Below are 72089 nucleotides of genomic sequence, written 5' to 3' on the forward strand. Positions count from 1 at the left end.
TGGAAGAAAGTCCAGTTCAATTGTCCAGAAAAGGGCAGCATGCCCCCTTCGAGTACAGCATGGCGTGTTCTGCAAGCATCACTTGTGAACACACTAGATAAGCAGGAGACTTTCTTTCCCAACCGGCTCAGCACTTTTAACTCTTCGGTAGTCTTTTCTCATGACAATTGTGAGGCAAAAAATGAAGGATTTTCGGATGGACTTCTACATCCTTCCCTTTTATTTTCTGGGAGATTAGTGTTGTCAATGAAACTGTCTTAGCATATTCCAGAGCTTTTCAAAGAAATAAAGCCATCTAAAACTTTTCAAGACAGTGTTTGTTAACTGGATATATCTTTGTTTAAAAACAGGCTAAACCAAACCCGAAACATAACTTTCTTGTATTTCAAACTTGATCAGTAGTTCAAAAATATTCTAATTAATCTGAGCACTTGTTTTAAAACTTAATACAGTTAGCTTGCAATCTTAACAGGCAACTTTATTAATTTTAATATCAGAAGGCACCACTAGAAAATAACTCCCTCTCCTTGTCTGTATGTTTCCAGAATGATCCATCTCTAAATGTATATTTTCAGAAAATGGAAGGAAGACAGAATCCTGAATGGCCTTTGATAATAAATGTGCCTGTTGACTTTCCCTTGGTCCCTTGGTCAGTTTAGGGAACATCCAGGCTATTTGACAGCTACAAGTCTATGGGCCCTGATGGGATGCATCCACAAATGCTGAGGGAGCTGCTGGACACCACAGCAAGGCCACTCACAATCCTGGCAGTCAGGAGAGGTGTCTGAGGACTGGAAGAGAGCAGATGACACCCCAGTCTTCAAAAGGGCAAGAAAAAGGACCCAGGGAACTGCTGGCAAGTCAGCCTCCCTCAAATCCCTGCCAGGTGAGGGAATGCCTTATTCTAGAGGCCATCTGTGTGCACAGGGAGGACAAGGTGATCAGGAGTATTCAGCAAGGATTCACTGAAGAGAAGTCGTGTTTGACCAAACTGATTGCCTTCTATGATGAAACTACCTGTCCAGATGAGGGGAGGAACAGTAGATGGTGTCTGCCTTGACTTCAGCAGGGCTTTTGAGACTGTATCTCATAATATCCTCCTAGGCAAACTCAGGAACTGGGGACTGGATGAGTGGACAGTGAGGTGGACTGAGAATTGGCTGAACATTAAATTCCAGAGGAGCACAAACACCGGCACAGAGTCTGTTTGGAGGCCTTCACCAGTGGTGTCCCCAGGATTAGCTGTTTAATATATTCATCAGTGCCTTGGGGTGGCTCAGTGGTGGCACAGAGCTGGGAGGAGCAGCCAATCCCCCCGGGGCTGCACAGCCCTTCCCAAGCACCTCAGCAGGGTGGAGAGATGGCCAGAAGAGCCGTCTGAAATCCAGAGAAGGAAATGCAGGGTCCTGCACCTGGGGAAGGACAGTCCCAGGGGTCCTGGTGGTAAATGAGCTGTCCCCAAGCCAGCAGTGTGTCCTGAGGGCAAGGAGGCCAATGGGGTCCTGAGAACATTCAAATCCTACATAAGGTGCCACTTTCTTGGCCATCAACATGAAGATGAATTTTAATTGATCTGCACATTTCCCTTCCAATAATGTTATAATATTATGATATCTAAATTCCAGTGTAACTTATGGCAGGTCATACCAATACTCTGTAGCAAATTGTCTGGATCTCATAGCAGGCTGGAAAATTTGCAGCAGCTTCATCTGGATTAAATGGAAACCTCACTTTGCAGCTAGAACTCATTTCTGCATGATATTAACTTTTACAGCTTGATTGCAGCATTTACTTTTTAGATATTTCCCTTGATTGACAGTGAAGTTGCTGCACACAGCTTTTAGAATGGAAGGTTGTTCAGAAAACTGCTGTGACTGAAGCTCATTATTTATGTTACTAAGCAAGGAACCTACAAAGATGTAGTTTTAAAAATGAAAATCAGAATTCTGTTACATAAAGAGGATCCATAAATTCTACAACTAAAATGGCACCATTAGCACATCTTGGATATCACAGGCAACTAACTTTCTCTTGATTTTTTGCATTTAGCCCCATAATTAGTCTATAAATACAATAAATCTTGTGTTTGATTAAACATGTCTTACAAAAATGTGTCTAGTTAGTCCTGATGAATTTGTTCAGAGAAGAACTGATTGCCTTACTTTTTAATTTGAATTTATCTACTGAAGATGCTGCACCATATGATACAGACACCTCTTAAACTCCCTTCTCAAAGGTTAAACAGATTGTCTGCTAACTCTAAGCTCTAAAGGATTCACACCACCCCTTGAATCACAATTATGGTGCTTTGGGGATTTTTTGCACAGTTTTCCAACGTCCTAGGAATGAGAGCAGCTTATGTGAAGCTGTGTTCTGGTTTTGACTTTCAACAATAGATGAAAGCAAAAGTTCTTTCAGACTTTTTCTGACATCTTTGGGACATTAACCCTTTAGAAGTCCCTCAGAGCAGAGGCCAAGATCTCAGGAAAAAGAAAAAAACCAAATACCACCCATATATAACCCTCTGATTGCATCAACATGGGGGACAGAAGAGTCAGGGGAATTCTACTTGTAGTTTTTGGGACTATTTAAGTGATTATGAGAAAAGAAACTGGTTAACCAATTGCCAAATTCCATTTGGCACAGGAAAAGGGAGCTGCACTGACATACCGTGTTTTCCTCTCTATTGTTTGTTAAAGCACAAAAGTATATTTAGCTGCTAAGATCATCATAATTCCGTTGCTTTTGTGGGGTACTGAAAGACGGGAATTCACCATTACAACCTTAAATTTACTTAGTAAACTTAGTAACTTAAGTTCATTTACTTAAAGTTATTTACTTGCCTCTTGCTTCAGTTTCCCATTTGTAACAATCAACTGTAAGAAATTAAAATTTCTAATGTTTAATTGAAATGAATTAATTTAATAAAAATATAATCTTGGCCAACCCACAGGGCTCTTCTGTTTGTGACAGTAAGCCGCACACCTGTTTCTGATGCAGATAAAATATGGGTCTTTGCATAATTCATAGAGGAATTTAATGCTTTTCCCCTGAAATTCCCCCACATCCTATTTCCCCTCAAGACTTCTCTTCATGTCTTGCTAGAGGGTGAGAACTATCTGAGAATTAATTTTCAAGGAAATTTTAAAGGGATTCAGACTGTATTAGCTGGGAGTTGTACCTATGGAAATACAGAATGAACGTAAGGGCAGTACTCTGACATATGTGAAACGTGGTGGAAACATAAAATTGAGACACTGAGTTCCACTTTGAACAAAGTTTTCATGCCTACAGTCAAAATTAAAGGCACTTCAAAACTTAACTTCAAAAACATTTGTGATTGGATTATTTGGGGATGGACACTTGGGTTTTACCATGAGAATGCCATGAGAAAGATCAGGTAAACAGTAAATCTCAGCATCAGGAATGATACTCTCGCATTTTTGGGGGTGTCTGAAACTCTCTCCTGATCAGTTTACTTTTTGATCTAACAAAATAACCCCAAGCTACAACACAAAGAGACACATCCACAAATTATCTTGGCCTTACTACAAAATAGGAATGCTCTTCAGTCAGGATCCTCCATTTGTGACCCTTCCCATAGGGATTGCCCCATGAAAACAGTACCATTCCTTCCCCCAGGAACTTTCCACTGGATCATTCCTTCAATTCCTGCTGCTTTGAACCAAATGGCTTATTATGCACCCATAAATATCTTGGCTGGAAAGAGAATCCCATTTGATTTACGAATAGAAATACAGAAGGATTGACTGGTTAAAAATTGTACTTTTGCCCTCTGCTCTTCATGCTCCTGTTTCTTACACAGGATCCCAGGGCTAGGCCAGGATCACCACCATACTTTGCACACCATGAAACAAATCCCTGCAGAAGGGTATGGTACAATTTGGACCTTTAATGAATGAAGATTAAGGTGGCTTTGGCAGCAGCCATTAAAACTGGGCCAGAGCCTATTTTCATGATGAAAATCAACAGAATTTTTATTGCCTTCACCTGGGAGTATGAAGAGGAGATAATTAAACCCCCAAATTCTTGCTTCTAATCATGACAATGATTGGTTTGCTTTCATAGATTTATTGACCAAGAAAAGTACTCCCAAAGAATGGCTTTGGACACAGAAATCTCTTCCATCCTTCTCCACAGTGAGAAAGAAGAAAACAAGAAACTCTGACTTACTGTTCTCATCTGCTTGCCCTCTGGATATATACTATTAACTTTTCACTTACTAGGAAGGGCAACAAACCCTGGGTACTTCAAATTAGCTTTTGGACGGCCTTGCTCTTCCTTTCATGAAATTATTTCCCTGTTTATTTTCTATTACTTCTCTACTTATAAAACCTAAACGATTTCACAGGTTATAATATGAAAAAACCACAATATTCCAGTACCTGTTTATGTTCTATACCTGCTTGAATTTGGACACTGTTTCTGCATCTTTGCACAAGTTTTCCCTAAAAGCTACTTCAGTGCTGGTAAGACTTAAGCAGGTATTGTTCTACATATTTTAAAGTCTGGGTTTACTTTTAACTTCAGTGTATATTCCATAAGCAGCACTTTATCTGAAATTATTTTTTAGGTAGTAATTTTCAAAAACATTGAATCTGACAATGCACATTTCATAAGCATAGAAATGGCTTCTGGTTTCCTAAGTATCAAAATATGCTAATTATAAGTACTACTATTCATTATTTTTCTACTTCCTATTTTTACACCCATACAGATACTCCTAATTGATAAAATTGAAAAACAAACAAATGTACCCATTATATTTTTTATGAGTCCAGCCCATTGTTCAAGGAAAAGAAATCATTCTTTGCACAAAGATTTGCTCTGAAATTGCTGCCAAAGAAAATAACCTTGAGTTATTTGCCGCATAACTGCTACATGAGAACATTAAAGATGCCTAGGGACAGCTTCATCTTGAGCATGTGACTTTTAAGAAAAAGCTTTTAAGTTCAATATTTAAAAATTGCTGCTGTATCCTTTTTCTTCCTCTGATCTTTAAATTGAGCCCAGTTATCACATATAGGAAGAATTTGGGTGTTTTTTGTTTCTATGGTTCAGGCCATTTATCTAATAATGAATGATACATAATGATACATATCTAATATGTATCACTTCACCATAAATTCAGGATATCACTGGAATGTTAAGGAAATAGGTAAGTATATATATATATATATATATATATGTATATGTATATGTATAGATATAGATATAGATATAGATATAGATATAGATATAGATATGGATATGGATATGGATATGGATATGGATATGGATATGGATATGGATATGGATATGGATATGGATATGGATATGGATATGGATATGGATATGGATATGGATATGGATATGGATATTTCGTGGTGGCTTTTCCCCAAAAAACTGGAGAATGAGGCGAGGCCCTGATGTGAAACCTGAATCACTTTCCTGACCATTAAAACTAATTGACCAAGCCCAACTCTGAAACCCTCAAAGTTGATTTGGTCTTAGGGAGAGTTATATTTTCCACACAGTCAAGTAAATATTTAGATGGGAAGTCCATTCAAAAAGGGTTCACTGCTTCCTAGAGAAATTGGGGTTTCAGAACTGTCAGACTTCTGGGGTTTTCCAGAGATTTTTTCATAACCTTTTGATAAGGTACAACAATTCCTCCATCCCTCTGGCATTGGTCTAACTTATCTGAAAGAAATGCTATGAGTGCAAACAGGAATCCCTGGCTGAGTTTGTGGATCCAAAACACATCTCTAAAATGAATATTTCCCATACACTAGGTACTATATTTCCTCAGCCCAAAAGATATGTATGAGCAGTGCCTCAGGTCAGGATCCTGACAGAAAAACCCTCTTAATAATCACAGGACTGATCCAAAGTCCATTATAGTTAATTGAGAGACTCGGCACCATGGCCCAGAGCAGCCATAACAGGATTATGGGAAAAAACATTTGTTAATCGATCCAAGGCAAATATTTGGCAGGCTCTGGCTTGAATCAGAAACAGCTGCAGAGTCCAAAAAGCACAAATCAATTCAGAAGACCACACTGCGAAGGGACAGCAGGAAGAAAGTTGGTGGCAGAACTTGGGCCAAAGAACAAGACTTGGTTTGGTTTTGTCTTTTTGGGTTTTTTATAACAAATCAATGCAGAAGTAAGAAAATTAAGAAAAGGTTACATTTTATCTCTGTATTGCCTCTGGTATCCTGTTGTTTCATACAAAAGTGACTCAGGACAATTATTATCATCTGTTAAGCTTCAGAAGTTTTTCTGATAAAACTTCATTTTAGAGCTTTAAGTCCCCAGCATGAAAATTTGTGTTCTTTTTTATCATTCAGCACTTATGGGATGTTACAACATTTTTATAAATTTATTACCTTCCAGATTGCAATGCCAAACATAAGGTTTATTGCCAAATAAAGCATCATTTTTGTTTTTTGATTGCCTGCTTTAGAAGAGTATTGCTTCTGCTCTATAATTGCCTCCACCAAATTATTTAACTGGTTTTGTTGATAACTAATTATGGAAAGTATCCCAACCAGAAAAAAAATACACAAAGAGAAATAGTGTAGCCAGACAATATGAAATCAGAAAAAATATTTTGGCAGTCTCTCACAATGAAATTAAATATACAAGTTTAAAAAAACCTGAACAAACCCTCAAACAATAAAACACCATCCTAATTTGCTTCATTTTCTTTTAGGTCCCTATCCACCAAAGAACATCTCAGGTGGTATTTCCTGATGGATACCACAGACTCCAAAATCCACAGAAAGACTTTTGAAATCATAAGATACTAAACATTATTTGGAAAGAGAGTGTGTGGGATCATGCAGTCATAGAATAGTTTGGGTTGGACAAGACTTTCAAAGCTCATCCAGTCCAACGCCCCTGAAATGAACAGGGACATCTGTGACTAAACTAAGTTGCCCAGAGCCCCAGCCAACCTCACATTGAATGTTTCCAAGGATGGGCATCCACCACTGCTCTGGGCAACCTGTGCCAGTGCTTCACCACCCTCACTACAAAAAATTTCTTCTTTAAATCAAGTCTGATTCTCCTCTCTTTTAGTTTAAAACCACTACCTTTTGTCCTATCGCAGCTGATCCTGCAAAAGAGTCTATTCCCATCTTTCCTATAGGCCCCTTTAAGTACTGAAATGCTACAAGAAGGACCTAGAACCTTCTCTTCTCCAGACTGACCAACTCCAATTCTCCCAGCCTGTCTCCATGGCAGAAGTGCCCCAACTCCCCTCTGGACTCACTCCAAGAGATCAAAGAATCGTGGAATGGCCTGGGTTGGAAGGGGACCTTGAAACCCATCCAGTCCCACCTCCTGCCATGGGTAGAGACACCTTCCCCCATCCCAGGTTGCTCAGAGCCTCATCCAGCCTAGCCTGGGATGGGGCAGCCACATCTGCTCTGGGCAACCTGTGCCAGGGCTTCACCATGCTCACAGGGAACAATTTCTTCCTGATATCCAATCTGAACCTGCTCTCTGTCAGTGTGAAGCCATTCCCCCTTGTCCTGTCACTCCAGGCCCTTGTCCAGAGTCTCTCTCCATCTTTCCTGTGGGCTCCCTTCAGGCACTGCAAGGCCACAATGAGGTCACCCCAAAACCTTCTCCTCTCCAGGCTGAACAATCCCAATTCCCTCAGCCTTTCCTCCCAGCAGAGCTGCTCCATCCCTCTGATCCCCTTGGTGTCCCTGCTCTGGCCTGGCTCCAGCAGCTCCCTGTCCTTGCTGTGCTGGGCCCAGGGCTGGATGCAGCCCTGCAGGGGGCTCAGCAGAGAGGGGCACAGGGGCAGAATCCCCCCTGCCCTGCTGCCCTGGGGCTCTGAGTGCAGCCCAGCACAGGGGGGCTCTGGGTTGGGGCAGGGCCAGCTCTCACCCACAGCAGCCCCAGGTCCTTCAGCCAGGGCTGCTCCCTCTGCTCATCCCCTGCCTGGATCCATCACACACAGGGATGTGCCCAAGACAGGGGCAGCACCAGCACTTGGTCTGGTTAAACCTCATGAGTTTCAATGATTCAAGACTCTGTGAGTTTTCATTTCACCAGACTGCTTTGCAGGAGAACTGTACTAAAGTGAGAGGAAGAACCTCCCAGTGTCTGTGATATGACATTTTCCTGTTCACTGCCTCAAGCTGCAAAGGATGTGAAGATGTGCAACGGTACCAAAGTGTTTAAATAACAGCATTCCTCCACCCTAGGGGAAAAACCCAGTCATATTCAAGCCTCTTGCAGGAATTCAGCAAAGGCATGAAACACAGCTGATAAGAGATGTTTCCTTTTCCAAAGGCAGGGTTTCACTTGTCACCTGGTTATCAGGATCTTTTTCTCTGTGAGGGGCAGTAGCTCTTGGCTCTCTTCGCTCACTGATATCAGCAGGAGGGGGAGCCAATTTCTCATTTGGAGACCACCAGCTTCAAATCAGCTGCACAAGGGATGGCATCTTGGCTCCTGTAGGTATGTCCTGCACACACACTCTGTCCTCCCGATGTATTGATTCTGCTGAAAATTATTTTAAAAAAATAAATTCATATATCCTGTGTCAGACCAAGAAACTGAAGGGATGCAGCAAAAGGCTGTCCTAGCCCCTCTTATAAGCAGAGTAAGGAAAATTTTTCTTTTCACTACTTCTTCCTCTGGAAGAGCCTCTGGGGTTCTCACTATCTCTTGTATGCAGCTTTCAGAGTGGAGTAGGCACACACATTGCCATGCAGACTCCCCAACCTCGTCCTGGATTTGAGGCCAGGAACATCCCCCCAAAGCCACTCAGTGGGACTGCAGGCAAGGGCAGTCACACATCATCTCTCCAGTATCTTAACCTCCATCCTGAAACTCAAGGTGATTGGGATGAATTCAGATGCAGGGACTCATGCCTTTGGAATGAATTACCGGCACATTTATCCTTGCATACCATTGCATCCATTAGTCAGAGGAAGGCTGAAGGCTGCAACTTGCATACAGAAGATAAACTGTCAAATTACCCTGCTGCTGCAGCCCGCAGCCACTGTCACTCAGAGGATCACAAAGGCTCATCATTTATTGTTATTTTTACTCTCACAGAAAAATCACGGCTGTTTCTTTACTTACTTTCAAATTCCAAGCCCTGCATCTTAAACCAGGTCATCCTGAGCTATGTTCCTCTCTGCCCATCCTGCCTGACTGCAGCCAAAAGGTCTGCAGCACCTGATAATGTTTTCCACATTCTCTGCAATCTACAAATTACAGGTGATTCCAATGAACAGGAATAGAGTACAACCTTCCCTGGCACAGCAGGAAATGTTGCAATAACACTCCATGAGAAATGAGTGTTTTTCATTTACTCGGTGTTCTAAGGCAAATTTCTCTTCAAATGGCACTAGTAAACTACAAGAATATTTTAGGCAAAGAAATGAATTTCAGATTCATGTATTTTAAATGGTAGGCAGAGGATGTTTTTCCTTCAATACTAAAACCTGGAGGTTTGCTAGAAACAAAAGATCAAGGCAGGTATACATTTCCAAAGTATCAATGAACTCCAGAACATCAGTGAATTATTTTCCAAATATACCAAAACTTTTTTTTTTTTTTTTCAATTCTGCAAAAATTCCCCAAATCAAGAAGAGGTTGAAAGAAAAGGGACACATGGGATAAAGCAACAAGTATGTTAACATTCTAGCAACTGAGTGCCTTCTCCAGGTCTGTTAAACACCTCAGCAGCCTGGACCATAAACTTAAAAACTGAGAACTGACAATAAGAGTAGTATTGGAAGTCTTCCACACTTACTCTGTTCTGTGTTGAATTGTTCAGCTTGTAAGAACAAAGCCTTGTTTAAAAATATCGCTCCTTTTTTACTGTTTTTTTCTGCAGGAGCAACTGGGGAATTGAGTCAGGCTGTGTTCTCTCTGGCTCACATAACAGCAGCAATAATAAAGATCCTGCCACTGCTCCTTACTCCCTCATTTGAGGGTGGCTGCCTGAGACAATCAAACTCAGCTGTATCTGCTCTGCAGTGCTACTATTAGGAGTAAGGAGGAGAGTCCTTGTAGGGAGTCCTGATCATAGAGAAGTGACTTCAGTGCAGCCAAGATTCCATAGTTTTGGGATTTTCTCACCAAAAGAGTCAACAGCCTGAGTCCAGTCAACATTTCAAGCCCAGTCCTCCCACTGCAGCACATTTTAGGCCTCTTTGTGGCTATAGCCAGCCCCTGAGATAAGCAAAGGTTGCCCAAAGTAAGAAGCAGGGAGTCAGGCAGATTTGACTACTCCTTGGCAACTCTGCCTGTCAAAGCAGGCTGGAAGAAGACAAAGATTATCTGGCTAAAGACATGAAGACAGAAAAATAGATTTTATTCATTTAAAAAAGTATTTTCTTTTAATTCTATAGGAATTTATATCTACAGTTCCCATGGATAAAAATGAGAAAGGAATTTGAAATTTAAAGATAGGATTAGACTTCACCAGAGTATGGATTTCTCTTCTATGCCATGATTGGCAAAATATTTCCACCACAAATCCAAGCTGTTCATGGGGAAAGAAACACAGAAATCACAACTCCTTTGTCCCTGTAATCGGATTTAAGTAAAATGTATTATTTAATAAATGAAGCACAGGTTTGGATGCTGTGCTGCCTGGCAACAGTGGCCTGTTTTTCTGCCAGCTCGATGCGACCATTTGTCCTTACAGGTTAGAAAGGCCATGAACCCACCAGCTAATGGTATCAGAATGTTCCAGCAGAGCCACTGGAAGCACTGCTCCTGTTTGTTCTCTGGAGTGCTGCTGGTATCACACACTTCCAGCAACCACAAGGCCTTGCCACAGTGTCTTTGGCATAGCATGCTCTGTTGTCACCGACACGTGCCAGCTGGCTGCTGCTCCCCACCCCAGCAGTGACTGCATCTCAGCAGCATTTATGCATGTAAAACACTCAGGCTTCCCTTGGGAAGAGGGAAGACAATTAATATTTTAAATATTTTCCTATTCTTCAGGAGCATGTAGGATATCCAGCGAAAACAGATCCCCTGCAGGCATCACGAGGGGGGAGCTTGCAGGCACTCCCTTCTGCACACTGTGGCTGACTGTGAGATGATTTCCTGCCACGAATTCATTTTGTCACCCACACAGGTGTTGCCAACCACTGTATCAGCTGGCATTTTCCTCAGCAACTGAGTCTGCCCCATGGATCTGGCCTTGGAAGGTGCACAGAGGAGGCTGGGACAGACCCAGTGGCTCTTCTGAAGGAAACCCAGTTCACCTCGCCCTTGACACAAGGATCAGAAGCAAAATCTGTGTTCAAACTTGTGGCTGCTGCCCCTCGTTAGAACCATACAGCCACCCTAATAAACAACATATGGGAAATCTGGGGTTCTTATCTGCCAAGAAAGCAAAAATAGCAAAAAATTTAATGGCAGCATCAAGAAATATGCTGCAAGGAATAAGCTGGGGATAGAGTGGTAAAACATGCTGTGTTCTTCCATTTTTGTGAGAATGTGTCAAAAATGCATAAATGAGTAAAGACAAACTCATACTGTAACACCTGGTACTCTCTCTAGCAAAAGGACTGGAGCTCAGATGTGCCTCCAAGGCAAACCTTGTGCCACAGCACAGCTTAGGATCTCACTGGCCCACAAAATGTCCCTGGAGGGTCTCCAAAACACCCTTCCTGAGAGTGTAGGAGGAGGAGGACCCTCAGTCACCCTGATTCCAGGCTGTCTCAGGACAGTCCAGAGCATTTTGCAGCAGCCTCTGTGTCTGACTGTCCCCCTCCCTTCAGCCAGCACATCCACACAGGGATGAACACTCAGATTTCCTGCCCTCGATGGCAGCCTGCTGTACCACATACTGCAGGAGGAAAGGGGATGATGGGGAAGATTTTAGAGGTCCTTATCACCAAATGGGAGATTTCAATCTGCAAAGATCTATCAATCCAGCATATTACATGCAGGGAGATACAGCCATCAGATTTTGTTTGTTTTGTTAAAAAGAAAGAAAGGAAATAAATGCCTGAAAAATATTCTTCTCTGAGCTATAAACACATCAGTGCTCATTTTCTCTATATTCTACTTTGGGCCATTCTGTGTAAAATCTTTAATTAAAGTTTTTCTTTGAAATTGTCATCATCAAACCAGAAGAAAGAAAGTAAAAAATGGAAGGACACAGCTGTGCATATATGAAGTGCTATTCAGTACCAAATGAATTGGAACAAAATAAGTATCGTGACTGTTATGCTCTTAGTTTTGGCTCTGTATTCTCAGTAGCACAGTCTAACTTGTCACTTTATATTGATTCCATCTGTTTACACTCTGCAGAGTATTGGCTTCCTACAGTGAACATTTCCTATTTACCAGCTGGTAAAGATAGGCCCAAACCAGATAGAAAAGAATTAGACTATTTTCAGAGCCTCATAAACATAAAATCAAAAATTAATGGGGGAGGGGAGACAAAAGTAGAGGGAGGGAGTAGAATATGTGGGTCTGATGCTTGTTTCATATTGAGAGTCCTCTACAATCCATTAACAATTTTTAGAGACCTTGAAATTTGTGCAATGAGCACGCCAAATAAATCAATTTTCACTCCTCTTTACTTTCTTCTTTACATGAACAGCCTGATTGTAAATGTGAATCAATCACAGTACTTCAGTAATCTTTAAATAGAAACAGTTGGGGTCTGAATTGGCTAATATAATATTCTCAGTCCCACCAGACAGCTCTGAGTGAAGGACTTCCACAGAAAATGGATGTGCACGTGCAGTACAGAGTCAGCTTTGCATGCTGACAAACTTTTCACAGTGGTTGGATTCTTTTCTTAAGGAGACTATAGTTTGTAGGGACTGACTCACTTCAGGAGAGTCTTATTGCTGCCATTAAAAAAAACCAACAAAAACTGTTGCAAGTTGCAAGCTCTTGAACAAATTTGGGAGATTTTTAATATTTGGGAACTCTGTGTCATGAAAATAGAGGCTCCCTTCAATGCCAGCACATCCTTTTGCAAGTGGGAAACAAATCCTGTCCCTGCTTTTGGAGTCTTGACAGCCAGGGCAGGGAATCATAGAATCATTAAGGCTGAAAAAGACTTTCAAGATCCTCAACTCTAGCCTTCAACTGAGCCCAAACCGTGCTGCAAAGCACCACATCCACTCGTTTTCTGAATCCTCCCAGAGATGGGGACTCCACCACTTCGCTGGGCAGCCTGTTCCAACGCTTAACCACATCTTCAGGGCAGAAATTGTTCCTAATATCCAACCTGAGCCTTCTGGTGCCGCCTGAGGCCTTTCCCCCTTGTCCTGTCACTGGCTGTCTGGGAGCAAAGGCTGATCCCCACCTGGCTGCACCCTCATGTCAGAGGGTTGGAGAGAGGGAGGAGGTGACCCTGAGCCTCTTTTGCTCCAGGCTGAACAACTCCAGCTCCCTCAGCTGCTCCTCACTGGACTCCTCATGTTCCAGAGCCTCCACCAGCTCTGCTTCCCTTCTCTGGACACGCTCCAACCCGGGAGCAGGGGAACGTCCAAAGGATGCTGCAGCCCCATGGGAAGCCCAGGCTGGGGTAGATTTCCTGGCAGGAAAGGGTTGTGTTTTGGGGGGTTTGTTCGTTTGCTTGTTTGTTTGCTTGCTTATCACACACGTGCCAATTAAAAACTGAGAGTTATGAATATAAATGTATCCTTGATAGATTATGTGCATCCAAACAGAAGCAGAATAAGATTTGGCTTTAGAATAACCACTGTGATAGGTCACAAATAAATATTTCAGAGTAAATGAACTCTTTAGTGTATTTGAATGACTGTCTATGTACATCATGCATCTATGTATCTTGCATTTATATTTACTTCTTTAACTGAATTGTTCTTGGGACACATGGGTAGCAGTAACCTTGCCTTCAGATAATCATTATTTCTGTTAATATACTGAAATACATGTAACAGCTCTACTTCACAATGCTGCTGAAAAAAATACCACAGAACCTTGTAAAATAAATATAGCTCTAATTAGAACTTTGGAGGATATTTTCAATTCATAAATTCTGTAACAAAAAAGCATTTCAGCAGTTACTTTTGTGATAGGAAACACTTAACATGAAAATGTAAACTTTGCTCTTCAGTTAGGTGCATATAGCCAAATGAATAAAAGCCATGGCATTAATAACAACTATACCAAGTTATGATTGATAGGCTTTTCTAGAGCGAGAAAAGATTGTCTTGGATACAATCTGTCCTAACAGCCTTGCGATATGTTAATATTTTATTCAGGCTAGAGTGAGGATATATTCAGATGTCCTACTCGGTGGAAGAGAAGCAAATGGATTGCAAATACAACTGCAGCCCTGAGGTGCAATAACAGCTGTGAAATCAGAAAGATTTTATTTCCTTCTCCCAAATTACAGGCCAAGTCCATGCCAAGCACAGCAGGAGGTTGGATTTTCCTCGGAATTTACATCAGGTTATGTTTAATGTATTTCTTCTTCTATGAGCAGTTTTAGGGTACAGCCAACAGACTGTCACACAGTGCTGTGAAAGGCGTGGAATACTCTTCTGTGTCCTGGTAAATAATAACTATTATTTAGTTGCTAATGATAGTGATATATGACATTAGGTAAAGTTGCAAATGCCCAAACATACTAAAATACCATGGTGTTTATAAACAAATTTTCATGGCTCCATTTGTGCAAAGATAAAATAATAAAAATACAGATTTACCACAGTCACATGACTTCTTTCTCCTTGGTTTGTAAGAGAGGGTTTGTGCTGTTCAAATTTGTGTTGAGATTTAAGTATCTGGATACATCTGTGTAAAAAGAGAGCAAAATGCCTAAAATACCATTCTTGTGATGTGGCAGTATGTTTTTACTCAAGCCTTGGAAAGGGCTGGGCAATTACAGAAGTCGTGCTGCCATGGAGAACCTAGTCTCTTAAAAAAGTCAAATGTCTTTGCTCAAGACACAAGCACATAATGAAATAAAATTGTGGGACTATGTCACTCCTACACCAGAGATTTTTATCAAGACTGCTTGAAAGAGGACTTCTTAGGGTTTTGATGCTAAAAAGGGATTCACAGTGGGGATAAAAGAGGCTTTTTAAATATTCATTGAGCTGAATAAAAAATGCCCAAACAACAACAAACCCCTTAATCATACAAGTATGAATAGATCTTCACGATACAACAACAGGGCAACATCCTTCAAAATTTGTTACTAAATTGATATCAGTACATCAAGAATATCATCTACTTATCTGAAATGAATTACTACCCCTGAATGTGGTTTCTATTATTACCCTGGTCAACATACTTTCTCCTTGGGTAGCGATTCCAGCTGACTTAATGTCATTGTTTGGCAGCTGTGGCTGCTCAACCTGAAAATAAATACAACAAAAAGGACTAGGTGACTATAAACCACAAGTTATCGACAGACAAAAACCACAAGTGCTCCACAGTGCCCTTGACCACTGTAAGAACATCAGTGGCCAAGTTTTGTTTTATCACGTGGACAACTACAAATGGAAGAAAGTGGCTTGATCCTGCCTTTTTTGTGGCTGCTCTTCACAGCTCTGCTCTGCTCTTGGAGAAATTCACCGCAAATCTGAATCCCTGAGAAATGTGGCTTCTCAACCACAGGTGTGATGCTGTTAGTGTAAAATACCTTCTCTTGAAGGATTTTGTTTTGGCTGCCATACAGAGCTCAAAGAACCATCTGAAGCTTGATCTGACCTTTGGAATGACAGTGTATTCGTGAGTCCCAAAGTCAAGAAATTATAGCACAAGTTTTCCCTTCTGCCCTGCTCAAGTGTTTTTCAGACTGCAATCATGCTTTCTCCTCCTCTTCTCCCCAGCATACACCTCCCATCCATTTGTCACCAATAAGTTTTAAAGCCTTTTAAGAGGTGAAAATACATCACCTTGCTTTTTGCTTTTGCTTTTTGCTTCCTCACCCTATTGATTTGCATCAAGCACCATCACAGGTCATTTTCAGAGTCAACTACCAGCCAGGTTTACTTTTGCAAGTAGGTTCTACTGGTGCCAAGCTGCACCCTCTGCACATCCTCCTTTGCTCTCAGTCTCAACTAACTGCTTCTGAAATCCTTGTGCAATTTGAGTTGTATCTCTTTTTGGGGGCGTGAGGTCCTAGAAGCCAAGCACTGCTGTCAACTCAGCCTCTGAATTCTGAGCTTTAAACAGAGAGCATCTCTGAAAATTCCTGCTGTCCCCACTCCTGGAAAACAGCACCTGCACTGCCCTCCCGTGGAAATCTCACCGATCTGTGCCTGGCAGCTCAAGCAAACTCCTGTGCTGGCATTTCAGCCTCTGTACAGAGCAGACAGCACCAGAGAAGCTCCCTAACAAACCAGAGGGCCGAAGGACAAGATTGCCTAAGCGTGATCCTCACTCTCCACGGTTTAATGAGTTTAAGAGGAAGTCAAGATTAACATATATTCTCCTTGAACACTGGAAGAAAATCCAACCCCAAGCGTACAAAAAGCTTTACATTTTATTATATTGCATGTAATAAAGAAAAGATTAACCTTTTATTCCAGGAAAGTTCTGTCATTTGTTATTTAATTAGTTTTCACTAATTAATTAGAATTTTTAAGCTCCTCTGTCTCTCTGGGAGAAAGTGGCTTAGGTGCCTCCCTTTTTCTTCTTTTCTTTTGCTGCTCCTCTTCTTCCTCCTGCTTCCTTTCAAAGTCCTAATCCCATTTTTGTATCCTCAGTATTACACTCCCTCATTCTCTCTTTGTCTGAGAGTTTTCTTAGCTTTGCACTTGCTGGGAACAAAGTTGGACCAGAATTTACAGAATATTTTTTGAGGTGACCCCTTACTGAAGGCCAGATCATATAAACCCAGAAGATAAAATTAAGGAAAAGGAATTTCCCTGCAGATCCTCTTGCAGGATTTCATCCTTTATATTTCACTGGAGGAGTAAAAACTATTTAGTGCTCCACTGAGAAAGCTACTGTGACAGGACAGATTTGCTCAGGGTTTTTATTTTCATGCAGAGTACAACTTTACTTTCCATTTTATATCATTGAAGGAAGAATCCAAATTTAATGCCAGTTCACACACAGCTGGTGTCTTCACAACTTTATTAATGAAAAATTACTTTAAACAAAATGAAGATGAATGAGAATTATTTATTACAAAAGTATTGAATCCTGAAACATTATAACTTTTCCATCAGTGGGTCCCTTGGCTTGACTTCCCTTTTTCACTTAAAGATATGCCAAGCTGAGTGGCATGTTTTCAAATCACAATAAAATCAATCAGTTACAATTTCTTCCACACACGACAACTTTCCACTGTTACTTTAGAGAACAGACTGATTAATCTCTAAGGCTCATATTTTTCCAGGAGCAGATCAGTGGCTTATCAGACCATTCCTTTCATCAACCTGGTAACATTCCTATGGCAACTACGCCACTTGCACATACAGAAAAAGCAATTTTGGGAAAAAGTGTAGCATATGTCTGTATCACTAGAAGCTCATGTTGCAGCTACATTATGGACTGAGAGCTCCACAACCCACAAGTGATTCACAATTACAGCTTAGGAGAAATTTGCAAACTACAGAACTCTTGCCTACCTTTTGAACATATTGGTACCTCTGGCAATTTTAGGGAAGTTTGACAGGAAATCAATATGGCAGAGAAACTTTGAAAATATTTGGGGTCTGTATTTTAGTATACATGGATAAGACCTAAATCAAAGCCAGATTTTTTAAATGCTTCATTTGGACTACTGGTTCCTCAAACTGAGCAAAAATAAATTTCTCTTATAGTTTTGGTTTTATTTTGCACATTATACATTGTTACTTCTCAATGATTTGTCCAGAATTAGGCAGGACATTAATTTAATATTGGTAAATCCCTCTCAAAAAACTAATAACCTACAAGACTTTTCATCATATAAGATAAATCTTTTCAAAGCTTTAGCTCTATGAACTTTCATATGTTTATATGAAAACATGTTCATTCTCATAAATTTCAATGATACATCCCTCTCTTCTACCAAAAGACTCTTGAAGTGTTTCAGGAGGATAGGTGTCCTCTTAATGATAATTTAATATTAGCAAAGAAATCAACACCATTAACCCATTACTGACTGATTAGTTTAAAATGCAAATGTAACAGAGCAGTTCACCTAAATTAAACAAACAAACAAAGGACAGTCAAGTACTTCAGGAAAAAAAAAACCAAACTTTTTCACCTCCACATTCAGGACAGAAATTGAAGCATACAGTGACGCTGGTGCAGACTGCCTCAGAATCCTCCTCTGGTTTTGATAGGCTTCAGTTCTGATACCATATAAACACCCAGTGCTCCTTCAAGTCCAATCTGATGGTGGTTTATAAGGTGACAAATTCCAAAAGTGAGCAGAGAAGCTCTCTGTGCAGACAAAAACCAGCTGGTCTCTGACTCAGAGTTCACAACCTAATCTATGCATATTCATAACACCGCATGTATATGAATTTAGGCTGTGAGATCTTCTCTTAAATCAAAAAAATCTGCTGGCAAACTGCAGCTCTTTCACATAAAGAGACACATTACACAAACAAAATCTCATGCAAACATTCCAGTTGTCAAATTTAGGTCACATTACTTTTGCAAGTTTTCCAAAACTTTCACTTGAATAGGTTTTGACCATGTCTTGCACTTTTTGATGTTATTGGTCTGGAAACCTGCTCCCACTTGAAGTTTTGCTCTTGACATAAACAGGGATAGCCTGTAAACAATTATCAGCAGCAATGACACGGTGTGGCCCTGCCAGCACAGCGTCACATTTCGCTTCTGCTACACAGAAGAGAAAGGTTTCAACACCTCCTGAACTCACCCTTTGAGACTGTCAAAGTCTGACCAACATCAAGCATCTGAAATGCTTTCTTTTTCCAGTTCATCTTCTTTGTCAACTATATTTTGAAGATATGTCCAATGTCCCAGGAGAAAAATTTGGGATCTGGGACAGAGGTCATAGATGTAGCTGTAAAATGTGTTAGGCAGTCATCCAGATACTCCTAAGTTTGGCAAAATCACTTTTTTTTTTCTGAGACCTCAATATTAATCAGTTAATTTCTATAAATTTATTAATGTGTAACACAATTTCCTATAAATGTGTATGCAAATCAGTTATTGATAGGTCCACATCTTTGAAACCAATAAATAGCCAAACACAACTGTAAGTAATTAAGATTCTAGAGTTTCTCTTCTGATACTTCAGACTAAACAGTAAGTTGGAATACACACTTAAATTTTAAAAGTTAAAATAATTTTGAGTGCCCAACTGTGTTCCAGGAAAGCAGCACTCACACTTCAAACAACAGAGAGAAAAACATTGCCCTGTACAATTTAGAGACTTTATTCAGTTATTGAGCTTTGGGCAGGGATGCCATGTAGCAGTGGGGTAAAAATTCACTGTCTGCATCAGGGGTCTGTGCCTGGTATGTGTCTCAGCTACTTTCCCACTAAAAGCACAACCAGCAATGGGGAGTGATGTACCTGGAAGTGCAATAGAGTGTACAGGGATGATTTATTTTACTTAAGACATCTCTGGCTCTCGTGGATTTGGCCTGATGTTTCTTTTGGATTCATGATGAGCCAAATACAGTCATAGCAATGAGCATTTGTTTACCTTCTACTTGGATCAAAGGAAGTTTTGAACACAAATTTGAACTCCAGGGCTAGTTCACAGATATTTATGTTTTTTCCAAGCTTAGGATCTGCTCTTAAACAAAACATAACTACCTGCAGGAGAAGTTTTGTTTACAAAAAGCAAGATGGCAAAATGCAGCTTTTTGTTATTTACAGCTATGCTGCAGTTTTACAAGAGCCAATTTTTTCTTATGCTCATCCCTTCCTTACAATGAAGGTACACAATCACAGATGCCTTGCACATTTCATTTCAACTTCAAGGCATTCTGACAAAAGAAAGCATTCAAATTCACAGCTGGATACAGATCCAGTGAAATCAATAGAGCTGTCACAACTTACTCCTACAATGAATCTGACCCTAAATCTAAAACTGCATAGCAAGGAGAGGAGAAAAAGTGACACAAACTGTGATGGAGGCAGCCACACATGATAATAATTAAAAATTACTTGCAAGAGAAATGTCCAGGTTGGGATTACCAGCAAATTCATACTTGATTGGAATGAACTGTAACTCTTACTTGTCCAGAAGATGAACTTTCTTTGGTAAGTGTATTGTCATTCCAAAGGAGTTGTCAAAGGATAAAATGTGTACCAAATCCACTATAATCAGAATCAGTGGTCCTGTAGTGACTTCAGAACAGAAATTAATCCAAAGGACATACCTCTCAAGTTTCAGTGGACCCAGGAGCAGGGAAGGAAATAAAGACCCTGTTTCCTCACATACAGGCAGGAGGAACAAGAGCTCTGTGAGCAGGGCCATGGCTCCCTCTTCCACACTCTTCCCATCTGCAGAATTAGAAGGGTTTAGTTCATTCCACAGGATCCAGCAAACACGATGTGCCTCACAGGTCACTTATCCCCAGGCAGTGGAGAACGTGTGTCCCACACCCTAAACAGGAATTTTGACCTGAAGTGCCAAGACTGTGGACACAACCTGCAGTTGATTTATTTGAATGTCACCTGCTGCCACACAACTATTTTGTGCTGTGAGTAAAATGAGGTCCAAGTGTGATGTCTTGGCAGGCACTGAGTTCTGGGGTCTGCACACTGGCCATGGTCTCCCCTGGGTTATGAGACTACAGCAGAGCACAGGACACCAAAAGAAGCAGTGTGGCTGGCACAGCAGCAAGAGAGACACAACTGAATCCTTGACATGGGATCTAATTTGCTAATGAAAGAATAGACTGAGATACATCTTGCTGACAGTAGTGACCAAATGAGAGGAGCTCACAAGTTCTGTGGTTGTGCTGCGTGCTACCTCCTATGTCAGCACTTTTGGATATGCAGTTTAGAGTAGGAGGCTGGAGTTTTACACTAACTCCTTTGCCACAGAATTATCCCTGGAAATGTTTTCTGCATTATCTTGAAGCCTGTGCACATTAAAGTACTCTATATATAACTAAACCCACCACCCTTTAGTTGAGAAAGCTTGCTATTTTATTAAGCAGCACAGCTGCTTTAAATGTTGATATTGAGTTCCAGGGTTTGGGGGAGAAAAATGCATATACTAGACACAAGCTCATCACACTAATTACTTTGTTTCATTAAGAGATAGTATTAATTTTCCAGGAAATCTGCAGCAAACTACACTGCAAGTACAAGCAGAAGAGTGAAGTGGGAAACAGCAATCAGACATGGCATTTCCAGAGCAGTGTCAGTGTGGCTCCACGAGGACAAAACTGAGGGATCTGCATCTGCTCTGTGCAGCCATCCCACTCCAATGGCTCCTGCAAGCAATGCTCCCAGCTCCAGAGAGGAATCCAAGAGCCATGGGAAATCTAGGGACCAAAACCTTAGCAGAGGCCTGGTGCCTAAAATTTTTCTTCTGATTTTAGGCAACAGGCTGCTCCAAAGCTTATTCAGGTATGATGAGGCACCTGTTTTTTTCCCCCCCGTGTAAAGTGTTCTAAGTGCTGACAAAACCAGGGTGACCCAGGTGATGGTGCTATCATCCAATGTTTTCCATACTGTTTTATAGTCATTAGTCACAAAACACTTTTGAATATTGACATTCTTATGCACTCAATCACAGTGTAGTTCTAGTGATACTTACAAGGCTAACCCAATCAGACTGCAAAGGAAATATTTCAAGACCTTGTTTTCTCTATTACAAATGTAATTCAAAATCAGAAATTTGGTTTCTCTCCAAGCTGAGTGACAGTCAGAGACTACAACATATTTCCTTCTCTCTCTGATATGTGCCAATCAACTGCACTGCGCTCCTGCCACTCAATTATCACAGTACAGAAAGCAAATGTTAACACAGGGAATTCTGTGAGCTCTGCAGCCTTTGAGTTGTTTTCTGTCCTTTGTCTCCCCTGTCCAGCTGAGAAGGGGCAGTGATAGAAAGGGTTGGTGGCATCCAGTCAAAGTCAACTCACCACTCCGCCAATTACAACTCAGCAAAGGGAGATATGAAAATAAAGCAGATATTGCACAGCCAGGTGAAAAACAGCAGGACAAGAGCCAGACTTCCTGGTCTGCCAGTGAAAGTGCAGCACTGTGCAGCATTTTGCATAGGTAGAAAAGCTCTTCTGCCTCCCACCATGAAAAAATTCACCCAAAAGGAATGAACAAATGAATCCACCACAGTGGCTGATACACTGGCCCTGGGACCTGTGCAGGTTTGGCTCCTTAGAAACCATGAACTGGGAGGGTCCATTTCTTAGAGACCAAGAACACCAATGAACCAGTTCTGCCTGCAAGACCTAACCCACCATAAATATGGTCAGTAACCCATGTTTCAGACAACAAAAATGTTTCAGATAAACACACACATGATGGTTTTGCTGTTGCCTCCTCAGATACTTGTACCAGCGCAGGGAAATTCAGAGACCTTTCAATACTACTCAGTTCCCTTTACTCCATCATATTTTAATCTATTTGTTAGCAAAAAGACTATCCAAAAAGCAGATGCAGCAGCAGCTCAGTGGCTCAGTAACTAGACTACAACAGGAATATGGTAGCTAGTAGCACATCCTAATGCTGCTGAAGTCATTAGCAAAGATCTCTTTGACTCCAGAAAATCAGCATGAAGCTCTGAAACACTCCTGTGAAGTCAGCTGGCATTTTTCTGGACTCTAAAACATTTTCTGGTTGGAGTATATGTGCATCAGGTCTAAGCTTGTCTTTCTCAAAGACCCTTCAGAAACAGCACATGATCCATACGAAGTCAAAGTTACTGATACAGAGCAAACAGATTTCAAGTTTCATCAAATACTGAGCCTGGTTCTCTCTTACTTACATTGCCTTTATACCTGCAAAATATCAGTGCATGAATCAAGAATAACTTACCTGCACTGAATAACTCCTGATTTATGTGTTACTTGGAATTCACAGCAGTGCATAAAAAGTCATAAATCAGACCCACTGCTTATATTTTTAAGTACATTCCTACTCGTGTGAGAGCAAGATTCTCAGTTATCATAAATCAGAACAGCTCTGCTTGCTTTCCTATCTTAAGAAGAATTACAGCATTTATAGCCACTAAGAGATTTGGCTCTCATTTCAATAATTTAATTGATAGGAAGGAGCTTCCCAAGTGCCTGCATGCATAGTTCCACAGCTGAGCCATGTTTTACCATAGCTACAAGATGGATGAATCTTGCAAATGTTGTATTTCTGGTCAGCTTAAACATAAATGTAGAAGGCTGTAGTGAGAGTCCTATGTATTGGATAAGTGGGTCCTAGCTATTCCAAATGAGCTACAGCTGTGAAGTCCTTAGTTGGGCAGCAGCTGTAGCTCGTGAAGATAGCTGGGATAAAAGGGGGTGGGCTGAGCGCCTTGGAGGAGCTTCTGTGAAGCCATGAGGAGCTGCACAGCAGAGAAGAGTGGTATGGTAGAAAACTAGCTAGAAGGTATGGACTTTAAGATTATAGTAACAATAGTATGGGACTCTAGAAATATGATAACAACAGAAGGCCTCTCTGCCACTCCTTCCCCCTCCCACTTTTCCCCTGCTCCAGTGCGTGTCCTTCCCACTGGCTAGAGTGCTTCACAGAGAGCTCCTTCATGGGCTCCTCTTCGAGGGCCACAGCCCCTGTCAGGAATCTTCTCCAGCACAGAGCAGCATCCTTCAGGTCTCTGCACATGCTGCAGCTTTCTTCAGGCCATGGCTACCTGGAGCGTAGCAAAATGTGGCTCCAGAGTGGTGTCAGCCCCAGCACGGTCCTCTCCATGGCTTCAGTGAAATCCCTGCTTCCCCAGGGGTCTGCAGGGGAATCACTGCTTCAACACCCAGGGCACCACAAACACCACCTTCTCCTCCTCCTCCTCTGCAACTTTGGGCCCTGCAGGGTGGTTTTCACACGGTTTCTTTCCCCTCACTCCTTTCTCTCTCTCAGCACAGCTTTGCACACCTACTTCTATTATAGACACACAGGGCAAGTCACCCTGAAATCCAAATACTGGGTGAAGCAGGAGTTTCCTGCAAAATGATTCCCTCCTCCCAACTCTTCCTGGAGCTGTGTATTGGAAGCAGGCAGCATCTTTGCCGGTGTTCACCAGCCAGAGGAAAAATCCTAATGTGTAAATCAGACTATCCACAGTATAGATGGTGTCTCCTCTCCTCCTCTTCCTTTCAGCACCTTGCTAACTCCAGTTATAAATCCTTAATCAATGTGTTCTCAGTCTGCAGTTGCTACTTTTCCCTGTTTCCGTGGCTTGAGAGGAAAAGGATAATTCTAGAAGTATCAGCTACTTACAGCCAGCTTTTGCCCTACTCGGAGGAGGACCAAAGAACTTTCCTCCTTACTTCATACAATGCAGGGAAAACAGCAGCAGCGCTTGCTTTATGGAACATACAAAATGGAAGCAAATAAACATGACAGCACTCTCCATAAAGAATGAGCAATCCCACAGATACCATGTTCTCTCTCACATGTCATCTGTCCCTGTGTGACGGTTTTCTAGATTCCAGCACATGCCATTTGTTTGGACAAACCACTTCCAAGAGACCTGCCCAGTAATGCAGCAGACTGAAATCACCTAGAGGAGGTGCTATTAATTTTAGAGAAAAAGAGAATTTTGTATTTTATGTGTTTTTATGTGTGTTTATGTGTAATTTTGGACATTATGTGTTTGTAGGACCTGGGAGGACACCTCCAAAATTCCTTAATGACTAAGTAATTTTGTGTCCCAAAGGCAGAAATACTCTCAGAGTGAAAGCCAACCTGCAACGCATCACGTAAGGAGGTTCAGTAGCACACAGGCTGCTTCCTGGTCTGCCCTGCTGCCTCTGGCCCCCCTTCCTTGCTGTGCAGCAGCTCATTGTGATTATCAGGACATGCTGGGCTGCAGGGACAGACTACTGGCCTATAAAGGTCCCAGCTATAAAACATCTCTGTTTCAGGTACTTCAGCTGAAAGAACTCCTGTCAAGCAGAACTGTGGATTAAACTACACATAAAGCAGATTCCTCTTCATTGGGGGCAGTTAGGGATGACCTCCTGGACATTCTAAAGGACTACTTAAATCACTGCAGTACAACATGGAAAAATACTAAAAAGGCCTTATTCTATGTCTGTCCCTCAGCTTTAGTATATTTTTTTAATAGGTTGAGGGAGATTACTTGAAAATGTGGCTATATTATACTATACTGTATAAACACTATACTGTAGCCACATTCTGGAAAAAAAATACAGCGCCTTGCAGGATCCAGACACACTGGCCCTGCATCAGCAACCAAATGATAATGCTGTTTTCCATCATCCACTAACAGATTCAGTATTTCAGTAGTTCTTGATACAGATTAATGCCCTACATGGTGCATTAAAACTTTGTTTCCCCCAAATATTGGTGTATGTAGCCTACCTTCAATGTAGTCCCTTTGAATTCAGTGATAGTTCTCATTTAGAGACAATAACTTGAGCAGAGGGTGTAGGATAACAGAAATGTAATGGTTGTACATAGCAACATAGTTACTGCTAGAATAAAATAATAGTTTTGAAATTATTTCTTTATTTCAAAGACTTCATGTAAATTGCTGCAGATTACTCAGTAAAAGAGTGACCAAATGATCCATACTTGTATGGTTAAAACCTAAATGTTTACAACTTGAATTGACCCAGGCCATATTTTTGTTTATATTCCTTTTTCATCCTGTTTAGAGTACACAGGCTTATACAGATCTTAAATACTAAAAACAAATCAAAACTATTTTAGCCTCTAATCTCTCTGATATTTACTGAGGAGGGAACAAGGAATGTGTCTGAAAGGGTATGGCTGCTAAGAGAGACCAACCCCTCAGCATGGATGGCTGAAGCAGGGTGGTTAAAAACCTGAAACTGGAGAGCCACTGTGGGTCTTTCTTTGTGAATTTAAATCCTACCATCTATGGAATGGTAGCAATCCCAGCTACTGAAAGTCTCCTGCAGCATTTCCAGGGTTATCTGTTTCTATAGGGTTAGAACTGCCTTTGGGGAGAGGGGGGTGCAGAATAAGGTGCAGAGGAAAACAAGAGTGGTACCTGGGAGAAATAATGGTATTTTTTCTTTTCCTTTTGAAACAAAAGAGCAGTTTTCCCAGTAGAGCTTGAAATCTAAACATTTTCCTTAGTTCTTGTTTTGTTCCAATTGGTTCGCTTTTTCTGAGTCCTTAGAACTCTCCCATATTTAATGGGTGACTCTCCTCCAAAGCCAAAAGGAAGCAGATGTAAGGCCTGCAAGGGCTGCAGTCTTAACACACTGTAACACCAGCTGCGAGGATTAAATTGTCATCTTATGTTCAGTGCTGGCAAAAGCTGAGTATGTGACAGAGATGGTGACAGTGGATTGAATGTCTGCGTGGCAGTTACTTTGAATATCACTCGTACCACACACATCAAGCCAGTCGGCACATTAGTGCCTGTGACTGGGATCAGTCTGAGCAGTCATTACGTTGCCTTTCTTCCTTCATCTTGTATGCTGTCACACATTGCAGCACTCCCTCCTACAAAACAGCATGCCTCCCAAAAGCAGGTTTCAGTTCTGCACGCCATGTGGCAGAGGGGATCTGTCTCTCCTTCTTGCTCAAGGACATGGTGCTGGCTTCACAGACAGTATTTGCAGGTGAGACTCAGCCTGGGTGTGAAGCAGGCTGCTCCCAGGCAGAGACCTCTGGCCAGTGGCAGGGCTGGTGCAGAGGAGCTCAGACAAGGACCTGCGAGGACACCTCCAAGCCAGGGCAGCACCTGGGGACGTGCTTTGGCTCTTGGCACAGCCCATTATCTGCCAGCACCATCCACGTCAGTTCCAGTTACCGTCAGCCTGTAAATCCCAGCAGCTGAGGAACCAGCACACATTCACTGCTGCTGTCTCTCCTCCGTGGTGGCCATTCCTGGCAGAGAGGCAGCATGGACAGCTGGAGGTGGCAGCTTCTCAAACTACTCTAGCTTGCACTGCCAGGGCTTATCATCTGTGCACAGAGAGAACTCCAGCAAAAGTTGTTGTGTGGCTTTACAATTTTGCCTGTGGATGAAGTAGCAAAATCCAGAAAAATTGTGCTGGCATGGTACAGCTCACCAAAAGAACCTAATGCTCCTGCATTAGCTCTTCACCCTTTATAAAACCAACTTATGCTAAGGAGTCCTTAGCTGCTAATAGTTATTCTGTCAAGTCAGGGCTCTAAAGCACACAGACTTTCCCTGCATTTTTGTAAACTTTTCTCATATTCATTTTTAAAGACCACACAGCCCAGATGCTGTAAGAAGGACATTGGATGTTACATGCACCCAAGTGTGATTCAAGCCTGAGAGCTGTAAGGCAGAGTTGTTCCAGTCTGCCTCTAGAATTTGCCATCACTCTCCCACCTTTAGAGGGGTGGTTTTTAAGCTGATAGACCAGAGATCAGTGGCATCAGTTTTCTTGATTTCCTTGCCACTTTCTGAAGCTAAACCAGCAGTTGGTACTGGAGTCTTGGCACTCAAGGTCTGAACCTCATTAAGCTGAAATTCGGGTTATGTTATATTCTTTTTAAATGCTCTTTTTTGCTGATTCTCTCTCCATTGCAAGAATGAAGCTGATTATTAGTTGCATTTCCATTCTGCATGACACACACTATGGCAGGTAGCAGAAAATACTCATCTGCACATGTTTTATGATTCAAAAACTAGAGGACACCAGTCTGCAGATCCTGTAGCAAAGAAATCAAATGGATTATGTAGTGAGATTATACATCATCATTTCTGTACTGTGCCCTTCCCACAGGTGTGCTCACTGGGTTTGGGATTTTTTAATATTATTTGATTCAGTTGATTTTCTGTTTAACCTTTTTATATTTGACTGAAGCAACAGAAGCAGTTCCTTAATCCTCTCCTTAAACCTTTGCTGGTAGCTACTAAGTGGTGTTATTTATAGCCCAGGCAAGACTGGATGGTTTATTATAATGATGACTCAAGCCTATGCGTCTTTATAATTATTGCCAGGACTACTGGTGCCATGCTGTGAGGCTTATAAAAAAGTGCTGAGAACCTTTACTGGTTGTTCCTCAGCCTTCTTGTCTTTCCTCTGTCCTGGCCAACTTCAAAGCAATAAACACTTGAACCTTCAGGACTCTCACAAATCTGGACAGGGCACAAACTTTGCAGCAGTTCCCTCAGCAGAAGCAGTTCACCAAAGTGGAATGCTGAGGGGAGAAAAAAAGAAACTCTCGGTTTTCTGGTATTTTTGTTCTTCTTTTGCACTGCTTTGGTAGCAATGAGGCATTCCCTCCACAGACAACTTGGGCCAAGGGGTGTCTGTGTTTGTGCAGTCTTGGTAACACTGGGCTGAGTCCTGAAAGTTCAAGGAAGCAGTTTACTGTCCCTGGATTGATAGAAAAGCTCAAATGCTTTCAAGTACCAGAGATCCCAAGGCAGAATTTCAGCACAGGTGACATGGCCTGGCAGCTGGTGGCCCTCTGACTGGCAATGGCACATGGATGGACCTGGCTGTTAGAAATGTGGTTGTGGGACATTCCTGGCTTTTGGGCATCAGCTGCAGCAAAGGAAAGCAGCTCTGAGAACCAGAGCAGGGTTCCCTGGTGCCTTCAGAAATGTTAGGTTGTATTGTTCATACATCCTCGGGATTAAGTGAATTAAGTAGATTTTTTGTGCTAATGAAATTTTCTTCTGACTATAATCTGCAGAAACTGTGGGGGAATTTTGTCTTTCTCTGTAGCAAGAGGAAATTCTCCTTCTCCCATGTTCCTGCTGTTTGTTGTAGTTTTTCTGCAAAGACCACCTGGCCTGAGTGGGAGGTCTAGAAAATGAGCAGCCACAATGCACAGAACACATCTTTTATTCAGTAAGCAAGCAAGCACAGAAGTATAATGTGTAGTGCTTAATATTCATACAGTACTAAAAATATAAAAATAGAAATAAAATTTCACTGAAAGCATTTTCACTCACAAATATACAAGGAAAAGTGCTGTCAAGCCACATCATGCTACACCACTTGCCAGTGCTGAACTGACAGTTTCCCAACAGAACTGAAACACTAAAAACTAGTCCTTCCTCATAGTTTTTGGTGAGCCTGAACATTTGACTAGCAAAAAATGGGCCTCCTGCAGCTGAGAACCTAAAAAACATAGATGTCATTTCATAATGGAACAATAAAATAATTTGGGAGAGTTCTGTAGTGATAGTAGCCTCCTTTAGGCTGTTTGTGTAGAGACCAAAAAAAGATAAGAGAAATAAACTTGAATCCTGATTATAATCCAGATCAGTCATGGCTAACAATTCCTGGAATGTATTGTGCATGGATATTTGTGCAATACTCCCACCTGCTGGCATATCCATCAACTCTCTTCCTCGGATGCTGCAGTTCCCTTTGCCTGCTTCACACTGGCACAGATCTCCCCCTTAGGCCTGGTGGAGTCCAGGAGAACAACCCATAAGCAGTGCTAAGTGCCCTCAACTTTTAGTGGAACTGGAGCTTTTTCAGCACCTTAACTTTTGGGGCTGCCCTTACAGGGAGAAATTCACACAGCAAAGTGACATGGGTTGGAGACTGATTTTTCAGGAAAGTCCCTGCACCAGATTCCTGGCTTTTAAGCCCCATTTTGAGGGAGTGACCTAGAGCTGAGGGCTTAAGAATCTTCTATCTGCTGTCCCTGGGCATGGAGCTGAACTGCCTCCATCAAGAAGTCAGCTCTGAGCTGTGTCCATAAAGGCATGGGTGGGATTTGGGATCAGGCTGACAATCACAGCTGTAAATCAGAACAAGCCCTCTCCCAGAGTGTGTCAGTGCACAGAACCTGCTCAAATCACACAGATAAGGGTGTGCAGAACCTAATGTGAACCCCACTTGGATTAGTTCCTATTTTGGAATGGGATTTATTTATACTTGGCTATACCTGCTATAAAAATAAATGTGACAATTAACCCCTGAGATCATTCTAGCATACTGTTTTGGCCTGTTACTTGTTTCCCTCAGAAATAAATTTTTATTTGGTTTACGGATGTTCATTTCGGTTCTAGTGACGAGCTTTTATAAAACATTAAATAATCAATGTGGGGCTGAAAAGGTGTACATTCTAGTTGCATATATTATACATATCTTATACCTATATAATACATTCCATAACAGCTGCATGTTCTAGTATTGTCTGAGAAGTTCTCACATGTGGACAAAGGACTTAAATACTAGAAGATAAACAGCTGTTCAGGATCAAAGATAATTGCATCTGATATGGTTTACTTAGATTGTTTTTCTTTCTTTAAATCTTATTACACATAATAGCTACAGTAGTTTGTCCAGCAGGTAATAAATGAATGCATAAAGCACTTCTAGCTATATCTGGATATCATATGCATGCATTTTTTATAAATAAAAATCAAATGTGAGGTCACATTTTCCCATCTTCTGTTTATAAACTAAATCAAATTTCTCATTCATTGAAACAGTGAAGATGTCTTTCCATAGCCCAACTCGTCCTGAAACACAGAGAAAGAATACATGTCAGAGAGTGGATGTAACAGGACACCAAATACCTACAGTCTAATTGTGCTGGGCACCAAGTATCAGCTGTGAGATTCTGATCAGTCTGGGCTTTCTCTGAAAGCTTAATGAGACCTAAAGCTGTTCACTGTCTCACTCAGTTACTCTGGCACTACCCTTGCAAAGCCTTCAAATAAAACACGTCTTCAGCTGCACCAGCCCAGTGTCACACAGGAAGAATTCATATTTCTCTGAAACATTTTACTCTGGCCTTAGTCAGAAATGAATCAGAGATTTTGGGTTGGGTGCTCACTTAAATGTGGATTTCTTCTTTCATTGCAAGCTATGGCTGTTTAAGAATTCCAACAGCTAAGAACACATTTCAAAATCACCATGCCTCTGGCACCTACTGCTTAGAGAACTATCCAAAAGGTACAGAGAATGTGGGGTATAAAACTGACTATTGGAGTATAATATTTTCATTGCTAATTTCTATTATTTTGTGTCTAGAGATAAGTCCAAGAGATGAATTTCCATTTCTCAACATGGAGATATTTGTTTGTTAAATACAAATTTCCATCTATGAAAGAGAACAAGTGCCATGTACTCAAGCTGAGCCACTGACACTTTAATTTTGAACAGGAGGAACAGCTTTTGGGGGATGCAATATGGACACTGAGCACCTTCCTCATATGAATTAACCTATGGAACCCAACCAATGACATAACATAACCTGGTGACCCTGCTGAACCTACCAGCCAAAGGCAGGAGCCCCCCTAACAACTGTTTCAATGCAGCCTAAAATATATTTAACTCAAAGTCAGCCAGGGTTACTTGTGGCTGAATAAGCCCCATGGAATAACCAGACTGAGAAGCCAAATTCTCTTCTCATTTATGCTGGAGATAAAGACAAAATCCAGACTTGTTCAATTGGAATAAATGAAAGGAGAATTGGGACTGTGCTACCAGAGTTTCATCATAACAGCAAGAACAAAGCTACATGCAGGGAGCTTAATTATGTATTTGATGCATAAGAAGAATACCCATTTAATTCAATTACCATTGCTTTTATGCAGAAACTATATAACTGAGACCAAAGACAAAACTGTCTGAAACATCTACATATTACTTATTAACCTGATGGTATAGCATGTGTGGCAAGGGCCATTTTATGAAAGCAGGGCTTTTGTATAAATCCTGAAGGTATGAAAGGGTCCTGATTTCTTTTCAGGATCCAAAGACCAGAATAACCTGACACCGAAAATGCCATTTATTGTTTTCAACAATTTTCTCACATATTTGTAAAAGAATAAATTAAGAAAACACAATCATAAATACCTGATACTAACTTAAATCTTGCTCTGGCAACCATAACAGCAAAAAGTACAGCATGAAACACAAAACCCTGTTTCAATAATGATAATAAAGTATTTTCTTCCTCTGCTTGGCAAAAAAAAATTCTTTAATTTCTGAGTCTCCCCAAAAACATATATGGACAAATGACAAGTTCTACAAATGACATACATACACAGTGGATTGTTTTTAATAATTCTTTTCTTTTTTTACCATATCAATTGATAGCTTGTCAAAAAGTCACCCACCTGGTTTATGATTTGAATCATGCAACTGCGTAAATTATGATGTGATAAGAGTCAAATACAAGTAACATATCTAATCATTGTTCTGCTTTCACAGCAGTTCAGGGTTATCTTCAGAGTAAAGATCAATGTGCTAAAAGAAAAAAAATATGAAGAACTAAAATAAAGCAAAATAATAAAGTAAATGTAACTAATGACAAATTAAAATATTTGAAACAAATTACAATCAGCTGTCATGTCATTGCCACCATTCTTTGTCACAGAAACGAACAGAGAAGGAACAAAGCACTGCTAATGAAGCTACATTCTGGAGTAACAAAATATTGTAAAAGCCAAAGACAGCAAAGAAAAGAAATTCAAAATAAGGATATTTATACTAAAAAGCACACAGCGAACAAATGACAAAGTATCACATTAAGTGCTGCAGCTCCCTTCCTTCTCTATTACAACATGAGGGCCTTTTTCTGAAACATCTGTAGACAGTAGAAATAAGAGGCTACATGTGGGCCAACAAGTAGAACACAACCCTGCTGTTTGCAAAGCCTTGCATCCACATGAGCACCTTATCCAAGGACCTGGGGATGTCCCAACCAAATGTGTGATAATTGAATAAATAACCAGCTAACACAGAATTAGTAGTCAAGAAGAACTGGTAATATTTGGCATTTTCATCAGAGATTTGAAAATAAAAATAAAAATTTATAAAAATTGCAGCCGGTGTAATTTGCAGATCACAGGAAGGCTGGCTGAAAGTGGTAGTATGGAAAAGGCTCCTATACACAGAAGAAGACCAAAGTATTCCTGTCACAACCCCTGAGTAAGGGACAATAACCTGCAAATTGCTTCCTCTGAGAAACTTTGTGGTGATGATAAACATGTACTTCATGTGTCATGCTCTATCATAAAGTGCTACCACTGCTATGGGTGGAAAACAAGGGAAAGGTCCAAGTAGTAGTGGATTAAATTAGTGTATGAAGTGACTTTAGGTTAGGGTAAGGCATGTGTAGGGGTAACATAGGAACTGACCATCTTGACTTGGTTGCCTCATTTTTAAATGTGATGTAGAGCAGCCCACAGAAAATAATCTGAGGGAGCCTAAGTTCACTCTTATGTTTTTCAAAGGCAACTGAAAGGACTTGATTTCTTATCAAAGGACAGATGTATTAACAGATCACATGGCACCTTCAGGTTCTTAGAGAAAGAATCTCACCAGAATAAACATCTGGAAGATAAGCACATTTTAAACAGCTGAGGTAAGAAATGAAAATAAGCTTATAAGGGACACTGTGGTTCCTTGTAATTTTATGCCTTCCAAATAAGAAATATCTGCTATTCTTGAAAATCCTGATCTAATTAAACCCTAGGGCTCAGGCCAGGACAAACTGTGTAAGATGGTGTGGGCTCTGGCATGCCAGAGGTCAGAAGGAGCAGAGCAGAGCTCTCAGCACAAGGAGCTGAATCCATCAAAGTGAGACAAACTCTCTGACGGATGGAGTGGTTTGACATTACCCTGTTCACCTTGGATTCTTCCATCCTTTTCAGTCACTTCTACCTAACCTGATTTCAAAACAACCCAGCCCCCCAAGTGCGCCAACAATCAGCTCCCTCCCATCCTTTACATGGCAATATTTTGCCAACATCTAACACACCCCGGGGGTCACTGCCAACTTCTCCACGAAGAGTTTTGCTGTGGGTTTTAAACATACCCCTGCCAACAGGAAGAGCCTCTGCATTACAGCACTGATCAATGAGTTGATGGCAGTGTTCCACCATGGATTCCAGCTGTGCTTTGTCATAAGAAACTCCTAAGAACCTCACCAGCTGCTCAACCATTGTCGCTAGGTCCTGCAAGAGACCATTTAAAACCCGGGTTATTTCGCAATAATTAAAATCACATTTTTAATTAGTTTAAATATTGCAAAGTAAGTTATATCATGGTGAGCATGAAAAATACAAGTGCAGAAGTTGCAGAAACACTACTGCATTGAAGTTTTGCCACCTTCCAATTTGCTGAAAAGAAACACATTCTGAACAATTAGAGTAAGACAGGCTGGCAGAAAGCATGGCCATGTAACCTTCAGATGTTGGAACAGGGGACAACTGAAAAGCAGTTGTGATGCTTCCCACTTCAGGGAACACCCTGCCCTGATCCCTTTGGAATACCAGTGCATTTCAGAGGATTTAAAAGTTACTTTAATTTTGACCTTAGTCAAATAAATGACTAAAAATGTTAGGAGAGCCCTTCTTCCTTTTTCAGCTTCTGGGACTGCATTCATGTAGATGGGAAGGATCTGGGGAGGTGGCCTCTGAGAATAACCATTAATTTACATCTCCAGAGTTCCAGGGTTCCTCAGTATGAGTTGCAAGGACAAAACAGTAATTTTTATCAGGAAGTGGAAGGAAGCTGTGATGCCACCATCTGGTGAGCACAGCTAGGAATCCATTGTTATTCAAAACCATGGAATTGAAATGATTTTGACTGAACTTTATTTACTCTCATTGTATTACACCTTCTTTTAGAATCCCACTCCATCAGAAGGCTCAGTAAAGCTGGAATTATCATTTACCCAGCTTTACTGAGTCTTGTTCTGATTTCTTCTTCTTACAGGTTTAGAAACAAGACCTGGGTTTTGCCTATGTTTGCATTAGTTGTCCAGTCAAATAAACATTCTGAAGTATTTTCATTAGCTGTCAAAAAGATATTACTGCAACAAGAAATACATAGTATTTCCACTAGATTTCTGATTTAAGTGGATTTATTAGCCAGCATAATGTAAGGACTCAATAATTATATCTACCTTATGCTACATGATCATACTCTCATTGTTTTCAGATTTGTTTCTCAGCAATCAGTAAGAACAACCAAATAATTCCAATAAATGCCAAATACAGAGGACAAAATAGTGATTATATTTTTTTTCCCTCATTGATACGGCACATAGAGCAAGACATTTATTTTAAAAGAATGCCCAGGGCTGAGTGTAGCAAGTACTGAACAGTTTCACATCACTGCCTTCCCTGCAGGTAGTTCAGTGCCTATACATGCAGGCAGATTCCCCAGTAAATTAATATGGATATGAAAATGCCTGAAGTCCAAACAAGCTACTGAATTTTTAAAGCCAGCGCTTTAAAAATGGTATCAGGCATTAGGGATCCCAAATATGGACATAAGAATGTAATTTTGTGCTTTACGTATTAAAAACTAGGATACTAAATGTGATAAAAACACCATTTTGCTACATCTAACCTACCTTATGCATATCTTCATACTTGAGAAAAAGTACATTGGCATCCATGTGGTGTTCCCAAAACTCTTGCACATGTTCAAACCAGGAACCATACCCTACTGCAAAAACATTATGATTGGCATGAGGAAAATGAACACTTTGGTTATTAAGCTGTTTTCAGAAAGAAAAAAAAAAAAAAAAAGAAAGAACTGGAGTGGTTCATAGCCCCAGGAGAGCATCTCATTTTGACCCATGTAATGGGACACCTAACCCTCCCCCAAAACTTTTTTCCAGTTCTCTGATTATTAAGTCCACATTTGCACTGATTTCAGTCAATTTATGTGTCTCTACCAGAGCTTCAGCAACTGGTACTTGGTATTTACAACCTCAAGAATCTCTTTTGTTGCCAGTATTACAAGGCAACCCCTCGAGAAATGCATTCTACATTTTTCTCTGCTACCAGTGACTAAATTTCCTGTGCATTACAAACCTCCCATTTGTACAGTTATGGCCATGGAACATGTTGTGATGTTTTACTGGCTCTGGGAGGTTGTGATAAAGTCAGGTGGCTGCTCCAAGATAAAGAGACAAATAACTCTTGGGATACTTACATGGAAAAGAGCACTCAACCTTTCTATCTTAGAAGACCTTCTAACATGTCTTTCTTATGTCTCTGGTCTTGAAGTTCCTGATCAGAAGCTACAGGCAAACACTGCATTCCCAGGGAATGCAAATGGAAAACTGAAGGTGGGCTGGAGTGGGAGGAGAGCATTAATCCTGCTCAAGCTTGCAGGATAAGGAGCAGCAAAGGGGTTTTTAGGCCTGTTAAATCACCTCCCATTGGTAGGCTTTACTTTTTTCTTTCCTTTGGTATTACACAGCTCCTTCAGCATCAGCTCCCCTAAATTCCAGGTTTGCTGCTCTGGATCTAGAGGAGATCCTGCTCTCAGAGCTCAAGGTACCTGGTGAATTCTCAGTGTCACATTAAGGTATCAGAGGAGATATTGCAGAGAAATAAAAGGCAGCAGGACTTTTTTCTCTTCCTTAGCTAGAGTGTGGCAGTCCCTTGGTTATTATTCTCCTCACAGAGCTGCATTTTTCAGGCAGCAGCAGCCTGCTCATGAGGTCTCACTCGAGCTCACTGATGCAGGCTGAGATAAGGCCCATGCAAATTAGAGAATTTTGTATTAATTTCCAAGGTATAAGCCTTGAATTTTTGGCTGAAATTTAAATATTAAGGGAATTACCAGGAAAATAACCCCAATCCTGAGGACCAGAAACACTCCTGAGAAGTAGCTGATAGTGAGGCATAACCGAAATCAAATGATGCTGGGAGTATTCACCCCTTTTTAGGAGGTACCTGGCAGCCTGAAAACTGAATTTCAGAAGAGTACACCAGAGTTTTGCTCCGGTTTGGGTGGCAAAGTGCTGAACCCAGGGGGTCAAATACTGTAAGGCAAATATTTACAAAAAGCCCGGCTCATAGTTTGCATGGACAGATCTCAATCACTGCAGAGCTATCCGTAGCAACCTCCTTGCTGTATATGCAAAACAAATGCACCTTTATCCAGTTCACTTCTGTACTTGCAGAAGGAACGTAGAGATGAAAATAAATGTGTGCAGAGAGAACAGCTCCTTACACTTGTCATTCATAAACCTTCTGCAGAACTCCTGAAACGTTCCTCTGTAGCTCATGGTCCTTAGGGAGCGGTGGAACTGGTAATAAGACACCACCAGGTCTTTGGGATTTCGAGCCATGTATATTACCTGTGATGGGGGGAAAATCATCTTGTTGAAAGCTTTTGCCTCATCCCAAAGCACTGACATGACTGCTGCCAGCAGAGTTAAGACAAACACGAGCTCATTTTCACCTTTGAGTTTCCATTGTGGAGGTCCGAAGGCAAAAACCGATAGGGCAGGTGGCTTTTGATGAGGCGAGGGGACGTCAGCTCCTAAAATAAAGCAGGGAGAATTGTTTCCCATTGACCACTGCTCCAGGGAACATCCTGAGCTGGCCTGAGCTGGCACACTTGAGGCCCTCTACTACACTGGTTTCTATTCACAAATTCACTTCCTAAAATTAACAGGAGTTTGCGACTCAAAATCAGGTCAGGGAGTTACATCTGGTTTTTAAATATCAAAAGGTTAGATAATGTGTTGGGGATTTTGTCATATTGGGGTTTTATCCCTTTTGTTTCAAAGCATGTCCATTTGCAGGACCTTCTCAGAAAGAGATATAACCGTTGAAGATTCCCAATATCAAACTCACTTTATTTCTAGTGATGGCTCCACTAAAAATCCTTGAAAAATACTAGAAGTTCTGAAAACATGACCCCTGACTTCTTCCAAATTTTTCCCTTGCATTTTATTTTATCCTCAGAATTAGGCCCAAATCTGAATGTGTGGATATCTTTCAAACAATACTTTTTCTGTAATTTGATACAAAATTGTCTCATGACAGAAATCATGCTCTGCTATTAAAAATTGAATTAATCCATATTGAATCAAGCTGCTAGCACATGGCATAGAGAAGAATGTGTAATCTCAAACTACACCTCTTACTATTGCCACCACTTTTTTGCAGCAGGGTAGCACTGAAGCCTTGCTGGATTAGGCATCACAGATGAAAAAGAAGAGCAATCTCTGACCTCTAAATACTCTCAGCCTAAAGTAGGCTGAAGCATGCCGTTGTCATTGACCACAAGCAGATTAATTCTATCCCTGCCAGCCTCACCTTGCTCAGTCCAAGCAGCACTGCAGCTGTTACAGGATGGCCCTGTATAGTTATCCTAAAAATTCCAAGACATGACTCTGTCAGAAGTGGCTACAGCAAGGACAAGATCACACTTATGTGCCATACAGCTGGACTTCAAGGGATTCTTAATACTGTGGAATTTCATGGAGGATATTCCAGACCCCTCAAACTACACCCTACAGTGTCTGTAGAGAGCCAGGATCTGTGGATCTAAAGACTGAGATGTGTAAAGTGAGAGCAATGGGAATACAAATGCATGGATAGCTGCATTTCTAGTTACTCTTTCACAAATTCAGGGAAGGAATCAAAGCAAATTTGCCTCATTTGGCCAGCTCCCGTTTACATAAGCAGGAGAGGCCTGGAACTTTGATTCCCACTGCCAAGATATTTAGGACATGGAGACACATTTAAAGTATTAAACAGAACAAAATGAAGCTTAGTAAGAGCAATTTAAAATGACCTATTAGCACTTTGAATCATTGCAACATTCTAAACAAGTCCAGTGACGAGAAGGACACAGGGTGAAATGAAGTGATAAACATGGAACTGAGGAAAAAGACACCCAAATGCTGAAGACTTTCTTTGCAATAAATTGTACCTTGATGATGTCCAGACCGGGCTGAGGGTACTCTAGGACTGGAAGCTGCTCATCTATATTCATTAGTCCAATCTCATCTGGATCAGCTCCCTGACTCACTAGATACACCACTTCCTGCAGCAAGCCTGTGCCTGCACAAACCAAACAATGAGAGAGAACAGATTGTATTACAGCTCTTATCTAAACACAGCCATATGAAGGGAGACCTAAACAGAGAAATAATGGCAACTTTTGTGCTCAACAGTCTGCTGTGAGCTAAGTCTATTACTACTGTTTTGTTGTAGTATGTCAGCTCTCTTGGTTTTTTAAATACATGTAGATCTTCCATGCAAAAGACCTGAGATTTTTTTTTCTTCAGTAACAATTTAAATACACTTCTGTTTCCAAATCACTTAACCTGTGAATTGCAAAGCATTTAACAAAAGGTTTTACCTCTGTAAATGTTACTTTGGCAAAACACTACTATTTCCATTTTAGGAACTAAAAAATGAGACGAACAGAGGTCATCCAAGTTCACAAAATGCATTAGTGACTGTGCTGAGAGACCTTTATTCTAAATTGAAGGCAAGGTCCCAGTTATGCAATGATTTGAGAGTCTATTTATGCCTCCAGGTTATGGAGTGGATAAAGCCCCAAATACATCCACACATCAGTCACAAGCTTTAGAAACCTCAATTATGCATCTCTCCCCACTCTGAGGACATTTACAAAGCACCCATTAAATATCATGGCCAGTGACTGCACTTTGGAAAATTAATAGGTGCTTCAATTAGGGCCTTGGACAGGGAAACTATTCAAAATGACTTTACCTTCAGGCAGGTAAGGAACCCTCAAAACAGAGATATTTGACAGAGGGTTATGAAGAGAAAGGCTCTTGGTGAGATGGAGGAACAGAATGGGGAGAGATCACAATCAGCCAGGGGAGGGACCCCACAGTTCAGAAGAAAAGATCCCAAGAGTGTGGGACACCCTGGAAACTGCAAAAGAACAGACCCATTATTTAACCCATTAATAATTATTTACTGTGAGCAGTAAGGGAAATGAGACCAGGATTTATCCACTCTCTCGTGTTGCCTAAAGGAACAAGTGATGGTTCCAGAACTGGTTACAAAGCCCAAGCCTTCTCCTGCATCCCAGCCTGTGGAATGGTGAGCTGTAAACTCTGAGATCAATGACCATTTGAAAATAATTTGTGAGTTGCAAGTCACTTGTAACAGTCATTAGTTAATTCATGTTAACTAACAAGACTGTACACACAAACAGGCACCTTTGTACCAATCCTGTATGTTGTTCCAATAAAAAAAAAAAAAAAAAAAAAAAAAAAACAAAACAAAAAAAAACAAAAAAAACACCCAAAAACAACAACAACAAAAAAAAAAAAAAACCAAACCAAACCAAACCAAACAAAAAAAAAACCAAAAAAAACCAACAAAAACCACCACCAAAATACAAGACCTAAAACTCTAATAGAATTTTTTATTATATTAAAAAATAAATGTCTGTTTATTTTTTAATCCGAGACAGAAACAGTTAAGTGAGGCCAATGGTTGGAGTGAACACAGCCTGGATACAATGTCAAAGAAGACACACCTCCAAGAATTGTCTTGGATAGTAAGCACTTCAAGATTCCACTGTTCCCTTACTGATTGATGGGTAAATTAAAAAGGATTGGGACATGAAAAAAAAAAAAAAAAGACACTTTTATATTATGATCACCCACAGAGACAGCTGTCACACACTTAATACACACTTGCCCCCAAGGCTGTTCACTCTGCATTTTTAAGTTCAAGCATATATTTTATGCATTCAAATCAACATTCATACAGTACTTTAGTATCAGTCCTTGTGACTCTGAATGAGCACAACCCTTGTTCTCATTAAATATTTATTCTGACCGGAAACACCCTGGTTCTCCATAATTTATTTCAGTATTTCCTATTCCACCTGCAAAGAGAAATGCTGTCACAGCAGCCCTATTTTCATGAAATGAAAAGAATTAACTCTGTGGGGATACACAATAAACTACTTTTTCATTGCTCAGCTGCCCTCTAGGCAGAAAGCTACCATCTCTGTTGTGCCTCTGAATACAGAAAGGCTGCAGGGTTGAGGCAGAACCACACTGAACCTTCGGGAGAGCAGCACCAGCTCTCCACAAAGTCCACTAGAAAAGCTAAAAGTCAGGACAGGGAGCACAGCCCCCATGGGGAGCACTCCCTTACCTGGTTATGCCCAGAGACCTGTGACTGTGCACCAGATTGGCTTGACTGCTGTCAAATCCATGGAGAACTGCAGAGGTGGGAAATTACATATTTCCCATCCAAAGTGGGGGTTTTGGAAGTTCAAAAATCTCCATCTAAAAGTGTTTCTACCAAAACCAGTGACACGCTGAAAGAGAAATGCTGGGACTATCCAGTAGACTGGAATTTCTCCTCCCTACACCTGCAGCAGGATTACTCATCTCAGTTTCCCTCAGCCATGATCTCTATGCTAGTTTTCTCTTTTGTTAGTCACTGTATTTTTTCCCTGATTTTTTTTTTAGCCTGATTTTTTTTCCCACACTAGCACTCAAGTTACTATGCTTCATAATTTCAGGGTCTTAATGCAAATGAAAACTAGGGAATTAACTTTTGAGGGAACAGTGATTTTTTTTTTAACTTGTCACCCTTAATCAATTATTATTTACCACACACACAAATTCCAAAAGCTCCAGGTAAAAAAATTATCATTGACCTGGCTTCCTGTTTAAAAGAACAAATTAAAATATCACATGCCTAATTTTTTAAAAAGAAAAAAATCTAAAAGCTTTTATAAGTATAATTAGATAGATATGACCTCCTCACATCTCGGCTAGGACCAAAACCCACTCCAGATAAATGTATCAGAGCTAAATGTTCTTTTGGTTTAGGAAGATGACTTAACCTAGCAACAGGCAGCCCAAATTCCAGACCTGGCTGCTAGGGCAACATCTTCAACCCTGGGAACACCAGCTGGCTGAAAAGCCAAATAAGGTGGGATACTGTACCTATCCAAAAACTGAAGAGCCCAAGCCTAGACCTGAGGTAGCAGAATTTATTAAAATGCCATAGTGTGATGGGATCTGAGTCTTCTGCTGCATCCCCACCTGTATGTAACACATACAAAAATTTGCCATTTGACCCAGCTGACTTAGTGATCTCTGTGGAGATTTGCAAGAACCATCATTTTATGGATGCAAAGTAGAGTAAATTTCTAAAACTGAGAATATCAAAGGAGATTATGTGAATAATGCCAGCAATCCCAGTCTATCACAAAGCCTGGCCAGATTTAAATGTCACAGAGACTTTCTAACAAAAAGGAAAATAATGATACCAGTTGGACAGAAGAAAAAGGTGAGGCAAGCGGGAAGGGAAGGGAAGGGAAGGGAAGGGAAGGGAAGGGAAGGGAAGGGAAGGGAAGGGAAGGGAAGGGAAGGGAAGGGAAGGGAAGGGAAGGGAAGGGAAGGGAAGGGAAGGGAAGGGAAGGGAAGGGAAGGGAAGGGAAGGGAAGGGAAGGGAAGGGAAGGGAAGGGAAGGGAAGGGAAGGGAAGGGAAGGGAAGGGAAGGGAAGGGAAGAAAAGAAAAGAAAAGAAAAGAAAAGAAAAGAAAAGAAAAGAAAAGAAAAGAAAAGAAAAGAAAAGAAAAGAAAAGAAAAGAAAAGAAAAGAAAAGAAAAGAAAAGAAAAGAAAAGAAAAGAAAAGAAAAGAAAAGAAAAGAAAAGAAAAGAAAAGAAAAGAAAAGAAAAAAGAAAAGGTGTTCCCCTACATTTCTGGCCCTGCCAAGGCAATGGATGTTGTGCATCTCCAGTATCTTCACTGCTTCCCCCCTGTGCTGCTGAACACCTGCACATGTACATGCACACCTCACTTGGGGTGGTACAGAAGGATAAACACAATAGGATAATCACTGAAAAACAGGATTAATTGCCAGCCTTTGGACATGAGGCACCGAATGCCACATTAATAAATTCCCAGCAATTCTACCCTTTCTTCCTCCATCTGTAGCATTTCATTCAGGAGGAAGACTGCTCACCCTGCTACCTCTAAGGTCATGTTGCCAAAACAGACATGGAATTCATGAACACTTATCCAATTCCAGCTAAAATGGAGGCAGTCTGCATCTGAGGAACTTCAGTGCAAAGTACCTGAGAAATGCTCTTCCTGACAAGCTCCTCTGCTATGTCAATAAAACGCCTCAGGAGAACAGAGCGTTCCAGTTTATCACACAATATCTGGAAAGAGAGGGGGTGGGAAACCGCTCTGAGAAGCTACTACCTGCCAGAATCTGCAGGTGTCTTTAGGAGACCTTTTAATATTATCTGTGAGCCTGTATTTCTATACCCTGCATAACAGGAGTCTGCTGGCGGGGATGCACTGTGCTCTCCTGGGCTACTTTATGATGCACAGGACCCAGGACTCATTACAAATCCCACCACACCCCAGCAGTCCCTGCGACTGGGAACTGTTCCTTGGTGCCCTTTCCATGGCCAGTGCCTCAGCAGCAGGAGCAGAGTCAGACCAGGGCCACTCTGCCTCTGCTCCTCGGGAGCTGCTGCAGCAGCAGCCAGGCAGCACAGGGGGACAGACACGGCTCGGAAACACCACAGCCAATCCTCCTGCCTTCTCTGTGTTACATGTCTTCAATGTCAAATTTGGTCACTGTGGAAGGGAGAAATGCTCTCTAGTGCAGATGTTCTCTGGCTTCTCTCAACTCTTTCTGGCCACTGGCACTCCTATGAAGTCACCAGGTACCACAGATGTGTTCAAAGTCAAGTGGCAGATATAAAACCATAAGATTTCCAGTGAAATTTAGCTTCTCTAGGTGGTTTCTAAGGTAGTTTCTTTCAGTTTCTTCTCTCTTATCAGCTAAGACAGGACAAAGCTGCAGCCTAAGGATGCAAAGGCCTCGGTATGTTCCCTTTATTCGTTCCTTGTATGGAACCACATGGAAATTTAAAATAAAGAAATACTAATGCTAGTAATCTTACAACCCCAATTATCTGTACTTTGTTTGATCTGCCAGAGCTTGACCAAATTTTGGCTAATCCAGTGCAGCAGATCCATTATGACTCATAACTTTTTTATAGCATTGGTAGATGCAAATGCTCATTAAAAGTGAGGGCTGCCAAAGCTGCCAGACTGGTCTGTAAGTGCTGTACAGCAGAGCCTCACACTGTTGTTCTAATTGCCTGCAAATCACTCCTCCTTGGCCAGTTGCAGTGTAAATCTTCAGGTCAGTATGACAGATTCATCCTCACCCTACAATACTGGAGGGAAAATTAGATTTTCCATTAGAAGAAAAAAAAAACATTTCCAAAACATTAAAGTATCTCCTCTTGAGGTCTATATGCTGAAGTTCTCCTACAAATTCGAATTCCACCTGGCTTACAAATAGAGGTTTTCATTAATGACTAGCATTTTAAAAATAAAAATAATGTATATACCTTGATACCATATTTTCCAATTCTTCTGTTTTTCTAAATGAGACTGGGGATTCAGAATAAAAACTGAAATTGTGATGTTATATTGCCACACTATTTCTTTTGACTGACCAATTAAATATTTATCAGAGGGCCCAATTTTGAGAAAGGACTGATTACTCATCCTTTAAGACTAATGCCCCTCTTATATGGCCTAAATGCCATATAGTCAATAGGCAACCATCAAGGGAGTCTGTGGGACACAACAAGCCTGAATTCAGACCTTCTGAAAGTAAAGGGGACAATTTAAGTAAGACTGGATTTAAAAGAAGTATGAAACACACAACTTCCAGCAACATTCAGTAAGCACAGTATTAGATTTTTAGACTTCATAATCATTTATTTTTCTTCTTACAGCTACCAGCTTTTGAACCAAAACCAATGGGCTAAATTCTGCAGACATGGGTCCATTAATTCTGAGTTGTGTTTTGAGTATGTTTTGCCAGAGGCTATAAACAGCACACTATGAAACCCCATTCTATTTAGGAGGAAAACCTACTTTCTGTTTGCTAAAAATGCTGTCACCAAACTGTTTACACACACATATTATGCACAGAATTATTGCTATTATGTCCAATACAGTATCCTAAAGCACTGCTTTAATGAACTGGTTACAAAGCAGAGCTATTTTTGGCTAATGCATTAGTACTATTTTTTTTTTTAAGTGGCCTGAGTCGTGATTCTCCCTTACATTAGCACACTAACTACTCAACAGAGGACAGGATGAGAAGTGCACATCAACCACAGAGCGTCTGGGACCTGGCACTGACAGCTGGGGCAGCCTCACCCACACAGCCAGGCAGGCAGCCACTACTGCCCACACCAAACACCAGCCTGGAGCAAAACACCTCCTTAGGAGCACGCTGGGTCCTGAAACTGCAGCAACACTAGTAAATAAAACACACCAGGACCTGTTCTCTGGGAGATCTGTGGAACAGCCAAACCCACACCCACAGAGATCTATTCCCTGAGGAAGAGAGGCTCATCTGGCTCTTGCTGGCAGAGGTCTTCTGCTGAGGAGAGCTGGGGCAAAAAGCCTTTATTTTCTATCCTTGTTAATAATCCACAACATCCTGACAAGCTCTGCAGCAAGGGCTGAGTAAGTAGCATCCTAACAGCTCTAAGAACTGTGAGTCAGGTCGATAGATCTACTGTTAAAAACATCAACAGGCCAAAAGTTTGCCTTTGTTTTGCTTTCTGATTGAAGAGTCCTGATTTGTGTCTTCAAGTTTGTCCCTACATCCATGACTTCATCATATCCAGGTGTCCTGGATTTTGTCACAGGTCCTTCACAGACAGCTGCTACTGGCTGGTTACAGACATCTCTTGGTATCAGATATTCAAAGGGAAAATGGTTTCACTCTTCTATTGAAGCTTTAGCTGGGCTGTCCGTATCTGTGGATCCACACCCTGTCTTGCACCAGGTGTCAACACTAATGGAGTAACTTCCCACAAACTGCTCCAATCCACTTAAAATTAGATCTGCCATATCTACTTTTGGCATCAACTCATGTAGCAAATTTTGTGTGGGACAAATCGGAATGCATCCACTCAAAACACTCTGCACATTGTTGTTCTACCAGGAATGATGGACAGCAGGCCAAGGGCACTAACAACCCCGCACTAGCACAGGCACCTTTAAAAGCAGACTCTTAAAAGCCCATATCCTTGGGTTAATTTTTCTTCCAGTTTCTACTCACCAACCAAACATGCTCTCATGGTTAAAGAGAGCACAACATCCATAAGGCTAGACCAAAAAAACATAACATACAACATGCAGGAACATAGAAATAGCCAATAAGACTGCTTGCTCTGACAGAATGACATTTCTTTTTCCCCTTTCCATGTCTATTCAAGGCTGACCAGGTCTAAAGCCAACCCAGGACAATAAGCTGTTAGCTCAGCTGTAGCCAGCCCTCTTGTATCCTCTGGCAGTTCCATTCTCCCATCTTTTTAGAACCCATATCAAGAAACATGCCTCAATTGCATAGTACATTACCCCAGCAGGAGCTCATAATCTCCAGCTGAAAGTCCTCCCACTGTGCCTAATTTCCCTTTGTTTTCACACACTGTACCAAGGACAACAATGCAGGAAAGAACTTTGCTGTGATGACAAGTCATTGGGTTTTTAAATCACACTCAAGGACTTCATTGCACCGAAAACAACTGCATAGTTACCCCCAGCTCCATTGATTTCTGGGACAACTCTATCACTGTGTTCTCTTCTACAGTCATATTATGGTCTGTGCGTAAATACAGAACTTCATAGCAAGCTCTGCTGACTGAGGTAGGATCAGAAATCAGAGAACAACAGGGCACCTCTAATAGCCACTTGTGTTGAGGTAGATCTCATACCCTTGGCTCTCCCCACAAAATAATGTCAGAAGACGTCTGTCATTACTCAAAAGGCAATTCTCTGCCTCAGCTTCAAACCCTTTCAGGAAAATTGTTAGGCAAGACCTGTCTACACAAAATGTGCATTTGCACATATTAGGTGGTCACGTTTCAAGAATGCAGCACAGCAATAATATAATGTAGGTATAGCTGCAGGTACAGGTTATACATTAAAAAAACCACAACCTGTCCAGTCAGCTATTGCTTGTCTAAGGTCAAGGAGTAAAGCATTTTGTCCCACACAGAATCCCACTCAAGTTATAGCTGCACTAAGCAAAACCATTCTTCTCAAGGTATCTATGTCCCCCCTCACTGAGCTGGACTGCAGTTTTAAGCCAGCAACAACTCTTTCCATTGCTGCTCTTCAGAATCAGAAATGGAAAGAGATCTGTTTGGGAGTACAAAAGGGGATCAGCCAACCAATATCACCATGGGTTTGATGCCTAAAATTTTAGCTTTTTTATACATTTTTCATATATTCATAGCTTTGTGGACTGATAATACATGGTTATATAGCTCCTGGTATTTTTCCTACCCTTTCTCTTAGATTTTAGAGCAATAAGGTAATCTTCTAAAACATTCCTGAAAGACTGATTTTCAATAAGGGAACCTTCAAGGACATTTTGTTTTTCAACCAGAATCTGAGAAGATACAACAAGAAATGGGGCAAAGAAGCCCCTGAACCAATTCTAACAGGACAGAACCTGGGGAAAACTACCTAACCAACTGCTCTTCTAATTGGACAGTATTTGTTAGATATCATCATTTGTGAAACTTATAAAAATTGTGGAAATCTGACAGAGGGTGTGCCCATAACCATGGGGAAACCTGTAATCTTCCAATAAAGACCTGCTTTTTTATTTTATCATTTTAATACTGTTACAAGGTTTTTCCCATTCAGGCAACAGATTTACAGTGCTGTAGCAAAATGGTTGAAGAGAAGACACTTTTTCTGACAGAAAGCACTGGTGATCCCATATAAGCACTGGCATTTATCATTACTAATGTGCATTTCTACTCTGCATGCAGAGAGCAATCCAGCTTCAGCAATGCCTGTAGCTGTTCTGTGCTACTTTGCACAGAAGCAGTAAACAGGCTTTGGACTGCATGGTTAAGCTGTGTTTCTCATGGCCTTGCATCAACAAGTGGCACCTGGGCTGTGCCAGCCATGGTGTGGCAGCAGGGCCAGGGCAGTGACTGTCCCCTGGGCTGGCACTGCTGGGGCCACACCTCAGATCCTGGGGCACTTCTGGGAACCTCAGGACAAGAAATGGACATGGAGGGGCTGGAGCGTGTCCAGAGAAGGGAACGGAGCTGGGGAAGGGGCTGGAGCAGCAGGAGGGGCTGAGGGAGCTGGGGGGGCTCAGCCTGGAGAAAAGGAGGCTCAGGGGGGCCCTTCTGGCTCTGCACAACTCCCTGACAGGAAAAAAATATATATGGTAGGTGACATGTGTTTGCCCATGAGAACTGTTTACCATTATACATGAAAAATGAAAAGAAACACATTCAGTGGAAAACACAGACAAAAAGATAACATGATTTATCCCTGGTCAGAGAATCTGCAGCCACGAAGTCACATTGCATGCCCAGTGTCCCAATGCTTGTATCACTTCTAAAGCAGCATTTCTGAGACAAAACTGGGTTGTTCCTTCCCCTCGGCACGAGGTGTTTGAGAGGTTCCTTGTGTACAGTTCATGCCTCCACTGCACCCAACAAGAGAAAACCCTTAATTTAATTAGACTGTATAATAAGAATTAAAAAATTAAGCCCTTTGCTTCCTTTCATTAATATCTTCACTGTGACAAATGAACATTAACATGAAATGAGAATGACTGGCAGGTGGGTCTGGCTGATCTACATAATTTTCTAATTCTTTAGTTTTTGAGGTCATTATGATTTAATACAATCAAAAATTATTTCACATGTTCAGAATACACTTTTTACCCAGGGTAAAACCTTTTTTCTTTTTTTTTTCCTATGCCTGTTTACAAAAAAAAGAAAAGGTTGAGTTTTGCAATACTTAACAGCAGGGAAGAGATTATGCAGCATTTGCAAAAGACCCAGCAAAACCTATTAAATAACTGGAGAATTCTTCGTCTTCTGAACCATTTGTTCTGCCTCTAGTAACATCTCTTGACTGGATTGATAAAAGGGTCATGAGAGAAACACTGCTATCTGGATAATAAAAGGAGTTTCCCTTGACCACAGATATTTTTTTTTCTGCTTTTATTTCAAGTTTGAGACATACAAGGACCTATCCAATTCTACTCACATTGAAATCAAGTCAAATGCATCAGTGGCAAACTAAACATTGTCTTAAATTACTTATTTTTTTACAGTTTTATTTATAATTTCTTTACCTAGCAGCATTTAAGAGTGAGTCAATACCTGAAGGTATTTTGAGCTATATATAAATAAAAAGATAGACCCCATTTCAGAAGGACTTTCAAAGCACAGGAACCCAGTGGCTCTAACCCCCAGAAATAATAATCCACCAGAGTCACTTTCTGCACCTGAATGGAGTGAGTTTAGGCTGTGGAGTATTTACTCCTCTCAGTGGTGGAAGGAACACAATTTCAGTCATCAAGAACATGAAATCAGATTCAAATACAGATCCTGTCCACCAGTCCCTAAAGAGACAGCTCACAAAGCATATCTCTATCACACAATGCAGTTTGCTCTTCCCTTCCTGTTTGAAAAAGAATTGCATTCATTCTAGCCAGCTGGTATGGGAATTGATGCACATTCATCTGTCATTAAAACAGAACAATATCTGAGCTTTATACACTGCTTAAAGAAACCAAATAACTGCGATGTTACTGTCAGAGAGAAAAAGTTCCATGCTCTATTTCTGGTTTTAAAGGTATCAACTTGCTCATCCAGATTCATGAAACTAACAGAGGTTTCTCATCATTCCATGTCACAGAGCATAATATTGCTTCAAAAACCAGAGGTGAAAGAAAAAAAAAATCCCAAAGGTATTTTGTGTAAAAAATTGATTTTTAAGCCACCCTCATGATTTCTCAAGGCATGCCTCTGGGCCAGTAACATTTGCATTAATTCTCTAAATGAAAACGGTTTAAGCCCAAGGCAACAAAAGTCTGCAGCGGCTATAGCACTATAAATCCAGCACTGCAGAATCCAGCTCTTTTGCAACTGCAAAGCTGTTTTTTAAAATAATGCCAACAAAACTGCTGGGAGAAGTTCCATATGAGAACACTTGAAATCAAGGCAAGTCAATTAAATTAACACATGTGGATGCTTGGGTCCCCTGAGGAGCCTTTGCTACAAAGGCCACTCAGACCTGCCATTAGGAGGGAGACCTCTGCAATCCACCCAGCTGCCACACATCCCTCTGACAGCTCCCACAGCTCAGGAACATCCTTGGGCAACCCTTCAGCCTGATTCTCCTCTCAGTTGTGACTCTGCAAATCAGGACTGACTGTCAGCAGTGCTTGACCTGTGCCCATCTGGGTATCTGCAGCCACAGGAACTTAGTCAAGCAGCAATACTCTGTATATTGAATAATAAGACTGTTACTGTGAAATACAGTAATACCAATCTCACCTGGAAATATAACCTCATTTCCCGGAGATTTTTACAGTCTGTGGAAAACATGAAAAGTAGGATTGAACAAGATAAACAAAGCAAGATTTTGGCATACTTACTTGGTACATTTTCTTTGTAATGTATTTCTTTATTCAAGATTTTGCCAATCTGTTTTATAACATGGTCCCACAGACAGCTAAGGCTCATTGGAAGGGGAAGAAACAAGAGGCCAAAGATAAGAAATTCTTAAACCAACTTCATATCCAAAGAAAAAGCACGTATGTCCACAGCTCAAATGGTTCAAGCCTCTCTTTGCCTCAAGTGCAGCAACTTTTGAGTGCTGAGTCTAATCAAACAGTATTTTTGATGTTGATGAGCTGAAGTCTATCACTTTTACTGAGGAATCACACAAAGAGGAAAACTGCTGATTATACTGTGCCCAGTGTATCCCACAGTTTAACAGCTGTCCCTGCCATAGCTGTAATGGTCAATGCATCAAACAACTCCTTCCCCATAACAGAGGAAAACCTCAGGGCACACAGAGTCCCTGCATGGGAAGAACAGAACAGGGACTATGGGATGGGAAATGGGCCATGGAAGAATGCAGAGAGACTGTAAGGGAGAGGAAGGACAGAGCTCCTCCATGAGCCAAGGAAGGGACTGGCACATACTGGTGACCCAGCAAGAGGGAGTGTTGGATTCAGGAGTGCTAGAAATAGGAGAATAAAAGAGTTGTGCACACAGTGGGAGAGGCACACAGAACAGGAGGAGAACAAAGAACCTCCCCGTGCACACAGTGCACTGCCCCAGGCATGACCTGTACACACAGAACCTCTCAAACAAATTACAAAATGGACAACTCAAACTGACTTTCCCTGGTTCATTTCACGTAACACCAGAGGTGAGTGTGAAAGAATTCCAAAGAGGAGAACTCAGTAAATACACACACGTGAAAGCTTGTCCTTGGAATGACCCACAAAATCACTGCTGGCACTTCACTAGGGCAAAGGTCTAGAGCCATCATATTCCCTAGCAGCCAAAGGGTAGTTACAAAAATCCAGTGCTACAAGGGAAATTGAGAATCTATACAAAGACACCCCCAGACTGGTAAGGCCATAGACAACATTTGCTCTTTTCACCTGTTGTCTGGCACCAAATGCAAGCTCTCATGAACTGGCTGGACTTGAAGCTGATATTTGCTCAATAGTTGACATTTTTCCACACAGAAGTCCAAAAACTTATTTGGCAAAATAATCGCCATGGGAGAGAGAGCTTCATTATTAATGTAAACAAATCACTTTCTCAAATTACCAGTTTTGCAAAAGACGTGAACTTGTGGGTTTTGACCCGAGAAGACCAAGTGCACATCCATTTAGAGCACACACAAGATGGTATGAAGGGAGCTGCTGGGCACCACTTCTGAGCAAGGACATGGACAGATCACATCCAGCCAAGGGGACGCTGTAAGGCACAATAAAACACTGAGTGAACCTGAACCAAACACTACACTTTAGGGACTGATTTAATTCCACGGAAATCACTGATGTTAGCAAACAGCTAACCTGGCTCTCAGCATGGTGACTGAGGGAACACCATGGAAAAGTTTGCTTCTCCATAAATTCTGTAGCTTAAGCTCACAGATGAGAATTTTAATTTTCAAGTAGGGCACAGGAAATCCACAGGATGAGAGGGTTCAGCTCAAGTTGTGGCAGAGGCACAGTGCTCCCTATAAACAGTGCCTCTGTATCTTGTCTGTGGTGTGAGCTCCAGTTATTTCACACTATAGAGAACAGCATTCTGGTTCACATTTCTCCTGCAAATCTGTGTGTCCCACTCAGCCTGCCCACTCTAGACAACAAAGTTATGTGGAAGATGAAACTTTTTACTTCATTTCTTCGGTAGCACACCTGATTTTAAATTATGCATCACAATAAAAAAGGTTTTCTATAATTACAGGACTCCCATTTGCACAAACACAGACACACATTCATATATCTGAGTCTCTGGGTTTTAGGCATAAAGTTTCTCATAGTCCAGAAGCTCCCAAAAGCTGTTACCATTGATTGGGCAGAGGTGTTAAGAATAATTAAAGATATAAGAGATATCACTATTCAGCCATCCCTCAGTGGAAATCACATTAAAGCAGAGTCACTTTCCATTAGGCTTATTACATTACTGCCAGTAAGGCCACTGGTACATTTGATTTTCTACCATTATTGGAACAGCTTCTTCCTGGGTCACTCCCAATTTACCAATAACTGTAACTATTTCCAAGCACCGCCTCCATTTCGCATGTTTGGAGCTGCGTTGTCTATTCCTGCAGTGTACAGTGGCTTCCAAATGGCTTCCAGACCACTTCACCAGTCCCTGGGACAGCTGAAGCAGTCCTGGCCACTTGTGGATTTTCTTTGCCAAATAAGCCACCATATGGTCAATAGCTACTGCTGGAGCCTTCTGCTTGCAGCCATAGGCTCTGGCCTCTCACACATCCAGCAAACAGACTTTTTTGGGCATTTTCCACAGTTTGAGCAGATGGAGAGCTGCTGCTACACTGAACAAAGCTGATTTCCTTAGGAACAAGAAGAAAGTTTTCTGTTGGACCTATTTGACATTGGTGCATTTTTCTTTCTTGAACTATTGTTCAAACACAATTTATTCACAGAAACTAGATAAGTGGTCTCAGCCATGTTCTGTCTCTGAATGTTACCAGAACAAGCAGAACAGAAGCAGCAAGATGAAGTTGGAGTTTAGGTAATGGGCTTCTGGATTTAATTCCTGGCTTTGCCGTAGACTTTCTGCATGACCTTGGCTAAATCAGTGGGAACCATCCTAGAGAAGCCCAGTTTCTGCTGCTATGCCTGTCCCTAGCCAGCAGCTCCTCTGAAGCCCTAAATAAGCTGTAAGCCACAGAGGAGCAGCTGACAAAACAAACTTCCAAGGGTCTTGGTAGACTCTGGGCTACAAGAATGTGGAGCTTGAAGATGCTATTATTGTCCAGAGCCTATTCCCTCAACAAGGACATCAGATTACTCATCACCCAAGCATTCTCTTTCCTGGCAAATAAAATCCTATTTTGATCTCAAGGCTGCTCCTCCAGCTCATCCACACAATACTGCACCTTCAGTTTTGATGCCCCATATCTCACCCATCTCCTCCTTCTCCCAGTGACTGCCAGTAAATCCTCTTGCAGCATGTCCATTTTCTGAGTGGGCAGTTCCCTGTTACTGGGGCCCCAAAAGATCAAATATTATGTTGCTATATGCACAAACCAGCAAATTAAATATGATTATGCAAGCTGGCTTTCCATGGCCAACTGCCTAGCCATCAAAACTAAGCTACTGCCAGCTATTAATGATATTGTGGCTGGCTGAGATTAGCTGAAGATATTTAACAAGATGCCACTATGAAATTGGGGTGCAAATCTAACACAGGAACACTGTAGCCTAATATTCTCAAAACTCAAATCTTAAACCACAAACAATTTAACAGAGTTGGTGCTGCATGCACCATATAAATCTTGAAGAAGACAATTAAAAAGAACAATTTAAAAGTAGCTGTCTATTCCTAATCCTAGTATTTTGAGAGGCATCCATCTTCACATTTTCCCTTATCTAATGGATTATCTATAAAGGTCTTGCCAGTCTTTAAGAGCATAGTCAGCAACAAAATGTAAAAAAATGTAAAGACAAATGTTTGAAACTGCTTGAGAAATTATAAAAGCTAAATAGATGCTACTTTGTAGAAATGTGCATACTTGAAGCAGCACACCAGGAAATTGAAAAGCATTAGCCATTCACACAACAAACAATGAAGTAAGTGAGAAACCTACAATACTGAAACATCGTTTTACAAGGGCATTTACAGAGCTGACATCTGTTATCTCCAGTGGACTTCGGATTTCCTAGAAAGAGATTATCTCATTGTCAGGAAAAAAGTCACTCGAGAATGCACTCACAAAAGAGTTTATCTGATTTTATCAGGTGGGGTACAAAGCTCCCATATTGTCTGCCTCCTTGCAGGCAGCACTACATCCATGGTAATTCTCTTTAAATATTTTTGCTTGGAAACGGAGAGGATAAAAAAATCAAGACTACAGCATTACAAGCAGACGCCCAAACGGTGTGCAACAGCCAAAGGAAGCATGTACTGGACAAAACATTCACTTGTACTGTGACCAGGGGGCCTTTCTGGTGTTTCAGACAGTGCAGCAAGAACGTACTTGGCGCACATGCTCTCCCAGAAGGATCAGGGAGCGCAGCACGGAGGGAAGGCTGTGGAGCAGACAGCGAACCTGTGCACCACGCAGATATTTGCAGTGATGCCATGGCCCTTCCCCGTTCGACATCTTTGCTGAGCGGGATTTCCCTGCCCGGAGCGGCACCGCCACCCTCCAGCGGTTCGGGAGCAGCCCGGCGGGGTCCCGGGGCAGAGCTGGGCCCGGTGTGCCCATCCCCCGTGAGCCCCCACAGGGCCCCGACCCCCTCCGAGCCCGGGACGGGCTCTCAACTCTGCAGAGCTGCGGGGGCTGCCGGGCACAGAGCACCACACCTGGCCACAGGGCACCATCCCCGGACAGCGGACGCCATCCCCGGATCCAGGACACAGTCTCTGCATCCAGGACACCATCCCCGGATACAGGGTGCCATCCTTGGACACGGGGCACTGCACCATCCCCGGATACAGGGTACGATCCCCGGACACAGGGTACCATCCTTGGACACGGGGCACCGTCTCCGGGCACACCCGCGGTGGAGAACGGGCTCAGGCCTGGCCCCCACATCCCGCGGGGGCGGCCGGGGCACCTCCAGCCCCCGCTCCCGGCCCGGCCAGCGGGGAGCGGAGGAGGAGGAGCCGCCCCGGCAGCCGCGGCAGCCCCGGCCCGCCCGCCCGCCTACCTGATTTGGGATAGGTGACGATCCAGACGTCGCTGTCCCTCACCGGGAAATTGGCGATCTCCTCCATCTTCCCGCGGCAGAAGGGCGGCAGCCGCACCCCATTGTACTCGAAGTACTTGCTCTCGAACTCGCAGGGCGTGCTCGGGGTCTCGGCCTCGCTCTCCGCCATCCTCTTCCCTGCGGGCCGCGGGGGAGGCCGAGGGGCGCGGGCCGCGGGCGCTCCGGCGGCAGGGAGGGAGGGAGGGAGAGAGGGATGGAGGTGGGGAGGGAGGAAGGGAAGAGGAGGGGAGGGAAGGGGCGGGCGAGCGGCGGGCGCGGCAGCCCCGGCCCCGGCACAGCCCCGCGCACGGCGGGCGGCGGCTCCGCGCACGGTGATGTCATTGCGGGGCAGCCGCAGCCGCGGCCGGGCCGGCAGGGAAGGGATAGAGGGATGGATGGATGGATGGATGGATGGATGGATGGATGGATGGATGGATGGATGGATGGATGGATGGATGGATGGATGGATGGATGGATGGATGGATGGATGGATGGATGGATGGAGGGATGCTGGCCCCATCCCCGTTTCCACCCAGCCCGCGGCGGTGCGGGCGCTGTGGCAGTGCCCAGGCCTCGGAGGGCGGGCGGGATGCTGGGGAGTGCAGGGGAGAGGGATGAGCCGCAGCCGCCGAGTGAACCGGCGGCTCATACCCGCCCTTGCGCCGAGGTTAGTCATTAGTCATTCCCTGGCAGGGGCAGGTAAGACAGTGACAAACGGGAGCCCACCTGCTTTTTCAACAACACAGATTCTTTGCTCCTCACACTACTCCCGTTTAAGCCGGCACCTGCTTTCCACTCAGGATACTCTTCATCCTGGCTCCCTCATCCCGATCTCTTGGATGCCATCTCTGTGTATCCACGGGGGCAACAGCTTTCATTACAGCCTGGGGCATCTTTCAGGTGGGGCTCGGGCCTCAGCTCTCAGCAGTACCCAACACACCTAACCTCCCTTAAAATACATTTGTGCTACCAAAAGAAAGGCCAGTGTGGCTGCCTGGTCTGGCATGAATGAAAAGCCAGCAGTATTCCAACAGAATTAAGACTTCCCTTAGTTCTGGAACCATCAATGAAGAACTTTGGTTTAGTTTACTCTTGCTTGTCTTATAACAGCTGCTTTATTTTTAAATTATGTATCTTTCTGTGATGGCACTAAAACACAACGGAAATTCTTTAAAAGCTTCAAACCATCTGTAGCAGATTCATACATTTGAAAGAAATAAAATAAGCATATAAAGAAGAAGCAAAGTAAGGGAAGAAGGTACAGCTGCTTGGAAAATACATGTCTAAGTACTAGGGAGTAAATTAGAACAGCTAATTTCAATTGAGTTTTCTAAATTGTGGAGTTTGTGTGTCCTGTCAAACTCTCTCTTCTATAGAAGCAACCTCAGGAAAAGTAGCAGGTCAAATGGCTGAGCAGTAACTGCTTTCAGGCTTTGTAGACCTACCCACCAGCATGCATAAATCAATGCTTTTACTGTAGGTTACTTATGTCTGTTCATACTAAAAATAAACTGCAGATATTAAAGCTATGGTTAGGGCCGGTAGGAAAAGTGTGTCAAAATCTAACCTCAAAAATATTATTTCATTGACTGAAAATGCTTTACAGGGATGTGCTAGGAAAAAAAATAACAACAGCAGTAGCAACAGAAACACACACACAAAAAAAAAACACCCTCAAAACCCAACAATATAATGTTTTAAATGAAAGAGCAGCTGGAATGTGGCTGAGAAAACAAGTCCCCTGGACTAACTGCACTTGGGATGATTGTCTCTGTGTTGCAGGTGCAGTAAGTGAGGATGTGGGATCTGTAGTGTACAGATTGCAGAGCTGATGCATGTATGTGGATATTAAACATCAGGGTTTAATGCCTGTGTGCAGATCACTGGCCCGCTGCTTACTCACATCTGACATACCTGAGTCACATCAGATCTGCTGGATATTTCAAGACAACTGAACTACAAAATGCATGGAAACTGTTTAGGAATTTCCTGTTAAAACAGACGGCAGTCAGTAGATTCATCATTCACAAAGAGGGTGAGGCTGTCAGACTCTCATTCAGGTACCCAAGAGTTTATGCAAATGACCTGAGGATGATCCAGTGTTAAAGCTAAATAAAAATCAAATGTGCTGTAGCAGATGAACCATCCTGGAGTGTTTCACTTACCCTCGAACTAGACAGGACTCATGGAATGAATCAGAATATGTAGCTTGCAAAGTGATGGAGGTGAAAAAACTTCAGATTCTCTCACAGGGATGTAAACTGGAACAAACCTCAGTAGACCCATCTCTGTATAAAACTTGGCTAAGAGGAAACTAAGGAGTAGATCTTAGAAGAAAAAGCAGAACTTAACCCTGGCAAAAAGTCTGTCTGTTCCTCTGCAGCTTTGCTATGTCTGTATTTCTGTGGTCTGTCACTGCACAGAGTGCTCCTGCACCTTCGTACTCCTGAAGAGTCAGGAGGTGTCTCCTTGCTGCTGCTGCTGCCAGATGTGCCTAAAGCTGAAGATACTGTAAAGAATGTCCCTGTCTTGAGGTGTGTGCACACAAAATGGAGTTTCAGCTTTTGAAATGCATCTGATGAACAAAGCTAAACCTGGCAATATTTTGCTTTACCTTTGTATTAAAACACAGTAATAGAAACTTGCATCAGGGCTGGAGGGGCATGTTCACAGAAAGATGGACTGCACAGGAAGGTAAAAGCTAACTGAAATTAATCTTTAGACATGACATTTCATGAAGGCTCCTGTAGGTATTGCACTACACTGATATGGTGTTACCCTAATGACAGCATGTGATGTTGTATTAATGCACCAGCTTGGTGTTTACAAAATGCTGCTGCCTGCTGGCCACTGGCATTTGTTCAGTGAGGACACATGAACTTTCAGGAATGTTTCTCACTGACTCACACCAAATGTGAGCTATAACCGTGGGAGGTTTGAGCACAGGATTCTAACACAGCATTTGATTCTCCTGCTGCCTATGAGGCTGAGGATCAAGCTGTTAGTCAGCACTCACCCATCTTTTTTCTGTTTCTTGTACCTGTAACCAGGAATGAGTGCTCTGGTCTTATAGCCAGGATGTTAAGGAATATGATTTCTTTTCTGCTCTCTTTCTGATTTCTGTGTAACCTTAAATAACTCAGTCTTCTTTTGCCTTAATTTCCAACTGTCGAAACAGTTGCAAGGATTGTGATCCACCTCAGGAGGCAGTCTGAAGATAAATCCCTTGCCTCCCTTTGATTACCTAATCAAAAGATACGTGGTCTTTCTAGGAGGCAAGATTGATGCCGATCATGATTTCTTTGATGTGATCCTGATCAATGTGATCGGGATGCAAGGGTTTGTATTTCCCTCTGAAATTTTCTCAGCTGGTACTTGACAAAACCAGCTGCTGAGTGCCCCAGGCTGTAGGAGACACTCAGTGTTACATTCAAGAGCAATGCAAATCACTCGCTGTGCCAGCTCTGAGACGGGTCTTTACCAGAGAATATCTTTCACAAATTTACAGCATTCCTAAAATTATATCCTAGATCATTTCACGTTCTGCAGACTTGGATTATGACTACACAAAGACACGTCACATATCATCTTTACTCTTAACACCACCCTTCCCAACAGGCCAGGTAGAGACATCCAGACAGGATAAGCTTGCTGTATCACTAGCTTCAACAGAATTAAAAAATCATGTGATCCCTTTGCATCGTGTACATTGTACAAGAAATGAGGTCAGGAACATGAAGAGATGAGTAATGAAAATACACAGCAAGTTCATTTCTTCAAGGGAAAAACACTGGGGATGCATCAATATTTTCAGTGCCTCAAAGCAAAGATCATGTGAGGGGAAGAGGAGAAGTGATTAAGTCAGTTCTGCTCTGATTTCCTGAAAGTTCAAAACTGCTGGTTTTGTAGACCCCCAGCACAAATTGCCCAATGGTAATTCCACTAGACAAGATGGTATGGGGTACCTTGCATGGCTTAATATGGCATAGCTGTAAATATTTTCCCCAGTGGGCTTTAGCAACCTACACATTTCTCTCTCCATTCCATACTCATGTGGTGTTGAATTTAGGGCTATTTTTAAGAGCAATTTTATTCAGAAAACAGGCAAATTTTTAATTTTAATTTTTAGTTTCCTTCCCAGGGGCTAGAATAGGGCTGTGGTTTGGATCTGTGCTGCACACAGGGCTGATAACACAGAGGTGTTGTTGTTATTGCTGAGCAGGGATTGCACAGGGCCAAGGCCTTTCCTGCCCCTCAAAGGCCACGCTGGGGAGGGGCTGGGGTGCCTGGAGTTTGGGAGGAGACACAGCCAGGACAGGTGACCCTGACTGACCCAAGGGATGCTCCAGACCCCCTGACATCATGCTCAGAATGTAAAGGGGGAGGAAGAAGGAGGAAGGGCAGGGATATTTGGGGTGATGGTGTTTGCCTTCCCAAGTCACCATTCCACAGGACAGGGCCCTGCTCTCCTGGAGGTGCTGAACACCTGCCTGCCCATGGGAAGCAGGGAATTAACTCCTTGTTTTGCTTTGCTTGTATGTGCAGCCTTTGCTTCTCCTATTAAGATGTCTTTCTCTCAACCCATGGATTTTCCAGCTTTTACCCTTCTGATTCTCTCCACAGTCCCACTGGTGGGGGAGTGAGTGAGCACCTGCCAGGGGCTTGGGTCTGGCTGGGGCCGAACCATGACATCATCACAAGAAGTCTGTTCAGTGGGAGCAGGAAGAGATGTGAGCAATGCCTACAGCATCACCTGCTTAAGGATTGCATAAGGCATGGAGGGAACAGTCACCCAGGAGTGGCTGCTGAAAGAACCTCACAGAACCTCCCCCGTGTGTAAGGCACAACCGGTTCTGTGAGAGCAGCAGTGTTACTTCACTGTGTCCTCACTGTGCCCAGCAGTCTGTAAGAGGTTAACAAACCACATTCTGTTACACATTTCTGCATGCCAGGCTTCAAGCCCACTCTGCTCTGCAAGTTCTGAAGCGATGCACAAGTGGAAGAGAAGGCTTTTTAACTTGCACTTGCTGTGTTTGGAATTCAGGCAATTCATCTGTCAGCTGCCAAATCCAGAAGCTGACAATTGCAAATTTAAGAGATTCTTGGTTCCAGACCACCTCCAGCTCCACCCTGATTTTAATACTTATAGTTCTTCAGACAATCAGTCACAAGGACTGTGGCACAGGATCTACTGGCACGTGGTAGTATCATGATTATTCTGGATACATCATCAGCTGAAAGCACCCAAAAATAGTTCAGATTTAACGTGTCTTCTGCTAAAGACTGCAGTCATCTCCTGTGGGTGGACCCATAATAAGGAGAGAGGTCACAGGCTTTCAAGAGTATGTCATATGTTCAGGTGTAATATGACTTATCTCTACCCAGACTCATTAATTAGGCTGACAAATTATGTGTGTTTTTCTTACACCATACATTATAACTTCAGTTTGCCAAATATAATTTGGAGCCTTTGGAGGTATATAGGTACCTGTGATTATTTCTAATTACTTTTATATCACAGTTTAAGTACTGAGTGTTAAGAGAGCACAGGTGCTGGGTTAACAAAAAAAAAAGAGCTGTAAAACATTAAGACTGCAATTTAAATGCTCAGTTCTGAGTCTTTTCTCATTCATTTCCATGGACTGATCATGGGAATTAGGGATGGAAGGTTAATCTGTAAAAGAGATTAAGAGGGCCAACACGAAGCAGAGGTACTCCAGGAGAGAGAGTATTGTTCTTAAGTTTAAGCATGGCAATGGGAAACAGAAGTCTTAGTTTCTAATCCCAGTTTTGCTCTAATTTAGTCGATGTTTCCACTCAAGTTCTTAAACCTTCTCTTTCTGTACTTATGAAATGTTGTGAATAGTAGTCTTATGGAGTCTTTTTAAAAACCATGTAGATCTGCTTATGAAAGTGGCTTAGTAGTGGGCTTGGGTGAGAATGAAGGCCCTCCCCATGCTTCCTATGGAACCTGTGTGCGAGAAAATTTTGGGGCCTGGAGTAGGGAAAATTCAGAAGTGCACTTCAAGAGTCTTTGTCTTCTTTGCCCTTGTGCTGCACAGAGTGCTGGGGTCATTGGCTAGCTTAGTGGTATGGTTGAGATCAGCCTGGGATTTAGTATCCAACTCTAGGGCCCTGCAGGTAATGCTTTTTTTATTAAATTTGTGGTTTTCACTCTCCTATTTGTTCTTTAGAAAAACCATGGTAGAGAGTTACTCAAACTGTCTTGAATTGCACTGACTACTCACAACAAATACAGCTCAGGCTGTAACTGAAGATCTGCTACACATAATTGAAGGTGTTTATTAAGTAACATATTGAATAGATAGAAATCATGAAAGATTCAACTCTCTCTGAATCTTTGCCAGTACTTTGAGATGGGTAGCAACAGAGATTTCTTTGAATGCCTTTGAGAAATCAATACAAAGTAAGCCAGAAGCCAGTCTTCTAGGTGCTGCATGATCCCACTTTTGTAACTCTTGCTTAAACCATCCTTTAGTTAGACTGTTGCATTTACAGAAGCCAGGCACATGTCAAATTGGGTTGTGGGAATTTAGCAAGAAATTCAGCCTGCCAGATTTGGAAAATTTAACCTGAAAGGGAGAGCTCCTTCTTGCCCAACAAAATAAGTCCATTCCTAGTTCTCTTACACCTGGCGTTGATTTCACTTAATTTATACCAGCATTACATTCCATGCTATTACATGTAAATGAAGCTGTAAAAAGATTTATAAGCTAGGGTAATTTGGTTTCATAGGTCTGGCTTTGGATTGAGAAACCAGCACCCACATTACCTGTGCATGTGCCTTCCAGCTACTGAGAATACAAATTTTCTGTTGGGAATAGGACTGCATTAACCTGTGCTAAACCTCCTTTCCACATTGCTGCTGCTGTTGGCATTGCAAAGGAAAAGACAGTAAGGAAAAGCAAAACAATATTTACTGGACTATTGTCACATTTTAATTGTAAAAACTGTGACACCATCCACTTTTTGCTCTATAACAATTTATGTCAGCTAAATACTCGAGCAGCATGCTTTTCCTCCTGTAAATGCCTAGTGACATTTTGCCCATTAAATCATGACAAAACTTAGTTTTAAGTGCAAAGCCTCAAGCAAAAAAGATCTATTTGTGTAATTTCTTGTGGTTTGCACAAACTGGGGGAGCAGTTAATCTGCTCTTTGCTCCTCCTCTGTAAAGGAAGGCAAAAGAGAATAAGAAAAATATAAGCTATATTTTGATGTTGCACTAATGATAATGAATTCAAAGACAGCATTCTGTGGTCCATTGAATCTGCCGTTACATAGAAAAATCAAAATATTGAAATGCAGAAAATGGACTATGAATCAAACAATGTTCTGAGAGTTTAACTGGATCTTATGAGCTGCAGCAAGGATTTTTTAATTAGTATGTAGATTGTACTTGCGGATTCAAATATGCTTGAGATACATACCTCAAAGGACTCCTGAAAATTACATTTAATGCAATGTTCTGTTCTATAGCCTGTGTTCTGGTATTTTTAAGAGTTGTTTCAAGATTTAAAGGTCATTTTATACAGTCTTTCTCTATATTGTACCTTTTTCTAATTGTGAAATGTACATTTGACAGGCTTGATTGCACTGGTTGCTACTTTGCAGCGTTCCTTTGGAGATGTAGCTTACTTTGTCATTCCAGGAAACTACAAATTAATCAAACTTCCTTGACATCAGGAATGCTTTTTGAAAAAAATCAACAGAATTAGGACTGTCTCAATCTCAATTAAAACAGATATTTTGCGTACAATAAGCTTTAACCATTTCTGTTCTGAAGCAGTGACAGCACATATCCTAGATCCCACAAAAAGCTGAAGAAGAGTTGCAGATTGCTGTTCCACCATACTTGTTCTTGATCAGTCGTCTCCCTATCTCCTTCTTTGTCCCAGCCTCAATTGTTCATTCCTGCTAAGTTGTCTCTGTTCCAGCTTCTCAGTTGTGTTGTTTTGGTTGCTTCTGTGGCTCCACATCCATGTCACAAAACAGACCATGAGGATAGAGGATAAGTGTCCTGTCAGCTCAGGGCTTTTATTGTGAGAAGGAAACAAAGAGTGTTGAATGGAAGGGCTCAGATGAGAATGATTTTTGGTTAGGGAGTCAGGCTTCTGATAGGCATAATATTTGTGGATGTAATATAGAATTAATAGAGACTAAGGTTTAAGAAAAGCAGAAAAATATCTGTATTAGGAACATTCTTTCATAGAACTGGTCCCTGTTGGAACTGCAGGGCACTGTTTCCTTGACCTAGACTCTGTGCACTACTGATGGCCACAGCACAGGGAAACCCACAGAAATCTAGTTTTCTTGGAGATAATTTCATGTCCATTCTATTCAGGGAAAGTAAAAGGATTTTATAATGTAATACTTAATTAGTAGTACATGATGACCAGGATGAGAATACTGCATAAAATCCCTAGGTTCATTAGGGAGCAGCATGTTGTGGAGTCACTCAAGACATCAGGTAAATTTTAAGGACAGCTTTGATCTGGTTTGATTTCTCAGGAAGGGAGAAGGAATTATATTGTGGATTTAAGCAGAAGACTGAGACTGAAGCTCTGGATTCACTAAAGCCATCAATGCAGTATGCAGCACGGAAGGGAATGGATTCATCCCCTCAGCAGGGGACATCACAGCCAATTCATAGGACTGGGAGTTGAAAGAATTTTTTATAAATTTTAGTTGCATTTTGAAAGGCTTTTTTAGGTCTTGGGCTGTGACAGGGAATTGAGGTCTCTAAAACTCAGGATGAATAAAGCGTTTGTGAGCTGTCTGGGATGTGTGGTGGGAAGAGTTTGTACAATAGGCCAACATCTGACATCAGAACTCTTATACTGCTAGGATTCATCAGTGAGTGATTAACAGCTGGGCCTTTCCATAAAACTAGGGGGGGAAATTCCCACATGCTCTTTCTGTGGGACATTGGATTTGAATATAGATTATATTAAATCATATTTTACAAAGTGACTGGTAACTTGAGTCTTGTCTAAAGACTCTTTCAAACTACTACCAAGACTCTTCAAACTACACCCCTACCCCACCAATTTAGAAACTGATCCAGGAGAAGTGATTTGCCTTTACATACTCCTTAAAAGAATTTTTCTGGATTTTTAATTTTCCATAGATCAGATAGCCCTTGGGGTATTGTTACTTTCACAACTTACCCATTGTTACCGGATATTTTCTGTGAAAATAATAGATTGCTTGCGCCTGACAACAGGAGAAAGTCCCATATTTATCAGTGTTTCCATTTTGAAAGCCTTTTGGCCAGATTAATGGGTTAAGGGCTGCAACATGTGCTGGAGGAAGGCTGGAGGGCTGCCTGGTGTTGAAGCAACAGGGCAAGGAGTCTGCTGCCTACAGAGGCTAAGAGCAAAGGAAAAGGGCAAGGCTTGCATGGAAAGGCAAGGAAAAGGGGGGCATTCAAGGACTTCACAGCACACAGCTGTCAAGAACCTCCTCAAGAAATAGCCCCTCCTCATGTCTGGTTAGCAAATAGAAAGGGGAAGCTTTAGTTCATTTGTTCCCTATTGTAATTTCCATTATGTTACTAAACATACCTCAACCTCTGTAACCATGAAGTGAAATGCAACCATGAGCATATATATATATATAGAAGAACTAATAATATAAGCACCAAAATACAGTTTTAGGTCTGTCACTGCATCATAAGTGTTTATAAACTGAGGTTCCATTTTATCACAAACTTAGCATCAATGATTTAATTGCATAGACACATTTATGCTTTACATTATGCATTGAACTTTTCTAACCTTGGTGTCTGCTTATATTTTTCAGTGTTTTCTGGAGTATCAATGCATTTATGTAGATATCCGTGTAGTATTTTTGTGGTATAATGGAGGTAGGCAAAGCCACATGGACATCTGTGAATAGAGAAATATCAAAATATGTGCCTTTAATTATGCTAGAGAAACAGTTTATCTGATGATACACTGAAAGTTCCTGTCTATAAGGCATGATTATTTAGCTGAACTTTGAAATACCCTCAGGAAACCATGCCAAGCTTCTAGTTCTGCTTGGCAAATTTAATGCAAAATAATGCAAAACTAACACTACTGGATGTGCTGCCTTTTTGTTTTCTGAGTATGCAGAACTTGGGCTTATGCTGATCTTGGCAACAAATAAGATTAAAAGAGGTCATCTAAAGATAAGATTGCTTATCCCAACTACCTGTATTCTTTCTTCCTCCTAGTCTCCCAGTTAATCTTCACTTATACTCTGCATGCCTAGTGTTGACGGGGGAGGGCAGTAAAGCAGTTGTGTTTCCTCTGAACTGGTATAAATTATCTCCTTTCTTCCACAGAGCATCCAGAGATGACAGAACATTTCAGCTGTGCTAGGAAAATGCCTATTTCTTGGGTTTGGAGCATAAAAGCTAAGAACTTGCTACAAGAGAGTGAATCCTCTGCCTGCACGTAGTGCAGTCTTCATGAGCTTCCTGTGCTGTTGCTGTGAACCCTGGGAGTAATCAGTATTAGCCTGGTCTCTTGTGCAGCAGGATGCAAATTATCCTTTCTGAGGTGGCAAAGAAGGGGTTGATCTGCTGGCAGTCAGAACATTATCTTTTCCTGAAAGCAGAAGCACAGTTCAGTTAGTTAACAGGGACTGCCCTTTGTCTGGGTGTGTGCACATTTCGGAGGGCTCAGTGGAAATCAGTGGGCAGCAGCAACAGCGTTCTCTGGAAAAGGAGTGAATCAAATTATGGAGTTTTCTTTTTCAGAACTTGTTCAGTGAGATCAAACTTCATGCTTTGCTTTTGAAATGGACTGAAGGAAATAAACCTTGTTTCTTTGGTTGACCAAAGTCAGTATTTAGTTAGGGAAAGGACATTGTATTTACTCCTATTTTTGGAGTATTATTCATTCCACAGGAGAAGTCAGGACAGATCAGTGAGGGTAAAGTTGAAGTTATGAATTTCTCTGCCTTTACCAGCCAGGAATTAAGATCAGAGTCTGGCTGTTTCACAATATAACTGACATCATGCCACAGCCAAATTCCCTACAGCAAGCCAACATTCAGCAGCTGGGAAAGAAGTGGGGGGAATGGGGAGTAAAGGGAAATGGTGTGACATGGTGGCCTAGATTCCTAAATTAGAATGGGCTAGGGAAGGAGACAAAATTATTTTGTGCCTTTTCAGTGCACAGACAAGAACTTGAGGCCTGAGAAGATGACAATTACTGTTTTGTACACAATCTAAGACGGTTAAACATGTAACCAGAATGGTCCTCAGAAGCATTTCTTAGAAGGCACATGAACAGACATCAGGAGCACATCAGGGACATCTGCCTAGGATATATAGAGGGCAGACTGGGTCAATGAGAATGGACAGGCCAAAAAGGCCCCACCCCTTGGTCACTCTTGTCACAGCACAGACAGAAAATGCAAAAGGCTCTGGACTTCTGAAAGAACAGGCACATCAGCAGCCTGGTTCCCATGGTGTGTTTTTGGGGAATGGCAGAGGGTGGAGGTGAAGGTCAGTCCTTCCCCATGCCAGAGCCAGCTCCCTGACCCACTAACCAGCTTTAGCTGGCACACCGCTGTGCCCTCTCCCTTGCACACCCAGGAGAGGGAAGCAGGGACTGCCCACAAGTCACAAAATGTTTGGAAATGTGCCTCAGCCTGCACTGACCCTGCTGTAAGGCCACAGACAGAGCCAAGCCACCAGCTGGCTCATGGCAAGGAGGCAGAGCCTCCCTCTGCTACCTGCTTACCCTCTCCAATTCAGCATTCTTACCCAGATAACTGTTCACTTTTTTCTTTCTGAAGTTAGCTAATAGTGTTGGCTAAGCCCAAAATCAGAGAAGTGGCAGGAGAAGGAAGGGAAGACAAGGAGCATACAAACATGGAAGCAGAGGAGGAAGGAGCACAGCAATCGAGAGCAGGACAAGGGACAAAAGGGATGAAATACAAAGTAAGAGGAAAAGTCCTTCATCTTCCAGCAGAGCAGAGCTGGGAAAGATGTAAGGACGCCTGTACAATTTCTGGAATGAATTTTATACTGTTTTTCTCACTAGAAAACATCACTGAAGTAAAAGGGAACCGCTCCAAATAAAAGTATTATTCAACTGTTCTGCTTGAACAGTTTACTGTTTTGAAAACCAATTCACCAGCACATTTGAAAAGTGAATGCAATGATTTGCAGCAGTTGAAGATCTGGACCTGGCAGTTATTTTTAAATGCTAATGCCAGTAGATAGGGACTGTGATCAATTCCCACCTTGTCACCCAGCCCAGAGCACTGAGTGGCACGTCCAGTCTTTCCTTGGATGGGGACTCAACCACCTCCCTGGGCAGCCCCTTCCAATGCCTGAGCACCCTTTCCATGACAAAATTCCTCCTGATGTCCAACCTGAACCTCCCCTGGCACAGCTTGAGACAATTTCCTCTCATCCTGTCCCTTGTTCCCTGGGAGCAGAGCCTGATCCCCCCCCTAGCTGTCCCCTCCTGTCAGGGCGTTGTGCAGAGCCAGAAGGGCCCCCCTGAGCCTCCTTTTCTCCAGGCTGAGCCCCCCCAGCTCCCTCAGCCCCTCCTGCTGCTCCAGCCCCTTCCCCAGCTCCGTTCCCTTCTCTGGACACGCTCCAGCCCCTCCATGCCCATTTCTTGTCCTGAGGTTCCCAGAAGCGCCCCAGGATCTGAGGTGTGGCCCCAGCAGTGCCAGCCCAGGGGACAGTCACTGCCCTGGCCCTGCTGCCACACCATGGCTGGCACAGCCCAGGTGCCATTGGCCTCCTGCCCCCCTGGGCACGCCTGGCTCCTGTCCAGCCGCTGTCCCCAGCACCCCCAGGGCCTTTCCCATCTTTCCAGCCCCTCTGCCCCAGCCTGGAGCTGCAGGGGGTTGGTGTGACCCAAGGCAGGACCCTGACCTGGCCTTGTTGAACCCCACACAGCTGGCCTAAGCCCATGGATCCAGCCTGTCCAGATCCCTCTGCAGAGTCCTCAAATCCTCCTTAAACTTGGCAGGATTACTGGTAAAGTGGGGAGTCGAGCACGTTCTTGGTTTCTGCTGTACTGATCATTTGCCTACTAAAAAAATTGGATCATTTCTACTTAAAAATGAAACCAATCAATCTAGGTGAAAGACCAACAGAAGGAGTTGGGTATTGTTGTCTTTACCATTGCATCAGCTCTCTTGAAGCATTTAATCCCTTGGCATAAAGTTTTCATAGTGTTAAAGGTGTGTCTAAATTTCCTGTGCAACATTTGGGAAGAATGGTCAATTCTTCAAAATTGAATCTACAGCAGCCAGGGCCTTGCACAGGTGGCTGCCTAACATAATTCACAGGAGCATGAGGAGAACAAATGTTTACTTTGACCCAATGAGAGATGCACAGCTTCCATGTCTTCCTCTCTGGACTTAAATAACATCCTTCCTCTACAAAGAAAGAGAAAAAGCTCTCTATTCCTCTTAAAGCAGAGCTACAGGACAAAGAACCCTCCCCAAATCCTCATTATTGTGCTGTCATTTAATGATTAAAACAGGTCCAGGCTGAGAGAGGTCACTCAGGAAAACTCCTGGAACACAGTGGTGAAACTGTAGCCAGTTCTAATGACTTCAGCCACTCTCCTCAAGCTGTATTCTGGAATAGCTGCTCCAAACTTCCAGCTCCACAAACAGGAACTTTGGGGACTTTTAGGGAAAAGGCAGGCTTCCTAAAATCTCTCTTCTTTCTTTTCTCATAATTTTTTGGAAGCCTGGTGACTACAGAATTAATCTGGTGTACGGGCCACAGTGGGCAGTGATGGGTTGTCCAACACCTTCACAACACAAGGATACCTTTCAGTAAGCCCCTCAAACCTGCAGTACAGCTGAGTGAGCAGAAAGCTCCCCAGACACGGTGCAGCATGCAGGGACATCCTTCCTGCTGAGGCTGCCTCCCCTCCTACCTCAGGTCCCCTCTGCTACGTGCCAGGGAATGACTTTCCCAGGTCACCTGGCTTACGTAAGCCCTAAGGAAGCTTTTCCATGCTGAGGCCATGGGTGGTTTGCTGTTCAGCAGCTTTAAGTAGGCAAACACAGAGGGAAACAGAGGGGAAATAATTATTTCCTGGCACTGCAACTCCCCCACCCAGTCCACTGTGCACTCATATAGAATATGAGCACAGCCAAGGATGGTAGAGGGCTGGCACTGACTGCCTGGGTTGGTATTGTTGCCCAAAAGCTCACTAGAATTTTTTGCTTTTCAAGGCAAACTGCATGAGGTCCTTTGGGCAAATTTCTGTGGCACTTGTGAAGCGCCTGTCCCCTTTGTGCTGGCATTGTGTGGTTCTGTCAACCAGCTTGTGGTTTGGTTTAGCCATCTGCAAGGTGCAATGTGCTCCATATAACATCCTTCCCTTCTCCAACTGGAAGGAAAAAAACTAGGAATCTCAAATCCCTGGTATGTAAAGAATCAAGAGAACCAAGACTGCTCTACCAAAGGCCTATATTTATGCACAGCCTGTATGTTTACATCCCACCCACACACTCTGTTGACAACATCTTCACCTATGTTCAGCTCCATAATCTCCTCTCTAGAATTTCTTAACGCATTTTCAAATGTTAAGAAGGTGTTAATGAATGCTAAGCAGCTTACTGGTCTCTGTGTACACAAACAATCATTTCCTTTTATTACAAATGTTAGTTTCATACTTTTCTCAGGAGCTTCCACCTCTCAGGTGTGGTGAATGAAGGACCAGCTGTTTCTCTGCAGAATGAGAACCCCGGTAAAGAGGTGAATATAAAATAATCATGTACATTTCCTGTCTTGCACTGTGTGCAAGACAAGATTCGAATGCACCACAACTCTTAGGAAATATTCTGCCGGAGAAAGTGTACGTATGCACGTATCTATATCTAGAATAATTCCCTAAATAGTACTGGTCTTAGACTTGGGAAGACAAACACCTAGTCTTTAGGGCAATTACAGGCTTGAAGTCTTTTCTTAGGTCAAGGCCAAAAGCAATTGATAAAAAAAACAAGGTTGCAAGTCAGCACTGGGCATGGTCATTGCTGTGTCTCATTAGTAGGATGTATAGAACTGCATGGGATCTTTTGCAAGAAACTGTTGCAACATGCATACCAGGCCACAAAGTTATGAAAGAAAAATAAAGTAATAAATATATTTTTTAAATGGGCCATGTTCCTGTGAAACAGTATTTGGACCATGTTCATGTGAAATAGTTCTAGGCTATTTGTTCCATGCAAGAGTTTTGAAATTATGAAGAGTAAAGGCAATGGCTTTTGATATCAGATCTGAGAAGCAATTTTAATTCTCAGGATTTTTCTGTTTGGCTTTCAGAAGGAAAAACACAGCTCACACCAAGGAATTCAAGATACAAAAATTCTTTGCTTCTCCTACCTGAACCAGTTACACTGGCTTCCAGCCACCCTCGGATATGAAAATGTGCTGAGTGTACATTTATTTTTCCAATAAATTGACAAAGCAAGCCTCTGGCACCAGCACTCAGTCACTGATGTCAGTCCTTTAGCACAAGGTGGAAGCTCTTGATGATCAGTGAGGGCGTTACATGCACTGTAATTAAGCAGACCCTGGCCAGTGGTGTCCCTTGTATGGTGTTCATCTCTGCCTGCTGTCACAGCCTGTTCTTGAGAGACACCTGTTTGCAAACAAGCTGCCCAAAGGCAAAAATGCTCTGTATGGTTTTTTTAGTTAATAAATTCTTTGGATTATCTTTTCTAAATTTGCTTTATTATGTTTCTCCCTCCCACATCACCCAGAGGAAGAAAGGGCTGTCAGCAGAAGTTGCATTTCAACAGCCAGAATTTTTAGGACATGGGATGCACCTAGGTCTGAGAACCTCCCCTATATTTTAAGGTTCAGCCACAGTCACAAAACTGTTTGCACAAGTAAACTACAAGCCAGGTAGTAGCACACTAAATACTAAAGACAAAGCAACCAGAGAAAGTAGTTCCAATGCAGCTTCCAAAATGAAAATCCCTGTTTTGTAAGAGCCTACACTTGAAAGAGGACCTGTAAAGAGATTTTTTAAAAAGCTAGACCTACAACCCCCATGCCTAGGCCACCGAGAGCACAGGGCTCTGTCTCTACAGAATGACTTAGTGTTGGATCTTAGCAAAAGGTATGTGAAATGGATGCTTGATTTTTGATTTTCATTTCCTTTGGAAAAGGTCATGGCAGAAACCTCTGAAAAACACCAGAGGTTGCTTTGTCTGTCTGGTTTTAGGTTTTGTATTGCCCTTTTGATACAGATCTTCACAACTGATTTCCCTTTGCCCAGACTGGAGTCTGTTAGTCCACAGTCACAACTGCAAGTCAGAGAGACCTCTCAGCTTGGTTCAAAGGGTTATGCTCTGAAGTTTGGAATCTGCACTAAAACTGCTCAAACTGTCATCATCTTCTGTATCGGACATGTACAAACCAATTTTTGAGCTCATACCCTCAAGTTTCTTCAGCTTTACTGTACACAAAATAATGACTTAGAAACAGTCACAAGAACCTTAACCTCAACTCCCAAATCAACACTCAAATGTTAGAAGATCAGGCCCAAGGGAAAAAGCAGCTTTCACTAAAACAACCTCTAGCCAAAGTAACCTGAGAGTAGTGAACCTGAGACCTTTGCAAGCTCACTGGGTCACAAGACATGCAAAGAGAAAAAAACTCCACCAAATGCCTGGATCTTTGCTGGTCCATATAGTTTGAATAGAGCTGGAAGCCAATAATGGAACAGGATGGATGCTTGTGCCAAGTGTAGTTTCTCTGTGAGGTTACAAGAGAGTGTAGTGAGGGTATTTCGGTTGATGTTGCAAACAGACTAAAAACCATTGAAACTTACCTTGGCAGGATGATTTCAATGTCCTTTGTCCCTGCTCCCCGGTGTACAGCCCTGCCAGTGGTGAGCGTGCATGTGGGGCCTTGGCACCAGGGATGTAATGAATTCCTTGTCCAGGTTATGCTCTGTATTTGTCCTCAGCTTACCTCCCTCTGTAACTCAACACTTCTCCAT

The 72089-nt window shown here is 42.1% G+C and overlaps 1 protein-coding gene across 1 annotated transcript; it reads right to left on the reverse strand.

Moving 5' to 3' along the window:
- Positions 1 to 28872: 28872 nt before the first annotated feature.
- Positions 28873 to 55311, reverse strand: SULT4A1 (sulfotransferase family 4A member 1). Its single transcript, XM_058023500.1, has 7 exons — positions 55039 to 55311; positions 38708 to 38838; positions 37226 to 37306; positions 36995 to 37121; positions 35379 to 35473; positions 33834 to 33972; positions 28873 to 30525 (listed from the first exon to the last, which is right to left on the reverse strand). Exons 1-7 carry the CDS (start codon positions 55205 to 55207, stop codon positions 30413 to 30415), a joined length of 855 nt encoding a protein of 284 aa, XP_057879483.1. The 5' UTR covers positions 55208 to 55311; the 3' UTR covers positions 28873 to 30412.
- Between the last annotated feature and the right edge of the window lie 16778 nt (positions 55312 to 72089).

Source organism: Melospiza georgiana, chromosome 4, assembly GCF_028018845.1.
Source record: "Melospiza georgiana isolate bMelGeo1 chromosome 4, bMelGeo1.pri, whole genome shotgun sequence".
In the NCBI taxonomy this organism is placed as follows: Eukaryota; Metazoa; Chordata; class Aves; order Passeriformes; family Passerellidae; genus Melospiza; species Melospiza georgiana.

Coding starts and splice junctions, on each gene's coding strand:
- SULT4A1 (XM_058023500.1), bottom strand. CDS start 55,207: ATGGCGGAGAGCGAGGCCGAGACCCCGAGCACGCCCTGCGAGTTCGAG. Junction 38,839..55,038: donor CGTCACCTATCCCAAATCAG/GTAGGCGGGCGG, acceptor TGGTTTGTGCAG/GCACAGGCTTGCTGCAGGAA. Junction 37,122..37,225: donor TCCACAATGGAAACTCAAAG/GTGAAAATGAGC, acceptor CCCCCATCACAG/GTAATATACATGGCTCGAAA.